This window comes from Hypanus sabinus, unplaced genomic scaffold (assembly GCF_030144855.1).
Source record: "Hypanus sabinus isolate sHypSab1 unplaced genomic scaffold, sHypSab1.hap1 scaffold_384, whole genome shotgun sequence".
In the NCBI taxonomy this organism is placed as follows: Eukaryota; Metazoa; Chordata; class Chondrichthyes; order Myliobatiformes; family Dasyatidae; genus Hypanus; species Hypanus sabinus.
Genome location: NW_026781274.1, coordinates 79,508 through 151,596, shown reverse-complemented (window position 1 = coordinate 151,596; position 72,089 = coordinate 79,508). Strand labels below are relative to the sequence as shown.

Genomic DNA, 72,089 nt, shown 5'->3' with positions numbered 1-72,089 from the left:
TTTGTGAATATGACCCTTCTCCTCCATCCAACAATTTGGTTGCAGGATCCGAATTTCGCTTGTATTGTCAGCTATAGGCTGACAATTCTCGAAGGCACATCAATTTGATACAATTGTTGACGTTTAATTGAGCAAAGAAATACAATTTATGGATATCATTTCATTTTAGAATATCCCATTGCCGACAATTAATATCTGCTTCTTACAAGATGTTATCTGTTTCTTACAACGTATCTTACAAGATGTCTGATACTTACCTGCTCTGCACTGCTGAAAGTTCTGTAGAACTGGAGCAATCAGCGGATTTACTGAACGCACCTCGGGACATGGTTGAAACCACAACTGGAATTTTTGCTGCCCCATTACCAAAGTGCTGAGTTCCCAGTGTTCATTGTGTTCATAATGTAACTCAGATCATGTGAGGTTTGGTCTGCTGTTTACTTTTCTGGTTAGTTCTGGTGATCCACTTCCTCAATCGCAAGGGTAACAGCATCAAGGGGTGTAGAAGATTTTCATCTCTCTCTGGTCATTGCCCCTCAGCTGAGAAACAGTGGACTCAGCAGCAGATCTGGATGTGAAAGTGCCTTGACCATTTACTGTATGGAATATATGATGCCTGTCTTGGAATGAAGAGATATCTAATGAAATTAGGGATTGCAATTCCGCAAATTCGCTCAGGATTTCAAAGACAGCTTGCACTCAGTGAATATTTGTGCATCAGAAGAAAAGAAAGATCTCAACTGAGTTCCAAGTGCTATGTTTACTATTTTATATTGAAGTCATTTTCCTCCGGTTACACTACCGGAAGTATGCCGGCTGATCGACCTGGGCAGGATCCCACTGCACAATAAAATAATGAACAAATGTGCTCAATGTAATTGTGGAAACAAGTTGAAATGTATCTGTGCACACTTTGTTACCCATGGCTGGGATGCCAGCCCGATCCCTGCCCAGAAAAAGAATGTCTTCAGTTTTTAGTTTCGTTCCGGGTTCATGTAGGACTCTTAGATTTGAACTGGGACTAGTTGAGACACTGTAGCATATTACCGGCAGCACAGAGTCCTGGAGTTTGGGGAGATGGTTTATAATGCTGGGATAGGGACTCCAGGAATATGGAACTTGCTGAGTTTGGCCTTCGGATAGATTGCGCTTCTACATGTGGGACTGGATGGAACTCCTGCAATGAAGCAGAGGTTTCTGGCAGATGAACAGTGTTTGTGGGGAATCTCTGATTGCCGAATTGTAACGTTTGTTCCTCTTCCCACAGCTGTTCCTTACCTGCTGAACTTCTCTAGTAATTTCAGTTTCATTTTATTACTTTGATCCTGGAAAAGTGTAAGTCACTTGGAAATAGGTCAGTGCATGGGCTGCCATTTTGTGATAGTTAGAAGAGCAGCATGAAATCTCAAGCTAGATCAGTAAATTATCCAGGTACCAATTTATTCTTGGAAATGTGTTCTGACCAGTTGTTGTTAATAGGGTTCATAATAATAATGTCAGGACATAAGCTTTTTGTACGAGGAGCATTTCATTGCTCTGCACATGTGCTCAGGTGAGTTGAGAAAGATGGTGTTGGGGAGGTTTTGTGAAATGAAAGGAATATTTACAGATTTGTTCACTGAAGTTATAATATTTGTCTTCCACATTTAAATTTCAATCAGGTTCGTCTTTAGGAACAGGACAGAAATATTTTGTTTCTCCTTTGTATTGTTAATGGGCTTCATTATCTCTCTGATTAAAGTGAGACCTTTGGTGAGAGACCTATTGGAAGAAAAGCCCAAATCTGGAAGCAAACCACAAATGTAGACGAGCGAACAGCAACAACTGAACCAGCACGAAGACTGAGAACATCAATTGGAGAAAACCCTTCTGACTCAAAGCTTCCATTGATTCAGTGAGGAGAAAACTTGTTGAGTGACATTCACTCAAACTCTGGTGCTTCAGACAATACATATCTGTACAAAGGAAGGTACGAAATAGTTGGAGTGAGACTGAATGTGCCTAGATGTACGGGTTATGCATCTGTGAGATCGAGTTGCAATCTCTCCATTACTGGTATTGTGCTGTCAGCAGCACAATTCATTAAAGTCACTCACATTCCCTCACAGCGTTTGTTCACTTTAGGATCTTGTATCTTCCGACGCAGCTTTTGGTCAATTCAGATGTTTCTTTGCTTGGCTGTGTCACGTCATAATCATCTGGAAATGAGTTAACAATTTCCTCCCTTTTCAAGATCCCCGAAGTGCTTCGTGCTGTGCTAATTGCAGAAATGTGTAATTGTGATGAACTGCACAGACATGTTTTTGATTCCTTTGGATATTGCTAGCTGCAATGATATACTTACTCTCCAGTATATCGTCGTGCAAGCCTCTGCTAAGAGCAAACCCTCTTGAAGCAAGGTGCCCCAACATCATATTTGCTTCAGTCCACACTAGCAAACGACAACAAAGTATTTATATTTACGTACATCAGGCCTCATCAAGTTTTTATTTAACTAATTAAATTGTCAGAACCTGTGGACCACTAATAAAACAGAAGTAGTAAATGGAATGAAGTTATGTTCCATTTTAACATGTATAAAATGGTCGAGATATGCCAATGTACTTGTTGTCAAATCTACAAGAGCTGCAGGTTAGGGTTTAACTCGTCTAGCTGGAGACTGTGAGTCAGATTGGTAGGTCGGGTTTTTCGAGCAATTGATATAAAGTGATATGCAAAGTTCAGAGAAAATATGAGTAGATATCGTGCAGTCAGTTGAACCATGTTTACTTTAACACAATCAGTATTAAGAACAAGAATTAACTTAGAACGTGTGGAAAGCGGCCAGTGAGTGAGTGGGCCAGTGAAGGAGTGGAGATTTGAAGCTTTGACTCTAGTGGGATCGACGAGGAGACGCAGGACGAGCTTGTTCCCAGTTAGTCTTTACAATGCCTGCTGAGACGTTGATGTCCTTCTCCTGTGAGATGTGGCAGTCTTGGGGGAGCTCCGCTCTCCCGCAGATTCACATCTGCTAGAAGTGCTGGCAGCCGGGCGATCTGGAAGACCGTGTGAGGAATATGGAGCAGCAGCTGGATGACCTTCGAATCACAAAAGGGAGAATGAGGCAGAGTTAGATGAGAACTACAGGGAGGTAGTCACACCTAGGCTGCCGGAAGCAGGTCCCAGGGGAGAAACCGAAGGAGTGTAGACAGGTAGTGCAGAGCATACCTGTAGTCATTTCCCTGAATAATAAGTATACCGTCCTAGATGCTGTTGGCGAGGACGACCGACCAGGTGTGAGCCACGGTGGCAGGGCGTCTGGAAATGTGTCTGACCCTGTGGTGCAGAAGAATGGGACGGAGAAGTGGAGAGCTGACGTCATCCAAGTCTCTATAGTCAGGGGAGCAGACAGGAGATTTTGTGGACGTGAGATAGAAACCCGCATGGTTAGTTGCCTCCCGGGTGCCAGGGAAATGTACTATGGACATGTGGTCGACGTTTCAGGATCTCTTGCAGGATGTTAGGGATTAATTTGTCCCGGTGAAGAAGATAAAGAATGGTACAGTGAAGGAACCATGGGGGACGTGGAAAATCTAGACAGGTGGAAGAAGCAAGGTTCAGATGACTCTATTGAGGAATATAGGGTAGCAAGAGGAGCTTAAGAAGGGGCTTGGAAGAGCAAGAAGGGGTCATGAGAAGGCCTTGGCGAGTAGGGTAAAGGAAAACCCCAAGGTATTCTTCAATTATGTGAACAAAAGGATGACAGGAGTGAAGGTAGCACCGATTAGAGATAAAAGTGGGAAGATATGCCTGGAGCCTGTGGAAGTGAGCGAGATCCTCAATGAATACTTCCCTTCCGTATTCACCACTGAGAGGGAACTTGATGACGGTGCGAACAATATGAGTGAGGTTGATGTTCTGGAGCATGTTGATATTAAGCGAGAGGAGATGTCGGAGTTGTTAAAATACATTAGGACGGATAAGTCCCCGGGGCCTGATGGAATATTCCCCAGGCTGCTCCACGAGGCAAGGGAAGAGAATGCTGAACTTTTATGGCTAGGATCTTTATGTCCTCGTTGTCCACGGGAATGGTACCGAAGGATTGGAGGGAGGCGGCTGTTGTTCTTCTTGTTCAAAAAAGTTAGCAGGGATAGTCCAGGTAATTATAGATCAGTGTGCCTTACGTCTGTGGTGGGAAAGCAGTTGGAAAAGATTCTTACAGATAGGATCGATAGGCATTTAGAGAATCATGGTCTGATCAGTGACAGTCAGCATGGCATTGTGAAGGACAGATCGTGCCTAACAAGCCTGATAGAGTTCTTTGAGGAGGTGCCCAGGCATATAGATCAGGGTAGTGCAGTGGATGTGATCTACATGGATTTTTGTAAGGCATTTGAAATGGTTTGAAAAGGCAGGCTTATTCAGAACGTCAGAAGGCATGGGATCCAGAGAGGTTTGGCCAGCTGGATTCAGAATTGGTTTCCCTGCAGAAAGCAAAGGGTCGTGGTAGAGGGAGTACATTCGGATTGGAGGGCTGTGACTAGTGGTGTCCCACAAGGATCTGTTCTGGGACCTCTACTTTTGTGATTTTTATTAACGACCTAGATGTGGGGGTAGAAGGGTGGGTTGGCAAATTTGCAGACGACACAAAGGTTGGTGGTGTTGTAGATAGTGTAGAGGATTATCGCAGATTGCAGAGAGACATTGATAGGATGCAGAAGTGGGCTGAGAAGTGACAGATGGAGTTCAACCTGGTGAAGTGTGAGGTGGTACACTCTGGAAGGACAAACTCCAAGTCAGAGTACAAAGTAAATGGCAGGATACTTGGTAGTGTGGAGGAGCAGAGGGATCTGGGGTAAATGTTCACAGATCCCTGAAAGTTTCCTTACAGGTAGATAAGGTAGTTAAGAAAGCTTATGGGGTGGTAGCTTTCATAAGTCGACGGATAGGGTTTAAGAGACGCGATGTAATGATGCAGCTCTATAAAACTCTAGTTAGGCCACACTTGGAGTATTGTGTCCAGTTCTGGTCTCCTCACTATTGGAAGGGTCTGGAAGCATTGTAAAGGGTACAGAGGAGATTTACCAGGATGCTGCCTGGTTTAGAGAGTATGGATTATGAACAGAGATTAAGGGAGCTAGGGCTTTACTCTTTGGAGAGAAGGAGGATGAGAGGAGACATGATAGAGGTATACGAGATATTAAGAGGAATATATAGAGTGGATAACCAGCTCCTCGAGCCCAACTACGTTGTGGCCATTGCGAATAATTGATGGTGGCAAGGGCAGGATGGGTTTTTTGATACTCCAAGGTTTCAAAAGGCATTTGTCTGGAGCTGAATGACTGACAAGTGTGATTACTAATAAGGTATGGCATCATTGCTGCAGAAAAGGAGGATATCATGGAGGGACTATTCTCAGATTCATTTTGGGTGATAGTCAGAAACAGGAAGAGAGCAATCCCTCTAGGAGTATTCTCCGGGACCTGCCAATTGCCACCGTGAAAATGAAGAATAGAAAATTTCGAAAATTTTTGAAAAATGCAAATATAACAGGATTGATAATCAATGAGACAAAATGTGTAGCGTGTCCTGGAAGAATTCCTTACATAGTATGTCAATGGGCCAACTGGAGGAGATGCCATACAGTACCGAGTACTAGGCAACGTTTCTGGTCATGTGACCAACGTCCTGGGTGTTGCACCAAGTCACCAAAACACCCCGGCTTTCAGCATGTGTCCAGGTCCCTAGTCATAACTAACCTCTCAAAGCTCTTCATCACCGTAGATATGCGTGCCATCTGATGATAGTCATTAAGGCAGCTTAACCTGCTCTTTTTCCGCATTGCTATGATTGATGCCCTTCAGAAGCAGGTGGGAACTTCCGACAGTATCAAGAAGAGTTTGCAAATGCTTTTGAACACCCGACATTTCGTTGGCAGATGTTTTCAAAGGCCCACCAAATGCATTATCATTTCCTATCGCCTTGCGAGGGATCACTCTCTTCAAAGACGTTATGACGTCGACCTCCGAAACAGAGATCACAGTGTCACCGGGCGCTTCACAGATCCTCAGAACTGTAGTTTTATTGTCCCTTTGGAAGCAAGGATAGAATAGGTTGAGGTCATCTGGAAGCGACGGACGCATCGTTTCCATTCATGATGTTGGGTTTCGCTTTGTAGGAAATAATGGCCAGAAAATCTTGCCGAAGTTGACGTGCATCCGATTCAGCCTCCAACCATGATCGGAATTTTTCATTTACTCATGAGATATCCCTCCGTAAGTCGTGCCTGGTCCTTCCGTATATTCCTGGATCACAGACCAAAATGCATAGAGCAAGCCCGCAGTAGTCTATAAATCTTCTGGTTATCCATAGGTTCTGATTCCGGTATGAATGGTATATTCTCGTAGGCACACACTCATCCATAAAGTTTTTAATGAAGTAAGTGACAACTGTGGTGAATTCATTCAGACTCGTAGATTTATCCCTGAATACTCTCTAGTCTAACAAGTCAGAGTTGTCCCTCGTCTATATTTATTTGCTCCTCTCTGCTGGTTCTGCGGGCTGCGGTCATTGCCTGTAATCAAAGAATAGTAATACAGCCAGGCGATCTGATTTTCCAAACTGCAGGCGTGGGATGGCATGGTAAGTTCTCCTGGCGGTCGTATAAAAGTGGTCCAGTGTGCTGTGTTCTCTGTTTCCACAAGTGATATGACTTTTTAAAACACCTAAAATGGTGGGGGATGCGTCAGAGTGAGCGGTTTCATGCCTGTGGAATATGTCACTTAGCTCATGTAGAGCTTGTCTCTCACGGGACTAAGGTAGGATGCATACCGCTCCTACCAAACTGATGGACGGCATTTATACCCCGGTTGTTTCACCCGAGTGAGCAGGACTGAAACAGAACAGTCACATTTGTTCACCACAGGAAATTAATCATAATACATAGTCCACCTTATCTGCCTGTGAAAGACTCATCAGTCATATCTTGCTGGTGAATTGAGAAGACAATGACTTGGGTTGCCGCGAATGGAATGGCAGGCAATATATCCGTTAATAAAAAAACACCAACCCTGATGCCCCTCTGGTGCAGCAATCGCACTCCGTGAACTTTGAATTTCATTTACCGGGGACTGTATAGTTGATAGCAGAATCGCCTAGGTGCACCCGGGCTGGTTTTTTAAATCAATGCCTAGATTGACCAACAAGAGGAGAAGCTACTGGATATGGTGTTGGATAATAAGCCCGTCCAGGTAACCGGCCTTTCAGTAGGGTACATTCAGTAATCTGTAAACACAACTACATGTTTTAAAATAGCTATAGATAAGGATAAACATGGACCTTGTGACAGAGTATTAGGGGAAAAACAACAAGAGAGTAGCAGGACAGATTACGAAAGCATTAGGCAGGAACTAGGAGGATTTAATTGGGAATGGCTGTTTTCGTGCAAGTCTATACATACATCACGAGCAACAGGACAAATAGGGACGATTGAAAGATAAGAGAGGGAGTCATTTGCTTGGATGCGGAGGGTGTGGGTGTGGCCATTGATGAGAACTTTCCATCGATATTTACAGAAGCAGAGGACGATGATGATGGGGAGATCAGTGCTGAGAGTATTAATATGCTGGGGCATTTCAAACTAAAGTGGGAGGTAGTTTCGGGTCTGTTGAATATCATTAAGGTGGATAAGTGCCAAGGCATTATGAGATGTACCCCAGATTATTGAGACAGACAGGTGAAGAGACTGCTGGGGTCTTGAACAATATACAGTATCCATGTCCTCCCTAGCTTCAAAGCGTGGAAGTGGCTAACAGGAAGGGGCATGGTTTTCAGGTCCTCGGAAGTAAGTACAAGGGAATAGAAGAGGTTTTTTTTTCACAGAGAGAGTGGTGGGTGAGTGGAATATATTTACTGTGACGTTGGTAGAGACGGATACAATAGGGTCTTTTATGGGACTAGAAGAGATTAAACGATGAGAGCCCATGGAAGTACAGGAGAGTTACAAACATTGGTGGAGCATTAGCTGATCGGCAGAAAGCAGAGATAAAGGGAACTTATTCTGGCCGGCTGCCGGTTACCAGTGGATATCCATGGGGTCGGTGTGCTGATCGCTGCTTTTTACGATGTGTGTCAATTACTTGTACTTAAATTCAATAAGCATAGCGTCGCATCTCTTATACTCAATAATTTAAGAAGCCCAATATGAAAAGAAAACAAAAGCTTTCTTTATGGCCCTGTCTACATGTGACGCCACTTTCAACGAATTATGGACCTGTAAACTTCGATCCCTTTACCCTACCATATTCCTTATTGACCTACCGTTCACTGTGTAAATCGCACCCTGGTGGATTCTATCTAAGTCAATTCTATCTGATTCAACATCTCGCAAATCTGCATTATTTTCCATCTGCCATTTTCATCCCATTTTACCGGTCGGTCCACATCCTGCTGCAACCCATGACAGCCTTGCTGATCTGTACACCCCACTACACCCCCGATCTTGGCGTTCTCGGCAAATGTGCTGATGCAGTTAACCACATTATCGTCCAGATCGTCCACATAGATGACAATGAACAACGGTATCAGCACCGATCCATTAGTCAGACCTCCAGTCAGAGAAGCAACTCTGTACCACCAGCTTCCCACAAACCCAGATCAAATCGAATTTACTACCCCAGCTGGAATACCGAGCGATTTAACCTTCTCTAACAACCTCCCATGAGGGACCGTGCCTTACTGAAGTTTTTGGCAAACGACATCCACTGAATTGTTTTCATCATGTTTCCTGATAAATTCCTCGAAACATTCTAGTAATTTGGTGAGACATGACCTACCACGCACAAACCGATGCTGACTATCCTAAAGCACTCCATGTCTATCCGATTACTCATACATCCCAACCCTCAGATTACTTCCAAAATCTTCCACTACTTATATCAGAATCACATGCCTATTTTTCCTTGTTTTATATATAGAGCCTTCCTTGAACTGCGGAACAAAATTGGTCATCCTCCAATCCTCTGCTAACTCCCCTGCCACCAAGGATGATTTAAATATCTGCATTTGCCTCTGACAGGGTCGAAGGGAACAGCTTGTCAGGATGTGGGGAATTATCTTCGCGATGGCAAGAACCTCCTTCTCTGTAATCGGTAGAGGGTCCATGAAGATGATACCACATTGCCTCACATATATTGATCCTGTGCCCGTCGCTGCGTAAATACAGATGCACAAAAATAAGATCTCTCGTTTGGCTCCACGCATCGATTAACCATCTGATCCTTCAGATAACCAATTGTGTCCCTTGCAACCATTTTGTTCTTATCATATCACTAGTGTCCTTAGGATTCTACTTCAACATGTCTACTCAGGCAAACGCATCCCATCTTTTTGCACTACGGATTAATTTCTTAAGTGTTCTCTTGTATTTCGTATACACGACAGGACCCAGTTTGTTGGGTTTTGGCAATGCCTGGTTTGCACTTCCATTTTTCTTTCTTAACTAGGATTTCATTAATTCCTTAAAAAAAACTAAGATCGTTTACACCTGTTATTCCAGAATATGCAAAACTTACACTCTCACAATTTCGTTTTTGAAGGCCTCCCACTTACCAAGTATACTTTGTCCCAGAAAATATCCTACACAATCCATACCTCACACATACTTTCTGATACCATCAAAATTGCCTTTAATTTTCAAAAGAATTTCAACCTGCAGACCAGACCTATCGCTTTGCATATTTACTTTGAACTAATAATATTGCCATCAGGTTTTTCCCTGCACAAACCTTTGTCAGCTGCCATGTCCCTAATAGTAGATTGTGTCGCGCTCAATCTCAGTGGGATTTCTGTGTACTGTTAAAAAAAAACTTTCTTGAAGATGCTTGAAAGATTATATCTCATCTTATTCTTTTAGAATATGGGAATTCCGGACTATAAGCTACTATAACAATCATATGTTTCTTTGAACAGTCTGCGCTCTCTTCACAAATTTGTCTCTCTAAATCTCGCAGACCATTAGTTGGTCAGTATTATAGCCCCATTAAGGTGATCACACTTCTTTTTCCTCCATTCTACATATAGGTTTCCATACGAGTTCTCCAGTCTATCCTGCCAAAGCATTGTCGTGGTGTTTTCCATTGATTATACGGCTAATAGGAAGGGCTTTGAGAAGGAAATTAGGAGATCCAGAAGGGGCCTTGAGAAGGCCTTGGCGGGCAGGATTAAGGGAAACCCCAAGACATTCTACAAGTATGCAAAGAGCAAGAGAATTAACCATATATAACCATATAACAATCACAGCACGGAAACAGGCCATCTTGGCCCTCCTAGTCCGTGCCGAACCCTTAATCTCACCTAGTCCCACCTACCCGCACTCAGCCCATAAACCTCCACTCCTTTCCTGTCCATATGCCTATCCAATTTTACCTTAAATGACACAACTGAACTGGCCCCTACTACTTCTACAGGAAGCTCATTCCACACAGCTATCACTCTTTGAGTAAAGAAATACCCCCTCGTGTTTCCCTTAAACTTCTGCCCCCTAACTCTCAAATCATGTCCTCTAGTTTGAATCTCCCCTACTCTGAATGGAAACAGCCTGTTCACGTCAACTCTATCTATCCCTCTCAAAATTTTAAATACCTCGATCAAATCCCCCCTCAACCTTCTACGCTCCAATGAATAGAGACCTAACTTGTTCAATCTATCTCTGTAACTTAATTGTTGAAAAAGACGTAAAAGAATAGGACCTATCAAGTGTGACAGTTGGAAAGTGTATATGGATCCAGAGGAAATAACAGAGGTCCTTAATGAATGCCTTACTTCAGTATTCACTATGGAAAAGGATCTTGGTGATTGTAGTGATGACTTGCAGCAGACTAAAAAGCTTGAGCATGTAGATATTAGGAAAGAGGATGTGCTGAAGATTTTGGAAAGCATCAAGTTGGCTAAGTCGCCGGGACCGGATGATAGGTACCGCAGTCTATTGCGGGAGGCGAAGGAGGAAATTGCTGAGCCCCTGGCGATCAGTTTTACATCATCATTGGCGACGGAAGAGCTTCCAGAAGAATAGAGGGTTGCGGATGTTGTTTCTTTACTCAAGAACAGGAGTAGAGATAGTCCAGGAAATTATAGACCTGTGAGTCTTACCTCAGTGGTTGGTAGGTTTATGGAGATGATCCTGAGAGTCAGGAATTATGATGATTTGGAGAGGAAAAATATTATTAGGGATAGTCAGCTTGGCTTTGCCAAGGGCAGGTCGTGCCTTATGCCCCTGATTGATCTTTTTGAGGATGTGACTAAACACACTGATGAAGGTAGAGCAGTCGAAGTAGTGCATATGGATTTCAACAAGGCATTTGATAAGGTATCCCATGCAAGGTTTATTGAGAAAGTAAAAAGGCATGGGATCCAAGGGGATATTGCTTTGCGATCCAGACATACCTTGCCCACAGAAGGCAAAGAGTGGTTGTCGACGGGTCATATTCTGCATAGAGGTAGGTCAACTGTGGAGTGCCGCAGGGACTTGTTCTGGGACGCTTACTCTTCGTGATTTTTAAAAATGACCTGGATGAGGAAGTGGAGGGATGGGTTAGTAAGTTTGGAGGTGTTGTGGATAGTGTAGAGAGTTGTCGGAGTTACAGCGGGACATTGATAGGATGCAAAACTGAGCTGAGAAATGACAGATGCAGTTCAACCCAGATAAGTGTGAAGTGGTTCATTTTGGAAGATTAAACATGATGTCAGTATATAGTAATAATGGTAAGACTCTTTGCAGTGTGGAGCATCCGAGGGATCTGTGTGTCCCAGTCCATAGGACGCTCAAAACAGCTGCGCAGGTTGACGCTGTGGTTCAGAAGGCATACGGTGTATTGGCATTCATTAATCGTGGAATTGAAATTAGGAGCCGAGGGGTATTGTTACAGCTAGATAGAACCCTGGTCAGACACCACATGGTCGCATCAGTACAGGAAGGATGTGGAAGCCGTAGAACGCGTTCACAGGAGATTTACAAGGGTGTTGCCTGGATTGGGGAGCATACCTTATGAGAAGAGGTAGAGTGAGCTCGGCCTTTTCTCCTTGGAGTGACGGAGGATGAGAGATGATCTGATAGAGGTGTATAAGACGAAGAGAAGCATTGATCGTGTGGAGAGTCAGAGGATATTTCCCAGGGCTGAAATGGTTGCCACAAGAGGACACAGGTTCAAGTTGCTTGGGAGTAGGTACAGAGAGATGTCAGGGCTGCCGACAACGGTGGTGGAGGCGGATACGATAGGATCTTTTAAGAGGCTTTTGGATAGACAGACAGACATACTTTATTGATCCCGAGGGAAATTGGGTTTCGTTACAGCCGCACCAACCAAGAATAGTGAAGAAATATAGCAATATAAAACCATAAATAATTAAATATTTATAAGTTAATCATACCAAGTGGAAATAAAGTCAGGGACCAATCTATTGGCTGGCACACCGAGGGAGGAGTTGTAAAGTTTGCTGTCCACAGATAAGAATGACTTCATATGACGCTCAGTGTTAAATCTCTGTGGAATGAGTCTCTTGCTGAATGTAATCCTGCGCCTAACGAGTACATTATGGAATGGATGGGAGCCATTGTAGAAGATGGCATGCAACTTGGATAGCATCCTCTTTTCAGACACCACCGTCAGAGAATCCAGTTCCACCCCCAAAACATCACTGGCCTTACGAAGAGAGTTTGTTGATTCTGTTGGTGTCTGCTCCCCTCAGCCCGCTGCCTCAGCATACAACAGCGATCATGATAGCACTGGCCACCACAGGCTCATAGATACTCCTCAGCTTCGTCCGGCAGATGTTAAAGGACTTCACTCTCCTCAGGAAATAGAGACGGCTCTGAACCTTCTTGTAGACAGTCTCAGTGTTCTTTGACCAGTCCGCTTTATTGTCCATTCGTATCCCCGGGTATTTTTTAATCCTCCACTATGTCCACACTGACTCCTTGGATGGAAACAGCGGTCACCGGTGCCTTAGCCCTCCTCGCGTCCACCACCATCCCTTTAGTCTTTTTCACATTAAGCTGCAGATGATTCTGCTCACACCATGTGACAAAGTTTCCCACCGTAGCCCTGTACTCAGCCTCATCTCCCTTGCTGATGCATCCAACTATGGCAGAGTCATCAGAAAACTTCTGAAGATGGCAAGACTCTGTGTTGTAGTTGACGTCCGAGGTGTAGAATGTGAATAGGTACATGTAGCTTAGAAAACGGAGCGCTGTGGCTAACGCTAGCAATTTCTAAGGTAGGGACATGTTTGGCACAATTTTGTGGGCCGAAGATCTTGTATTGTGCTGTAGGTTTTCTATGTTGCTATGACGAATAACGCCACCGCTCCATCTTTCTTCCCTTCCACTGTGTCGTGTCTAAAACAATGAAACCCCGGACTATTGAGCTGCCAGTCCTAGCACTCCTGCAACAATGGCAGGAATATCATAATTCCGGGTGTTAATCCATGCCCTGAGCTCATCCCCCTGTCGTACGATACTTCTTGTTGAAATATACGCAACTCTGGAAATGAGTCGCACGATGCTCAACTTCCTGTTGTTTCTGACTTTGCTTGAGTTGTTCACAACATCTTCCTCCACAACGTCTTCACGAACTGCTCTGACACTCTGGTTCCCATCTCCCGGCAAGTCAGGTTTGAACCGCACTGTTGAGGATGAAAATAGTAATTCCACTCCGGTTAATGTACCACCCATCTCTTCTGCCCAGGTTCCAACTTCCCTGTAAGAAAGCCCAGAGATCCAAAATTTTAAGCCCTCCCCTCTTCACCAAACCATAGGCCACATGCTTACTTCCGGCCTGAATACCTCGTTGCGCCGGTAGCAATCCTGAGATTACAACGCTGGAGTTCCTCCCTTTTCCTCATCACCTAACGCCATGAACTCTCCTTGCCGAACCTTGTCACATTTCCTACCGCCGTCACTGGTACCAAAATAGACCATCTCCAACGGGATCACACTAACGAATACATTTTTCCCTCCCTCTCTCTTTCCGCTTTTCGCAGGGATAGCCCACTACGCGACTCCCTTGTCCACTCGTACCCCCCATCTCTACCCACCGATCTCCCTCCTGGCACTCATCCTTGTAAACGGAACAAGTGCTACACCTGCCCTTACACTTCCTCCATCACCACCATTCAGGGCCCCAGACAGTCCTTCTAGGTTAGGCGACAGTTCACCTGTGAGTTGGCTGGTGCGGTATGCTGCGTCCGGTGCTCCCGGTGTGGCCTTTGGTGAGACCCGACACGACTGGGAGACCGTTTCGCTGAACACTTACGCTCGGTCCGCCATAAAAAGCAGGATCTCCCAGTGGTCACACATATTAATTCCACGTCCCATTCCCATTCTGATATGTCTATCAGAATTTATTTATTTAAAAAGGGCAATAGACAGAAGGCTGGGAATTATAGGCCAGTTAGCCTAAAATCTCTGGTTGGAAAAATATTGGAATCGATAATTAAGGAAACAGTAACAGGGCATTTGGATAAACATAGCTTAATAGGACAAAGTCAGCATGGCTTTACAAAAGGGAAGTCATGTTTGACAAATTTGTTGGAGTTCTTTGAGGACATAATATATAGGGTAGATAAAGGGGAACCAGTGGATGTGGTGTAATTGGACTTCCAAAAGAAATTTGACAAGGTGCCACACCAAAGAATATTACTTAAAGTAAAAAATCATGGGATTGGGGATAATATTCTTACATGGGTGGAGGATTGGCTTTCTAACAGAAAACCGAGAGTTGGGATAAATGGTTTATTCTCAGACTAGCAGTTGGTGACTAGTGGTGTTCCGCAGGGGTCGGTGTTGGGACCCAAACTCTTTACAATCTATATTAATGATTTGGAGAAAGGGACTAAGTGCAACGTATCGAAGTTTGCTGATGACACAAAGATGGGAGGGAGTGTAATGAGTGCGGAGGACATTGAAACCCTGCAGGGGGACATAGATAAGCTGAGTGATTGGGCAGACATTTGGCAGATGAAATATAATACTGACAAGTGTGAGGTCTTGCACTTTGGCAGGAAAAATAATTGAGCAAGTTACTATCTAAATGGAGAGAAACTGGAAAGTGCTTCTGTGCAAAGGGATCTGGGGGTCCTGGTGCAGGAAACACAAAAAGTTAGTATGCAAGTACAGTAGGTGGTCAAGAAGGCCAATGGAATGCTGGTTTTTATTGCTAGGGGGATGGAGTATAAGAACAGGGAGGTCTTACTGCAGTTGTACCGTGTATTGGTGAGACCACATCTGGAGTAATGTGTGCAGTTCTGGTGTCCATATTTAAGAAAGGACATACTGGCTCTCGAGGCAGTGCAGAGAAGGTTCACTAGGTTAATTCTGGGGATGGGTTGGTTGATGTATGATGAGAGGTTGAGTAGATTGGGACTCTACTCATTGGAGTTCCGAAGAATGAGAGACGATCATATTGAAACCTATAAGATTGTGAAAGGGCTTGATCGGGGGGATGTGGGGAGAATGCTCCCAATGATGGGTGAAACTAGGACTAGGGGGCATAGTCTTAAAATAAGGGGATGCCGTTCCAGGACTGAGGTGAGGAGAAATTTCTTCACTCAGAGGGTAGTGGGGCTGTGGAATTTACTGCCCCAGAGAGCTGTGGAAGCTACTACACTCAATAAATTCAAAACGGAGATAGACATTTTCCTGGATAAAAATGGTATTAGGGGACACGGTGAGCAAGCAGGTAAGTGGACATGAGGCTAGGTTTAGATCAGCCATGTAATCTCCTGGGTCAGTTTTCGATAGTCTGGATGGGTCGGAGAGGAATTTTCCAGATTTTTTCTCCTCAATTGACAAATCGTTTCCCCCCCCCCCCACCCCGGGTGGTCACATGGGTTTGGGAGGGATGAATAATAAAATAAAATGGACGGCATGGTATCCTGTTGGTTGGCACTGTTGCCTTGTGGGATTCGGTGAAAACTAGAGTTAAGATTGGATCAGCCATGATCTTGTTGAATGGCGGAGCAGGCTTGAGGGGCCGATTGGCCTACTCCTGCTCCTATCTCTTATGTTCTTATGTATCCATGGCCTCCGCTATTGTCAAAATGAATTCAAACTCAGGTTGGAGGAAAAACACCTTATAATCGGCTGGGTAGCCTCCAATCTGATGGCATGAACATTGACTTCTCTAACTTCCGTTAATGCCCCTCCTCCCTTTCTTACCCCATCCCTGACATATTTAGTAGTTTGCCTGTTCTTCCTCTCCCTCTGGTGCTCCCCCTTTCTTTCTCTTGAGGCATCCCGTCCCCTGATCCTTTCCCTTCTCCAGCTCTGTATCACTTTCGCCAATCACCTTTCCATCTGTTCGCTTCATCCCAGCTCCTCCGGTCTTTAATCATTTCGCATTTCCCCCTCCCCCACCACTTTGAAATCTCTTACTATCTTTCCTTTCGGTTAGTCCTGACGAAGGGTCTCGGCCCGAAACGTCGACAGCGCTTCTCCCTATAGCTGCTGCCTGGCCTGCTGAGCTCCACCAGCATTTTGTATGTGTTATTTTTTGAATTTACAGCATCTGTTTCCAGGAGTTTGTTTGTTGAAATGTTTAGAGATGCGCTGTATTGGATATACTGTACACCACATGTACCGCTAACAAAAATACATATCCTGGCATGCAATGACTTTGTACAGCGTTACTTAGAAGATATTGTAACTATGTTTAAGAAAACCTTGTGTTTGGATGAGACTAACGTGGGACTGATTGTCCTGAAGACAGAGCAAGACGTGTAGCATAATTCTAATTCTGCGCATCAGCCAGGTAATATCAGCCCTACTGTAAAGACGTGTGGAGGTTTCGTCATGTTATAGGGAAGCTTGTCAACAACAGGGATCTGGAAATCTGTTCAGAACTGTTGGAAAGAAGAATGCTGTTGAATATAAATAAACCTTGGCTAAAACTTGTTGGGGTCTGCCTTTCAGCTGTACAACGCCGCAAAAGATACCACCAGTCCAACCATGGAGTTGCTTCAAATGGAGAAAATTGAAGTTTTTGAGTGGAGACCTGGCCTAAACCCCATCAGAGACCCCTGGCAAGACCTCAGAAACGCTCTGCTATTCGGGGAACAATGAAGCCTGATATTAATTCCAAATGAATCAAAATCGTTGCTGCTACCCGTGAACAGCGAGAGGTGTTTCAAATAATTACGCAACAAAGATAGACGACTAGGTTTAAACTGCTGACATTACAGTTTTTTGATTTGTTTAGTTATTTTTATCATTTATAAACATAGAAAACCTCCAGCACCATACAGGCCCTGCGGCTCACATAGTTGCGCCGAGTATATCCCTACCTTAGAAATTACTAAGCTTACCCATAGCCCTCTATTTTACTAAGCTCCATGTACCTATTCAAAAGGCTCTTAAAAGACCCTATCATATCCGCCTCCACCACCGTTGTCAGCAGCCCATTCCACGTACTCACAACTCTCTGAGTAAAAACCTTACCCCTGACATCTCTACTGTAACTACTTCCTCATCTGTACCTTCTCCAAAACACCTTAAAAACGTGCCCTCTCGTGTTAGCCATTTCAGCCCTGGGAAAAAGCCTCTGACTATCCGCACAATCCATTCCTCTCATCATCTTATACACTTCTATCAGGTCACCTCTCATCCTCCGTGACTCCTGGGAGAAAAAGCCGAGTTCACTTTACCGATTCTGATAAGGTATGCTCCGCTGGATTTGAGCTCAACTGTTGAAAAGAGGGGAGCATGTGATTCATAAATAAAATCCCTGGATCAAAATCCATGGTTGTAATTTCGATTTATGTGAGCCAAGGGTTCGGGGCTGAATGCCTTTTCAAAGTCGAATCCGGTGAATTGAGCTAGCCGCTTATTTGGGACAGTCTTTGAAAGCAAAAACAGTCGATACAAAACTCGGGATTTCTATTGTTTATTTGGGACACTGTACCACTTAATTGGGACAGGAGACTGTTGCTGGCAGTTTCTAACTTCTGTCAATCCCGTGTTTCATAACTCTTTAACCTGGGTTTGCATTTTGCAGAGAGAAACGCAACTGACATGGGTGTCATAATTTCATGCTTGGAAACTCTGCTGGAATGTTTCACGGATAGAGGAGATGATCGTGACACAAAATCGAGTGACAGTGAACGAAGATATTTGATTGAACGTACTCAACGCAGAGGAGATCCAGACGCAGGAGACATAGCCATTTTTCATGAACTTTCTCCTGTCAGCAGAGATGTTTCGGAACCGTCTGAAAGCTTTGGAAATAGAGCAGGTTAGTAGATTGCAAGTAGTTTTAAATTAGCCATTAAGTGATTTGTCAAATAACACATAAGAATACTGTCTAATTCTGAAATTGATGAAAGGATAGCATACTATGACAACAGACTTATCAAGGGACAGACATGATGGATTAGTCTGCTGGACATTTTCATAAAATACAGCTGGTGAGGTAGATGAGCGTGAGTCAGTGGACACGTCATACAACGTAATTCTCCATCCCCTATTCTCCATCCGTTGCTACGTATAGCAAGTCGTAAAATCCATGCCGCTAATTGTACGCGTATGTCAAACTAACCTATTAGCCCAAACGTCTTTGGAATAAGTCAGAAAACCGGAAAAGTATAGACACTTCTGTTCTTACATCGTCGAAGTTGAAGACCTCGACACCATTTGATGATGGTGTCGAGACTAGCTCGGGATTTGGATTTAAGTGAGGGAGAGTTGCGCAACGTCAGGCTCAATCTCTCTTCCCAAATGCCATCTGGTTCCATTGGCAGCACAAGAGTCGAGATGGCTGGAGATGGGACTGGGCGCAGTGGATGACCAGGACAACTTCTGTGTCTTGTGCTCTACGCGTTCCACGACGCTTGAAGAGATCGCCTTCTTGACCATTGGATCTTCCATTGGTCTCGTCGGCTCAGTCCGCCGGAGCCAGTCTTCACATGCTGGGAAAGACAACTCCCTATCTCACCGAGGGTTTGAGACCCATAGGCTATCCTTACCTGGTTTAGCCGGCTTGTCGAAGCCTTTGCCCGGAGTGTGGCCGCTGTCGCATGCAAACAGCTACGGGGAGTCACAAGTAATAGTGTGGACCAAAGGTGGACAATGCTTCCTGAAATGGACGCGACATGTTCCCCCACCAGAGGCGCTACCCCTCCCTGACACCCCATGCACTCCCTGTCAAAGAATTAAACTGGCAGCTGAAAGGAGGAGAGAACTGTGTGGAGTTTTAAATAGCCGATATGGTGGCATTGTTGTGACTCTACAGTCCCATCAACGTTGGACAGGATACAGGTTCAAAACTCAACACGGGATTTGGAATAGTGATGTGAAGAAATATCATAAATCAGTGGTGAACGGCCAACGTCCATAATTTTCAGAAGCAAATTTGTTCATATAACCCACCCAAGGAACACGACCTGAGCCCGTTACTCCACATCAAATATAGCATTTAATCTAATGGCAAGAAATCTCAACTTTGCTTTAATAAGACTTAAAAACCTACGTCCAGTTGACTTCAGTCTCCCACATGCCTTTTGGGAAACGAGGTTAGATTTCATGTGAGTTTTTTTATCAGTGCCTTTCTCTTTGACACTCTCCCATAAAGCTCTGAACTGTGAAGCTCCCAGGAAAAGGTGTTGTCTGCGCAGACTCTGCTATCTCAGCCAGTAATGCTTGTGACTCCTCCGGAGTTGTCATAGGTCTGTTGGTGGCCTCTCTCACCAGTCCTCTTCTTGCACGGTCACTCAGCTGCTCTAGGCAGATTTACAGCTGTGCCATATTCTTTCTATTTCTTCATGATTAAGTTAACTGTACTCCAGAGGATATTTAATGACTTGGAAAGTTTCTTGTATCCATCTCCTGACTTGTGTTTTTAAGCTTGGAGTATTCTTTAGTCTATTGGGTGTAGGTTTTGCCAGGATACTGACTCACCAACAGCTGGACCTTACAGATACAGTTGTATTTTTCTACAATCAATTGCAACACCTGGACAACATGCATGCCTCCAAAATCATATATCCATAAAACTAATTATGTGAGTTCTAAAATCATTTGGCGGCTCCAGTGTTGATTTGGTGTGTCATATTAGAAGAGGACGAATACTTACACAATCAGTTATTTTGTGTTTTATATATGTAATTAATTAAGATGACTTTGCAGAGATCTGGTTTTTACTTTGACATAAAAGACATTTTATGTTGATCAGCGTCATAAACACATGAAATCTACAGCAACATTACAGTTCCACAATGTTGTGCCGACCATGTGACCTACTCTAGCAACGGCCTACAACTTCAATACCTCATAGCGCTCAATTTTTCTGAGCATCTAAGAGTCTCTGAAAACGTATTATTGTATCCCCCTCCACCACCGTCACTGGCAGTGCATCACACGCACCCTTCACTCTCTGTGTGAATAACCTATCACTGACATCCCCCTTTTATCTGCTTCCAAGCATCCTATAACTATGCCCCCTCGTGTTAACCATTTCAGCTCTGGAAAATAGCCTCTGGCTATCCACAGGATCAAATCCTCTCATACCTCATACCTTTTACACCTCTATCAGGTCTACTCTCATTTTCCTTCGATCCAAGGAGAAAAGGTTATTCACTAAACCTTTTCTCATAAGTTACGCTCTTCAATCCAGGCAGCAACCCTGTAAATATCTTCTGCACTCTCCCTACGGCATCCACATCCTTCCTGTGTTAAGGTGACCAGAACAGAACACAGTACTCTGTGGGGCCTAACCAGGATTTTATATACGTTGAACATTGTCTCACGGCTCCTGAACTCAGTCTCACAATTGATGAAGGCTATCACACCATACGCCTTCTTAACAGCACTGTCAACCTGCACAACAGCTTTGAGTATCTTATGGGCACAGATTTCAATCTCTCTCTGAACCTCCTCAGTGCCAAAAGTCTTACAATTAATATTATATTCTGTCTTCAAACTTGACATTCTGAAAAGAACCACTTCATACATCTGGATTGAACTCCATATGCCACTTCTCAGCCCAGTTCCGCATCCTATCGATATCCCGTTGTAATGTCTGACAACCCTCCAGACAATTGCCCATCATTGCGTCATCAACAAGCTTAATAGCCCACCCTTCTATTTCCTCTGAAAGAGGAGGGGTCCCAGAACAGATCCCTGCGGAAAACCACTGATCGCCGTCCTCCATGCATAATTCGAAACAGCTACAACTACCTTTTGTCTTCTGTGGGCAAGGCAATTCTGGATCCACAAAGTAAGGCCTCTTTGGATCCCATGCCTGATTACTTTCTAAAAGAACCTTGCATGGGAACCCTTATCAAATGTCTTACTGAAATTCATATACACTACATCCACTGCTCTATCTTCATCGATTTGTTTTGTTACATCCTCAAAATTTCAGTCAGGTTCAGTAGGCATGATTTGCCCTTGAAAAAGCCATGCTGACTATCATTAATCAGCTTATGCCTCTCCAAATGCTCATGAGTCCTGCCTCTCAGAATCTTCTCCAATAGCTTGCTCAACACTGAAGTAAGACCCATTGGTCTATAATTTACTGTCTTACCTCAATTCCTTTTCTTGAACAAGGGAACAATCTTTACAACCTTCAAATCCTCTGGTACGTCTCCCGTCAGAGGCTCAGCAATCTCCTTCTTCGCTTCCCAAAATAGACTGGGGTATATTTCGTATCAGCGGTTATCTAACTTAATACCTTTCAAACGTTCCAGTTCAAGCATTTTCCTAATGTCTATACACTCAAGTTTTCAGTCCACTGTAAATCATCCCCAGAATTGGCAAGGTCCTTTTCGTGGTGAATACTGAAGCAAAGTATTCATTAACTACCTCAGAATATTTAAAATTATCTGCAGGTTCAGAAACAGCTGTTGAGAATGTAGCAATGAATTCTAACTAAACTAAGTTGCCCTTGCTGGCGAACCCACGGATTTATTACACTTGCATGACGTCCCATGATCTCCAATAATGGTTGTAATAAAAGTCGATGCACAAGTGTAAGTTCAACGTATTTCAGTGGATAACAACAAAAGGTATGACATCCGTCAGTCCCCAGCCGTGTACCGCACAGAACAAATCACAAATATGTAACTGAGCAGCCACCCACGAGTCTGCGGTGTCTTTTCACTCCTTTCTATCACAGGTTCAAATTCACATTTTTGTGATTGTATATACAGTATCTATTTCCCGGTTGTTATTTAATCTAACTTGATATCCAAAGAATCAGAGTTCTGACACCTATCAGTCCTGTGATGTGTGAAAATTCAAACCCATTCTCCCTCCCACTCACCCGATGTTCCTCTCCGCTGAACTGATTCTCGGCCGTTAACGCCAGGCTCACTCCGTGCACCGCACCTTCCATCGCCTGCTCCAGCCTGTCCCGGTAGAAGTCCGTCAACTGCAGCAACTGGAAATCGTCCCAGCTTGCCAGGAGCTCGGTGATCACTGAGCTCAGACCTGTGAAGGAAAATGGGGAGCATTAAAGAAATTACTGACACCATATAGGGAAGTAACTTTCTGTCTGGAACCTGAAAATGGTGCGCGCCAGGTCACCAAACACAGTCTGAAGTATATATGGGGGGAATGGGCGCAGTCAGGTGGGGGGGGTGGTAGGCGGGGCGTGGATCGTGGGGTTATAGTTCCATCTTTTGAAGGCTGCTGTTTCTTGTCACCGAGAATAACCACTCGGTTTGAAAAAGACTCAGCTTATTCCTGAGAATATAGAGACCCATGAACATCACTATCTTGGTACTGCCCATCGCCACCGCTTTGGTCTGGTCAGTTTCTAGTGCTCTGCCTGCCTGGTCAACCGCTTCCTCGGCAAATCTCTGGGATTTCTCACAAAATGCTGGAGGTACTCAACATGTCAGGCAGCATCTCTGGAACAGAATAAACAATCAATGTTTCAAACCAAAGTCATTCATTTGTACTGGATATGAGGGGACAGAAATTTTAGATATTATATAACCATATAACAATCACAGCACAAAAACAGGCCATCTTGGCCCTCCTAGTCCGTGCCGAACCCTTAATCTCACTTAGTCCCACCTACCCGCACTCAGCCCATAACCCTCCACTCCTTTCCTTTCCATATACCTATCCAATTTTACCTTAAATGACACAACTGAACTAGCCTCTACTACTTCTACAGGAAGCTCATTCCACACAGCTATCACTCTTTGAGTAAAGAAATACCCCCTCGTGTTTCCCTTAAACTTCTGCCCCCTAACTCTCAAATCATGTCCTCTAGTTTGAATCTCCCCTACTCTCAATGGAAACAGCCTGTTCACGTCAACTCTATCTAACCCTCTCAAAATTTTAAATACCTCGATCAAATCCCCCCTCAACCTTCTACGCTCCAATGAATAGAGACCTAACTTGTTCAACCTTTCTCTGTAACTTAATTGCTGAAACCCAGGTAACATCCTAGTAAATCGTCTCTGCACTCTCTCTAATTTATTGATATCTTTCCTATAATTCGGTGACCAGAACTGCACACAATATTCCAAATTTGGCCTTACCAATGCCTTGTACAACTTTAGAATTACATCCCAACTTCTGTACTCAATGCTTTGATTTATAAAGGCCAGCGTTCCAAAAGCCCTCTTCATCACCCTATCTACATGAGACTCCACCTTCAGGGAACTATGCACAGTTATCCCTAGATCTCTCTGTTCTTCTGCATTCCTCAATGCCCTACCATTTACTCTGTATGTTCTATTTAGATTATTCCTGCCAAAATGTAAAACCTCACACTTCTCAGCATTAATCTCCATCTGCCAACGTTCAGCCCATTCTTCTAACCGGCATAAATCTCCCTGCAAGCTTTGAAAATCCACCTCATTATCCACAACACCTCCTAACTTAGTATCATCGGCATACTTACTAATCCAATTTACCACCCCATCATCCAGATCATTTATGTATATTACAAACAACATTGGGCCCAAAACAATTCCCTGAGGCACCCCGCTAGTCACCGGCCTCCATCCCGATAAACAATTATCCACCACTACTCTCTGGCATCTCCCATCTAGCCACTGTTGAATCCATTTTATTACTCCAGCATTAATACCTAACGACTGAACCTTCTTAACTAACCTTCCATGTGGAACTTTGTCAAAGGCTTTGCTGAAGTCCATATAGACTACATCCACTGCCTTATCCTCGTCAACATTCCTCGTAACTTCTTCAAAAAATTCAATAAGGTTTGTCAAACATGACCTTCCACGCACAAATCCATGCTGGCCACTTCTAATCAGATCCCGTCTATCCAGATAATTATAAATACTATCTCTAAGAATACTTTCCATTAATTTACCCACCACTGATGTCAAACTGACAGGTCTATAATTGCTAGGCTTCCTTCTAGAACCCTTTTTAAACAATAGAACCACATGAGCAATACGCCAATCCTCCGGCACAATCCCCGTTTCTAATGACATATTAAAGATCTCCGTCAGAGCTCCTGCTATTTCTACACCAACTTCCCTCAAGGTCCTGGGGAATATCTTGTCAGGACCCGGAGATTTATCCACTTTTAAATTTCTTAAAAGCGCCAGTACCTCCACCTCTTTAATTGTCATAGGTTCCATACCTTCCTTACTTGTTTCCGACACCTTAGACAATTCAATATCCTTCTCCTTAGTGAATACCGAAGAGAATAAATCATTCAAAATCTCTCCCATCTCCTTCGGTTCCACACATAGCTGACCACTCTGATTCTCTAAGGGGCCAATTATATTCCTCACTATCCTCTTGCTTTTAATATAACTGTAGAAACCTTTCGGATTTACTTTCACCTTATTTGCCAAACCAACCTCGTATCTTCTTTTAGATTTTCTAATCTCTTTCTTAAGATTCCGTTTACATTCTTTATATTCCTCGAGCAATTCCTTTACTCCATGCTGCCTATATCTAATGTAGACATCCCTCTTTTTCTGGACCAAATTTCTAATATCCCTTGAAAACCATGGTGCTTTCAAACCTTTAACCTTTCCTTTCACCCTAACAGGAACATAAAGATTCTGTATCCTCATAATTTCACCCTTAAATGACCTCCATTTCTCTATTACATACTACCCATAAAACAACTTGACCCAATCCACTCTCTCTAAATCCCTTCGCATCCCCTCAAAGTTAGCCTTTCTCCAATCAAAAATCTCAACTCTAGGTCCAGTCCTGTCCTTCTCCGTAATTATATTGAAGCTAATGCTATTGTGATCACTGGACCCGAAGTGCTCCCCAACACATACATCTGTCAGCTGACCTATCGCATTCCCTAACAGGAGATCCAACACTGCCCCATCTCTAGTCGGTACTTCTATGTATTGTTGCAAAAAACTATCCTGCACACATTTCACAAACTCTAAACCATCCAGCCCTTTTACAGAATAAGCTTCCCAGTCTACGTGTGGAAAATTAAAATCTCCCACAATCACCACCTTGTGTTTACTACAAATATCTTCTATCTCCTTACACATTTGCTCTTCCAACTCACGCGCCCCATTAGGTGGCCTATAATACACTCCTATCAGTGTTACTGCACCTTTCCCATTCTTCAATTCCACCCAAATGGTCTCCCTAGAGGAGCTCTCTAATCTATCCTTCCAAAGCACCGCCATAAGATTATCTCGGTCAAGCAATTCAACACCTCCTCGTCTGGCCCCTCCTACTCTATCACACCTGAAGCAACTAAATCCAGGAACATTTAGTTGCCAATCACACCCTTCCTGCAACCATGTTTCACTAATAGCTACAACATCATAATTCCAGGTATCAATCCACGCTTTAAGCTCATCCACCTTTCTTACAATGCTCCCAGCATTAAAATAGATACATTTAAGATACTCTACATCTCCTCCTCTCTTTCCATCCCTAACAATGCATTCAAATTTATTATCCTTTTCTTTCCTCTCCCCTACATCTTCGGGCTGAGCGCATCCCTTCTCCATCACCTGCCTTTCCTCCCTCACACACTGTCTATTTACTTGCTCTACTTGTGAAGGATATTGCCTCATAAGTTTCCGTTCCTCGTGGTCCTGATCCGAAACGTCAGATGTTTATTCCTTTCCATGGATGTTGCCTGACCTGCTGTTCTGCAAATATCCTCTGTGTCTTTGTGTTGCTCGAAACTTTCAGCACCTGCAGAATAACTTTTGTTCTGGAACACCTCACTGTTTTAACGTGCATCACTGTATGCTAATAGGAACAGGATGTAAACAGTAACGATACTCAACAAATTATTCCCTCGATTTGTTTAAATTCAAACAGACTCTGATCCCTCCCATCGATCAAATCCCACTCGAAGTTTACTCAGGATTCTCAGTGAGTTGAAAGGTAAGTGAACATGCGTTAAAAATTGAACAGTACAACAAGGGATTAGGCCATTAGATGTATAATATTCTGCCGAACCAGCTAAGAAGTAAATGAAACTCACCCAAACTCTAATCGCTCCTTCCTACACTATGTCCGTCCGCCTCCATCTTCCTTACATCCATGTGACTGACCAAACGTCTCTTAAAAGCTTCAAAGAATTTGCCTCTACCATCTTACCAAGCAGTGCGTTACAGGCATCTATGACACTCTGATTTAAAAAAAAAAGATCCCTCACATCCCCCTTAATCCAACCCCCTCTCACCTTTCCTGCAGTCCCTCCAGTAATAGACATTTCAACCACAGGAGACTGATTATCTAACTCCCCCAGTTCCTGCAGATGATCTTTTTTTAGAGTTGGGCGTCCACCGAAGTTCCAGTCACAGAATAATAATAGTAGCATCACTTTAATTAGAAAAGCAGGTAACATTCCAACTGGTCTGTTCAACCACAGAGCAGCAGATGAACCACGCTGTGTTCACATATGCACTCCCTAGTGCAAACACTGCTGCAGTGTTAGAGACGGTGAGACTGGGGGATATATTCCTCAGCTCAGTCCACAGAAGCTGAAATTCCTGTCAGCCGGTGTTGTGTGATGGACACTGTGGAAGGGTGAGAGATGGAAATTAGGACAGGGAAACCGAGGGTTGTGGGATCGCGCCAAGTAAGGTGGAAAGGACTGAAAATATCTATAAATAATATTGCAATTAGTTAAATTGTGACCATCTGGATGGGAAGCTCACTACATCCATAAGCCCATCATGTCTGTGAAAATGGAGCCCGGGGCAGTGCATGGGCTCAGAGATTGTAAGGCTTCAACATCGCAGACTGAGTTGGATCACTCAACTGCACACTTAACAGAAGAGAGAGCGTAGGAAATACAAATATCTCAAAACTTAATTTTGCATCAGCCCATGTTGTTTTTTCTGATTATTCGAAGCTTTTAACAGAAATATAAAGATTTTCGGTCAGAACCTTGGTTCAGTCTGTCTCATTTACAAGAACAAATCCCAAAGATGATAATTTAAATATGGGACCAGAGCCATGTGAATCAGGAGGATTACAAACTACTCGCGTCTCTCTCACTCCTGTTAATGTTGTTCCAGTCCACATACGGTCAATGATGTCAGTGTCCCTAAACCATAGATTTGGTAAATCGCTACAAGCTTGTTCTTCACTATTCCTCATGTTGTTTGCCGACGGAACAGACACGACGTAAAATTCCCATACCCATTTCTGAATATGAAATAGATGCACTCCCTGATTCATTGAACATCATTACTGCCACATTCTCAAAAGTAAATATGTCCACAATCAATGTATTTCTACGTTCCCTATCACAACCGAATACATTGAATGGAGTCCCCACACATACCCGGCAGGGTCCTGACACATCTAAGACCCCACACACTCCCAGCAGGGTCTTGACAGACTATGAGACCCCACGCACCCCTGGCTGGGTCCCGACACACTGTGAGACCTCACACACCCCAGACATACTGTGAGATCCCACACGTCCCTGACAGGGTCCCGATACGCTGTGAGATCAGATCTCAGCAGGGAGATTAAAATAAAATAATATTAATGTACTTCCTTTGGAGACAGCTAGGGACTGCATAAAATAAAAGGAAACGCAATATAATGTAGCAAAAGTGAGTGGAAAGTTAGTTGATTGGGAATATTTTAAAATCTAACAAAAGGCAACAAAAAGCATAAAGAAGAAATGAAGGCAAAAGAATTAAAATTATCGGCGAACACACAGAAAATGATGGAGAGACTCAGCAGTCCAGGCAGCATCTATGGAGAAAGTACATTCAACTTATCGGGCCGAGAACATCCGTTGGGGCTGGCGAAAAAACTTGGTGGTGGAGGGATGAGCTAAGAGCTGGGAAGTTGGTTGGTGAAAGCGACAGAAGGCCATGGAAGAAAGGAAAGAAGAGGGAGGTGTAGATGATCTCGGTGTGGCCTCTTGTATATCGATGAGACCCCACGTAGATTGCGAGACCGTTTCAACGAGCATCTACGCTGTGTCCGCCAGAACAAGCGGCATCTCCCAGTGGCCACCCATTTTACTTTCACTTCCCATTCGGATACGTCAGTACAAGGCTTCCTCAAATGTCGGGATAAGATTGAAGGAACAACACCTTATGTTCCGTTTGAGTAGCCGCCAACCTGACGGAATGAATATCGATTTCTCAAACTTCCAGTAAAGCTTCCACTCCCCTTGCACATTTCCCTATGCAAGGGCATTTCCCTATGCCCTTCTATCTATGCCCATGCCGTCTCATGTTATCTCTTTGCCTGTCCATCGCCTCCCTCTGGTGCACAGCCCCACCCCCACCCTTTTCTTTCTTCCAGGGCCGTCTGTCAGTCAAGAATCAACTTCCTAGCTCTTTGCTTCATCCCTTCCCTCCAAGTTTCACCGATCGCCTGGCATTTCTCTCCCTCCACCTACCCCCCACCTTTCAAATCTACTCCTCAGCTCTTTGTCTCCAGGCCTGCTGAAGGATCTTGTTCCGAAACGTCACCAGTTCTATAGATGCTGCCTGGCCTGCTGAGATTCTCCTGCATTTTGTTTGTGTTGCTTGGATTCCCAGCATCTGCAGATTTACTCCTGTTTATTAAATTGTAGGCCAGTTTGTCTCACCTAACTAATTAGGAAACTGTTGGAGTCTATAAATTATTTTAAATTACTATAATTGCACATTGCAGATTTAGATGGTGACGTAGCGTAAAGGTTTTTACTACTCATGTATGTGAAGGATGTAAGAAATAAATCAATTTAAATAAATTATTAATGTAGAGGTTTCGAGATATTTGGAGCTTAATGATAAAATAAGTCAAAGTCAGCACAGGTTATATGAAGGGAAATCTTGCTTTACGAATTTGCTACAGTTCACTGAGTAAATACTGAGCAGGCTGGACAAAGGAGAGGTCGTGGATGTCATTTACTTGGATTTTCAGGAGACGTTCGATATGTTGCCACACATGAGGCCGCTTAACAAGTTAAAATACAATGGTGCTTCAGGAAAGACACTGGCATGGATAGAGGAATGGCCGACAGGCAGGAGGCAGGGAGTGGGAATAAAGGGGACCTTTTCTGGTTGGCTGCCAGTGACTGGTGATTTTCCTCAGGGGTCAGAATTAGGACCGCTACTTTTCACATTGTTTTGTCAGTGATTTAGGTATTGGAACTGATGGCTTTGTGGCAGAGTTTACAGATGACTCAAAGATAGGCGAAGGGTAGGTATTGCTGAGGAAGCAATGCGATTGCAGCAAGACTTAGACAAATTGGGAGAGTGGGCAAAATGTGGCAGACGGAATACAGTGTTGGAAGATGTATGGTAATGCATTTTGGTAAAGGAACAACAATTTCTTCTGAGGAGAATGGGGAGAATGTTTAGACATCCGAGTTTAATGTGGCAACATGCTGACACCAACGTTGTGGACCGAAGGGCCTATTCCAGTACTGTTCTGTGTTCTATGCAGGTCCTGTGACAGCTGAAATCCTGTACCACCCCTTTACCGAAATTCCTCGGTCTCTGCTCTCGTCTGCACCACCCGACCTGTATTCAGCATGGCTTTAAAACGTATTTAAAGTCATGGAACAGTAGCATCTCCCCTTTCTCTCCTTTCCACAGACGTTGTCTGACCTGTACTCACATCTACACTCCAGTCCTTTTATAGCTGTGCTGCGGAGGGCAGGTCAACATGCTGTATAACTGTGGCGGTCTGGAACGCCCGACAGCGGGTAGTCAAAATTACCCAGCGCGTCACCGGCGTGCCCAGCCGACCATCCATCAGGGACGTATATGCAGAAAGGCTCCGCAAAAGGGCCAGCAACATCAGGAAGGATCCCCCCTATCCAGCCTATGGGCTGTTTGCCCCTCTCCCATGAGGTAGGAAGGATTCCACCTATCCTGCCTGTGGATTGTTCCCCCCTCTCATGAGGGAGGAAGAAGTCCACCTATCCTGCCTGTGGGCTGTTTGCCCCTCTCCCATGAGGGAGAAAGCTACGTAGCATCCACAGCAGGTCTACCAGACTCAAAATCAGTTACTTTCCTCAAGCAGTAAAACTGATCAACACCTCCAATGATTAAGACATCCCTCCACAACTAACAACCCCTATCCCCCCACCAGCACGATTTAAAAATTTTCTGTCAGAAGCACCTGTCGTCAGAGTGACTCCTGTATCGTGTGTATTTATTTATTTTTATTGTGTTTTCCATTGCGCTCATTAACTTTTTGTGTTGTACCATATCCGGGATAACAATTATTTCCTGTTCCTTTACACTTGTCTATCTTGAATCTGTTGTGCGTTTGGAACACATATTGTTTTTGAGACACGGGCAGCATCTGTGCTGATGAAAGGGGGGAGGACTGTCTGCATTGTGTGTGAAAATGCTGACTGTCTCAATCTCCCTAAATAAGACGTTGACATTTTCTCCCCCAATTACCCATGCACAGCGCACATGCTGATCAACAAAGGTAATTCCTGTTATTTTGAATCTGTGACGGTGTGATTCCCTGACCTGCTCCTTTGCCAAATATCCACTACCCTCTTCTCTATCTCCATCCACCACATCGGCACTTGGCTTTCAATGTGTTGATGCGGCGTAAGGAGAACTACCAGGGAAATACTCAACTTCACAGCACAGTTATTGTGGAAATGTGATGATCTGGTGCTTATCTAGACCAGAACTCTCTGTCCAGTCAGGGGTCTGTTAATCAAATCTACTTTGCTGCACGAACATCCATTCATGAGTCCTTTAATGCAATAGCTTTGAGCTAACTCCTGTGTGCTTAAATACTGAGTTCTGAGTTGAGGCATCTAACAGTTTGTCCACTGTCTGTTTCCATGGAAGATGTACAACAGAAACACAAGGAGACTCTGCGGGCACAAACTGAAACACTGAGAGTGAACACGATCCTGATGAGGGAGAAGGTGAAGGTTTTCCAGCTGGTTGATCGATACGCTGAGCTCACGGTCATTTCTACTGTTCGAGATCGGAGACTGGTGGAACATGAGCTGCTGGCAAGAGGCAGAGACCACGAGGAGTGGAGACAGAAACATCTCCGCGGAGAGCTGGAAAACATCCGGACTGATCAGTTGTTCCAGAGCAGCTTTTCCCGGAGTAAATCCAAATCGGGGAGTTCGGCAGCAGTGGCCGGAGTCTCAGGGATCGGGAAAACAACAATGGTACAAAAGACTGTTTATGACTGGGCCGCGGGGAAATATACCAACAATTCCAGTTTGTCTTCAGTTTCAAATTCCGGAATTTAAACTCCATTAACTGCAGAGTAAACCTGAGGGAACTGATTCTGGATCAGTATCCTTACTTTGGGAACATCCTGAGAGAGGTCTGGAAGAACCCAGAGGGATTGCTGTTTATATTCGATGGTTTGGATGAATTCAATGACAGAATTGACTTTGCTGACAGTCGGAGAGACACAGAACATCCGTCCACATGCACAGATCCTGAATTCAAGTGCAAGGTGTCTGACATTGTGTACAGTTTAATCCAGGGCAAGCTGATCCCAGGGTGTTCAGTGCTGGTGACCACCCGCCCGACATCATTACATTTATTGGAAAAGGCAGAGATCAATGCCTGGGCTGAAATCCTGGGATTTGTTGGTGAAGAAAGGAAATAATATTTTTTCAGGCATTTTGAAGATCAGACGGTGGCAGCAGCTGTTTTCAAACACGTGAAGGAGAACGAGATCCTGTACACCATGAGCTACAACCCCTCCTACTGCTGGATCCTCGCTCTGGGACTGGGTCCCTTCTTCACACAAAGAGTCAGGGACCCACAGCGAGTTCCCAAGACCATCACCCAACTGTACTCCTACTATATTTACAACATCCTGAAAAACCACGGCCATGACTTTGAGAGACCCCGTGATGTGTTACTCAGGGTTGGTCAGATGGCCTGCAGAGGAGTGTCCGAGAAGAAGATTGTGTTTACAGATGGAGATTTGATCAAGTTCGATCTGCAGCCTTCCCAATTCCTGTCCGGTTTCCTGATGGAGCTTTTGGAGAGAGAGGATTCTGCCCGGAGCGTGGTGTACACATTCCCACACCTCACCATCCAAGAGTTTGTAGCTGCACTCGCACAATTCCTGAATCCACATCCCGGGGATATCCTGAAATTCCTCACTGAAGCCCACAACACGACAGATGGGCGATTTGAGGCATTTCTCCGTTTTGTTGCTGGTCTCTCCTCACCAATGACAGCTCGGGGCCTGGAGGAATTTCTGGGTCCATTTCCTCATGAAACAACCTGCCGGGTGATTGACTGGGTGAAGGAGGAGGTTAAACGCCAGATTGGAAACACATGGAGTGAAGCTGGTAAAAGGAGCCTCCTGAAAACATTGCACTACCTGCTTGAGTCTCAGAATCGTGTACTGGCTCAGGCCGCACTGGGATCTGTGGAAATACTTTCATTCAGTGGAATGACACTGACCCCGATTGACTGCGCTTTCCTGTCTCATGCCATCAGACTCTGTGATACAATAAAACACCTCGACCTGGGGAACTGCCACATTCAGTGTGAAGGAATCCAGCGGCTGGGACGCGGGCTGCACAAGTGCCAGGAGTTGAGGTAACTTAATTCGTTCTACATCTCACTCTGAACTGTGAAACTGTTCCATTGTGTTGTTTCAATGTTAAGGAATTGGTGTAAAACTGTAGTAAATGAGATTGTGAAGAATTCTGACAAATGCCCAGGGGATTAGTCAGTAATTCCCAGAGGACGGGAGGGTTCTGGTTCCTTGTGAAGGGATGTTGGAGACTTCATTAGATCAGTGAATGACGGTCATTGGTTTAATGGTAGTAAATCACAGGAATCGCCGTGTTTCTCGCTGCCTGTGACACGTCCATTGACAATGTTCCTTCTCACTGTTACTGATACCCAGACCGACACTGACTGCAGCAGGTAGGTCAGAGATTCACACCCTCTTCCCGTTGAGGGACAAGAGACCGTCGGCAGACTGTCCCAGCTTTACACCTGCGTGAATGTGCTCACCAAGAGATACCCAAAATCTATGGTGGTTCTCCTCTCCCGATTGTGTGCTTCAGTTCCTCTGACGCTCGCTCTGTAAATCTGTCTTCCTTTTAAACTCTTCTCGCTGTTCTCACTGGCCGACCTGCCCAGTCGTGCTGAAGAAATATCAGTAATTGTGTTACTGATAAACACTGGGGATTTGTACCGTCTCCTGTCTCTCTGTGTCCTTCACCCTCACTCTCTCTCATCTCCAGGCTGAGGGGTGTCGGTCTCACAGATTCCGGTGCCGCGGATCTCGCCTCCGCTCTCAGTACAAACCCACCACTGACGGGGCTGAGCCTGAGTGATAATAAACTGGGAGATTCAGGAGTGAAACTGGTGTCTGTGGCTCTGAGGAAGTCAGAGTGTAAAATACAGAAACTGCGGTAAGTACCAGACAGTGGGAGATTGTGTTTACAGTAACTGGGTGTCTGACACTGAACATTAATGTGATCAGTAATTGTGTTATTAATAAACACTGGGGATTTGTACCGTCTGCTGTCTCTCTTTGTCCTTCACACTCACTAGATCTCTTCTCCAGGCTGAGCAATGTCGGTCTCACTGATTCTGGTGCAGAGGATCTCGTCTCCGCTCTTAGTTCTAAACCATCACTGACGGAGCTGAACCTGGGATTGAACTATCTTACAGACCGATGTGTCCCCGCTCTCCGCCGCCTCGTACTGACACTCCCGAGTCTAACATGGATTGAGTGAGTGTGTTAATGTTCAAAGTGATAAAATATCAGCGGATACTATGGTGATATTTTACTGCCACTGTTGTGCAATCTGTTTATTTCTTCTTTAATCTTCCATCTGTTTCAGGCTAGTGAGGAACCGGTTCAGTGAGACCGGGGAGAAGAAACTGAGATCTCTGCAAGTACCCAGACCTGGACTGACAGCGTTCGTGTGAACATCTGAATGTGTGAACATCCCCGCCTGCGGGATGATTTCAAATTGCAAAATACCTTGGCAGTGACTGAATCTACAGCGATCTCGGACTCAGCTCTGAAGTGTGATTTTATAATCATCGGTTCCCCGATGCAGGATGACGGTGAGAAACGGGACTGATCATTCAACCGATCAATCGTTGTCGCCAGTCAGTGACTGTGAGTGAGTCGGGAGCAGCTTATTTATTCCCGCACATCAGCAGCTCACACATTGTTTAATTTACATTTGTCATAATGGAATCAATAAACCGCTGTAACTTCCTGTCTTGCAGTCGGACTTGAGTCTCATTGGAGGAGAAACAGTGACCTGGGGTTGCTGGTCGCACCCCTCGCCCCCGCACCCAGTGAACTGCAGTAATAACAGGTCTGAGCTCCTCACACTGGTACAGCAGCGTCTCAGCTCCAGGCTGAGGGACATCAGTCTGATGGTGTCTGCTCCCCAGGATATCCGCACTCCCCATCACCATCCAGGCTGACCACCGCCTCCTCGCACTCCAGATACGTGCACTATCTTGGCCCCCACTTTCCTGCGCGCTCTCCTTGCTCTCACGGACAAAAATGATAAAAGAGCTTGGAAGCTCATATACTGTATAATATCTGACCTGTGTCCACAAAGGTCACAAAATAGAGAATGGAACAGAAGCAATCAACATGGGGTGTCAGACTCAGACTGCAGCTCTGTCTGCCTCGTCCCATCAATCTCACTCCGGGATGTTGAATTGCAATATTCCTGAATCAAACACAGAGTGAAGATCCCTCCTCATCATCACATCACACACTCACTGGCTGAGAAGAGTGAATCTCCCATCGCAACACCTTACCTCACACTCCCCGGATCTGAGCGAGAGTGAAGCTCCCTCCACACCGTCCCATCACACGCACCCCAGCTCAGACGTAGAGTGAATCTCCGTCAAGTCCGTCCCATTTCAGAATCCCTGGATTAGACACAAAATGAATCTCCTTCCACATGCTGTCATCACACTTAGAGGCACAGACACAGAGAATTCCCTCCACACCTTTCCATGTTACACTCCCAGGATCAGACACTGGGAAAATCCCTCTCCAGGCTGTATCGTGACAAAAGTCCTGCGTCAGACACAGAGTGACGCTCCCTCCAAAACGTTACATCACACAGTGACAGTGTCAGACTTTGAGAGAATCTCCCACCACACCGCCCATCCCTAGATCAGACACAGGGTGCAGCTCCCTCCATATCTTCCATCAATCATTCCTGATACAGACCAAAACACTCTCCACAAAGAGCAATCAAACGTTCCCGAGGTCAGAAACAGAGTGCAGCTTCCTCCGCCATGTACCGTCACACGCTCCGAGGGTTAAAACACAGAAGCTCCCTCTGCACCATCACATCACACACTCCCTGGTCAGAAACCGAGTGAAGCTCTCTCGACGCAGTCCCTTCACACATTTCCCGGATGAGACACAGAGTGAATATCCCTCTGTCCTGTCGGATCACACAGTCACAGGGTCAGACACAGAGCGAGCCTCCTTCCACAACGTCACATCACACTGTCACAGGGTCAGACACAGAGGGAGCCTCCTTCCACAACGTCACATCACACTGTCACAGGGTCAGACATTGACCGGATCTCACTCCAGCCGGACCCATTACAATCTTCCTGTGTCAGACATAGACTGTAGCTCACTCCACACCATTACATCACAGAGTCCCCCGATTATACATGGAGAGAATATCCTTCCACAGCACCCTATCTCCAGTCCCCGGATGAGACACAATGTTTAGCTCCCTCCGCACCGTCCCATCAAACTCTCTCTGGATCAGACACAGAGTGAAGCTCCTACCACACTCTTCCATCTCTAAGTATCAGCGTCAGACACAGAGTGAAATTCCCTCAACACCGTCTCATCACACAGTCACGGGGTCAAGTATTGAGAGAATCACTCCACACCACCCTACCTCACACTCCCTGGATCAGACACAGGATAAAGATCCCTCCACACAGTCCGATTACACACACTCGGGATCAGACACAGAGTGAATCTGCCTCCACACCGTCCCATCACACGCTCCCAATGTCAAACACACAGTGAAGTTCCGTCTGCACATTTCCATCACTAACTCTCATGGGTCAGACACAGAATGAAGCTCCCTCCACGCCGTCCCAACACACGCACCCACGCCTGTACCCAGAGTGAGGTTCCCCTTAAACCCGTCCCATCACCCACTTCAGACTCAACGTGCAGCTCCCACCACACTGTCGGATCACACACTCACAGGGTCAGACACAGAGAATTCCCTCCACACCGTCACATGATACTCTCCCAGAGTCAGACTGAGAAATTATAACTCCGATTCAGCCCCTTACAAAATTCCTGTCAGATACTGAGTGAAGCTCCCTCCGCACCATCCCATCACACAGTCCCGGAATCAGTAACAGACTGAAGCTTCCTCAACACAGTCCCATTACACACTCCCCGGATGAGACGCAGAGTGAAGCTCCATCCACACCATCCCATCACAGAGTCTACGGATCAGACACAGCATGAAGCTCCCTTTAACTCCCTTTAACAGTCACGGGGTCAGACAGAGACTGTAGCTCCCTTCAGATCATCCCACCACACAGTCCCCCGATTATACACGGAGGGAATCTCCTTCCACATCGCAACAACCTCCACTCCCCGGATCAGACACAGAGTGAAGCACGCTCCACACCGTTTCATCACACGCACAAAGAGTCAGACCTTCTTATAGAGCTCCCTCCACAGAGTCTCATCAGACTGTCACAGGGTCAGATATTAAGAGAATCTCCCTCCACTCCAACCCACAGGATAAAGCTCATTCCACACTGTCCTGGAGCCCTGCACCCAGAACTTAGCAGTTAGTAGTAAGCAAAGGTATTGAATAATGTAAACAGAGAGACCAGGCTCTCTCACTCTCAGCAGGCTGCCAGTGGATCCCTAGGACCTCCGTTGCTGGAGTCCACCTCGTACCTGCCTCCTGGAGAGGGTGATATACCCTGCAGGCCGGCGCCATGAAATTATGGCTCGCAGTGAGTTATTGGGGATTATCCCTCCATTGTTGTAACTGTGGATAAGACTCACGCGACGGGGGAGCGGGAAGGTTAGAGTGAGGTACCCGCTGCGCAGTCTGGGTTACAAGTGCAGCTACCTTCCAGAACACACGAGGAGGAAGATGGGGAATCTGTCTGCAGTGAGGGGTTGGAGGCAGACTCCTTTGATAGTGAGACAATGGACATCCTCACCCCTGCTGAGAAATCCCTGTTGATACCTGTAGAGCTAATCAGAGAGTTCATTCTCACCTCTGTGGGTGCAAAGCACCGGCCTAAACTAGCCTCGCTTCGTTGGTCTAGCATGCCGAGGCTGGTGAAATCTCTGCGTGTCATCCTCGGACGGAAGGGGAAGGGGAAGAGGAATGCTGTGTCGGGGAAATGACAGACGGCAGCTGAAATCCTTTCTGGATGACCTGGTGAGGGACATCACAGTGGGAAGCAGCCTCGCTCCTTCGGGAGACGGTGGGTCACAGGGTGACGTTGGCACCACTCGGGCCCGGAAAGCAAAGATCATTCTTGCTTCTTCTCAGGATAGTGTGGTTGAGGGCGACTCCGCTCTCACCGGGAAGGGTATTGTTGCTGAGGCCTAGTAAACTCCCAACATGAAGCTCACTGTAGCTGGTCTAAATGTCAATGGTAGCAATGGTTCTCTCCGCAGAGAAAACAATTTCGCAGTCTTCAGGGATGGGAGATACGCGGTGAATTTCCTGTAGGGAACCCATACCATCCCGGGGGTCGAGTCCGCTTGGCTACTGGAGTAGCAAGGAGGGGTCTACATGAGCTTCCTCAGCTCCATCTCTAGCGGGGTGACGATCCTGTTGTCCTCGACCTTCCAGCCGGAAATGGTTAAAGCTCGAGATGTCGAGCCCGGCCGCCTGCTCCATCTGGCCGTGCGCCTGGCTGCTGTACCTCTGCATTTCAACAACGTGTCTGCCTTGAGGGGCGGGGTGATGCTGACGCACCTATTCCCTATTCCGTCAGCAGTCCACTCTACTGAGCTCCATCGATCCTGGGGTTGGGGACTTCAAATGTACCTTCGAGGTGGGGAACCTCTGCAGTCTCCAGCGCGACACAGCATCGGCAAAGAAGCTGAAGGAGTTAATCGGCTCCTTTGACTTGGTGGACGCCTGGCGGTATCTACTTCCTGAATCTGGAGCCTTCTCCAGAAGGTCTAGAGGGAGAGATTCCCGAATAGATCGCCTCTATGTCTCTGTAGCATACAGCTCCCTGCGATGGCAACCTGAATGTGGCAAATGCCGTCCTCGAACCATCACCTTGTGTGGATGGAATTTGCCCCTCGGCACTGTGAGGCGTCGTGGCATCAGCGCCGGACTCCGGAGCGAAGGGTCCCGAGTTCAAGGCCAGCCGGCTCCCTTGCACGCTTTCCATCCGTGCTGGGTTGAGCGTCGAGCTGGCAACTCGACCCCGTAAAAATAAAACTGGAGAATGCCACAGAAACGCCATGAGCAATCACCAGAAAGATCGGTGCAAAAGCTTGTCATGACGGCGCCCGAAGACTCCACCAGGAGTTAAGGACATTCTTCTTCTTCTACTCTGAGCTGGGATCCAGGCACTGGCGCTGTGAGAGGAAAGCCGTCTCCGAGCGTTCTTGGAAGCCTGGAGGGAAAGACAGGGTTAATTGTTTTTATGTCGGGAGTACACAGAGACTGAACGGTTTGAGAGAACATTGCCTAACCCAGTGTATCGGAGGGGTCGTGACTGTCACGTGACATCACTGCCCACTACCCGGTCGGAAGGCACGTCACCTGCCAATCAAGGTTTGACCCCTCCTCGCCCATCAATGCACTGTTACGGACCCGCAGGTTTCGTTCACTGTGGACTGTCACTTTAACAGAGCGCTTCAGTGAGGCAGGACTATGATGTTGTTCACTGACCGACTCGCAGCTTGTTTACCTTTAAAACAAGGACACAGACAGTCACGGTCAGGAGTCGGAAGAAGAGAGAGAGAGAGGAGCGAACCTGGAAAAGGCAGCAGTTCCAGCTTGTCGAGGCTGGGGATTTGGAACTCTGCTACACCCACAAGGGTGGGGTGATCATCGATCCGGTGCACATCGGATGTGTGGCTGTCACTCCGTATAGTCCAAAGGAGTGGATCTGGGAATGTCCTGTGGGGCCACTCGAAGTTACCCCCTGCCTGGGTGTGTGATCTGGTAACCCCTTGAAGGCGGCATCCCTGTGACAGATCACTCTGGTGGTAATTCGTGTGTGGCTTTGGAACGGCTCGACGGAGGATTTTCCACCACTGATGTTTATTAATTACCACTGTGGAATTCGGCGTGATTGCCTTCTCTCTACGTTTTACCTCTCGTTATCATCGCTGTGTGTATGTTATTCCGAGCACGTCTGTCTTTCTCTAGTTCTGTACAGTCACATACAGCGTTAACCTTAGAAATAGTTAAGTGTAAGACTTCCATTAAGATATAGCACTTTCCTTCTCACTCTGTTACATGTAATGCTTGGCGAGTGGCGTGGATCCGAGGGGTAGACTGTATTGGAGGGGTCGTGACTGTCACGTGACAAACCTACCCACCACCTGGTCAAGGCACACCACCTGCCAAATACACACCTCACCATTGGCCCCTTTAATTAGCCTTGTACTTGGCCTCGAGCAATCGGCCTTTGTAATCGACTTAACTCTGCTGGCACGGAGCCTTTGGCCCCTCTGTAAATCATCCGGGCTGGACCCTCTATCCCTGAGCACTATAAAGGGAGCCGCGTGTGCTTTCCCTTTGCCATCTCCGAGAGACACCCTGCTTCACTCCAGGCTGAGAACCGTGGAACGGCGCTGGAGAAATTGTTAGTGAGCTGTGCATTGAATAGGGTTGGGAGCGTTGATTACTCTCTTTAATAACACAGAGCTGTGCCTGCACAGGGTCAAGGGCTGGCGGATATCGTATAGAATTTTCCTTTGTGTGTTTGCGTGTGTGTGCGGGTGTTATGCGCGTGCACTTTGTGCCCAGGCGATATTCCCACGTTCGTTAGTAATTGTCCGTGTGTGTTTTATTGCCGAACCGACTTTCCCCACGACTGCTGTAAATTGTGCGTGTTGCTTCTGTTGCCGTTTTCCCACGATTGCCTTCTGTAAATAAAATCATTTTCTGTCCAAAGTCCTTGCTTCTGAGACATATCGAATCTGTTTCCCCACTTACAACACTTGCTCAGCCAATTTACATTTTTCTACGTTCATGTAATATGGGTGTTGTTTAATCGGTTTGGCTTGAACAATATCTACATCATGTACTGCAACCGCGGTTTGCTTGGGAACATTGGGAAATAAATCCTTAAAATTCAGAATTAATTCTTTCAGCTGTTGTTGTTGCTTTGGCTGCAGATGAGCCAACCTGTTATCAATGTTTTCCAGAACAACCGAGTTCATTAGCCTAACTGGGACCACGTTTGACTTGTGAAAAGTCTCAGATGAGTCAATTGTTTCATTCTCAGGGTTACCAGATTCATATGTTTTGACAACAACACTCACAGACGGTGCCTGCTTGTCAAAATTAGGCTTTTTCATATTTATATGTACCACCTGTGTTAGTTTACGTCAGTCGGGCGTTTTAATAACATAATTCACATCATTAATTGGAGAGACTATTTCATACGGTCTGTTGAATTTCGCCTGAAGTGGATTTGTCAACATTGGAGATAAGGCAAGCACCTTATCCCCCACCTGGTATTTTCGTTTGCAAGCCCGCTTATCAAACCAACACTTCATCCTGTTTTGAGAAATCTTTAGGTTTTGTCTCAATAGACTACAGGCTTGATGTAGTTTATTTCTGAACTTCAAAACATAGTCTAACAAGTTAACATGTACATCCCCATCAATCCACTGTTCCTTTAACAAGGTCAAAGGTCCCCTCACTCTCTGACCAAATACAAGTTCAAATGGACTAAAGCCCAGTGATCTCTGTACCGACTCTCTTACTGCAAACAAAAATAAATGTATACCTTCATCCCAGTCTTTTCCATTTTCAACATTTTAATATCATAATCATTGTTTTGAGGGTGGAATGAAATTTTTCTAAAGCCCCTTGTGATTCTGGATGGTATGCAGATGATGTAATTTGTTCAGCTCCCAGTTCATAAACTACCTGCTGGAATAATCCAGATGTAAAATCATGTCCTTGATCAGACTGGATTTCTTTACGCAAACCAGAAAATGTAGAAAACTTGGTAAGAGCCTTCGCCACAGTTTTAGCTTTAACATTTCTGAGAGGTATTGCCTCTGGGAATCCGGATGCAGTACACATAATAGTTAGCAGATATTGATGGCCAGCTTTAGTCTTTGGCAATGGGTCAACACAATCCAAAATAAATTTTGAAAAGGGTTCACCGAATGCAGGTATAGATCACAGTGGGGCACTGGGGTGACCTAATTAGGTTTACCCACAACTTGACAAGTGTGACAGGTTCTGCAAAAGCTCGTAACATCTTTCCACAGATTAGGCCAGTAGAATTATTTCGTAATCCTGTTTACCGTTTTACTCACTCCAAAATGGCCATCTAAGGGTATACTGTGGGCCAAAGTTAAAATTTCAGCCCTATAAACTTAAGGAACTATAACTTGGTGAACAATTTCCCATTCCTCACTCGCTGGTATAGCAGGTGGCCTCCACTTCCTCATTAACACACCATCCTTGAAGTAACACCCTGCTGGCACTTTCTAAGTCTCATCATCTGAGAGGGCTGTTTCTTTTAAAGCTTCAATCTCAGGGTCTAGGTTCTGTTCTGCTGTAAGCTCTCCCGCATCGGCAGACATTTTAGCCATACTTCGAGTTCCTGTGCAGGAAGGATAAATGTTAAAATCCATCTGTGGCTCGTCAGTGGTTGGGTTAGTTGTCAACTGCACTGCAGGAACAACTTTACAATCTGACAGGTCATTCCCTAACAGCAAACTAACATCTTCCACCAGTAAACTGGAGCATAATCTGATCTTAACAGGTCCTGAAACGAACCCTGACAGTAAAGTTACCTTGTGCAATGGCACGGAAACCATGTCGCCCCGAATGACTTTAATAAGATTTACCTCACCAATGTTAGAATCATCACCAAACTTTAGAACGCTGTCTGATATAAGTGACTGAGAAGCCCCAGTAACTCAAAAAATGTTCACTGTTACCGGGGTTGACCCTTCCTTTACTAATACAAACCCATCTGACATAAAATGATCTAATCCCTTCTTAACTCGGTCAGACCTCTCAGACCTTAACTGAGCCTCAATAGAATGTTCAGGACCCTACGGATTTATAGGTGCTTCAACATACTGACCACGGGCATTTGGGACTGCCTCCTTTTCCTTTTTCATCTTCAGGACTGAACAATCAGCCATCACATGTCCAGCTTTCTTACAATAGTAACAAGTAAGACCAGAATATTTCTCCTTCAACTGTTTCCCAGACTCCTGCAAAGTGGCAGCATCCTTTTCTTCTAAATATCTCTTTATGTCATCAGGGACGCACCTTTTGAATTCTTCAATTAAAGCCAACTCTTTCAAGCTGTTAAAATCATCATTCACATTTTTATATGTGCACCAGCGGTCAAAACACACTATCTTCTCATAAGCAAATTCCATAAAAGTCTGGTTCACGGATTTCCTCAAATTTCTAAACTTTTGCCTGTATGATTCTGGGACAAACTCGTAGCTTTGAGCACAGCCTGTTTCACTATGTCATAATCAGCTGCTTCATCAACTGTCAAAGCAGAATAGGCTTGCTGAGCCTTCCCCTTAAATACACTTTGTAAGAGAATAAGCCAAACCCCTTCTGGCCACTTTAAACTCTGAGCAACCTTCTCAAAATGCTGAAAGTATTTATCAATCTCTGCCTCGTCAAATGGAGGGACCAATTTAACTTCCCAACTGGCCTCAAATTTATCACCAGAGAAAAACGCTGGACTCCTTTGCTGCAACCTCTTTATCTTTTCCAGCTCAAACAGCCTCTGTCTTTCTGTTTCCTCCCTCTATTTTTCTGCCTCTTCTCTGTTTTTTTCTGCTTCTCTAGCCTCAAACTGCCTCTGCCTTTCCGCAGCCTCCAGTTTAATTTTTCTCACTTGTACTGGAGCTCAAGCTCACTAGGTTTACTTTCAGGAAACACCTCCAACTCCTCTACTATAAACACACCCTCAGATACATAATGTTCAGCTATTATCCTCTGCATCTGTGCCCTCCTCATTGTCAATTTCACCTTAGCAAGTTTTAACCTTCTAGCAAGTCTCAACAACTCAATCCTTCTGGCATCCTCTAATGCCTCAGAGGTTGGTCAGCATCCATTGCTGCTGATTTTCCACACACCAATAAATGAAAAGGGATGAAATTGATAATTAATGAATACGCCCCCAAATCTGTTCATATACTGGATGCAGGCCCCAATTTTGTTACGAATCATAACGTTTTAGAAATGAACCAGCAGCAATAGACTATACCTGGAGTCTGTTTTTAATGTTAAAACTATCTTTATTAGAATCTACTTGTAATATAGTAACTTATGCAAGATAAACAAAAGTTAACAATGTTATGTGTATATATGTGTTTAAATAAAACTCCCAAACTATTGAGCTCTGGAGAAACAAGGCTTGGATTCTTGAGATAGCAAAGTATGAAAGTTCAGGTGATGAGAGAGATATTTGTAATCCAGGGTAAATGTTGAGAGAAGGCAATTATGTTGAATTCCACAGGTTCCATGGTGGTAAAACCACACAACAGTCGCTATCGATTTTATTTGTCGTCATTCCAAACCCTCATAAGATTTATCACCGAAAGTGACTTGTCACAAGCGGTATCATCTTCAAGTGAATTACCACACCACACCCAGGGAAGGGTTAACACATCTGTGGTCTTCATAGGACACCACAAATCAGATCCACTCCTATGGATCAAACGCGGTGACAACTACACATACGATGTATGGTGAATCGATAATTAACCCACCCTTGTGGGCATAGGAAAGTTCCAAACAGTGACCCTTGGCCTCTAGTTCCCTGGTTTCGATCCTTCCATTTTTCCTCCTTCGTCTCCGTCTGACTCTGATTGTCTGTGTCCTTGGTTAAAAGGAAACAAGCTGCGAGCAATGTAAACAAGCTGCAAGTCGGACTGATTCACCTTCTTAATCTCTCTCGCTCTCTCTTAAAATGACAGCCCACAGCAAACGAAACCCGGGGATTCATAACTATGGCCACTCCCCATTGTGAATTGACTGGTGAGCCAGTAGTTGGGACGACTGAGTGAATCCTTTCCCACAGACTGAGCAAGTGAACGGCTTCTCCCCAGTGTGAACTTGCTGATGTCTCTGTAGGTTGGATGATCCAGCGAATCTCTTCCCACATTTTGAGCAGGCGAACGGCCGTTCCCCTGTGTGAACTCGCTGGTGTTTCAGTAGTTGGAATGACAGAGTGAATTGTTTCCCACAGACTGAGCAAGTGAATGGCTTCTCCCCAGTGTGAATTCGCTGGTGTGCCTGTAGGGTGGAAGATTGAGTGAATCTCTTCCCACATTCTGAGCATTTGAATGGCTTCTCCCCAGTGTGAACTCGCTGATGTCTCTGCAGGTGGGATGACTGAGTGAATCCCTTCCCACATTCTGAGCAGGTGAACGGCTTCTCCCTAGTGTGAACTCGCTGATGTACCAGTAGGCAGGATGAATCCGTGAATCCCTTCCCACATTCTGAGCAGGTGAACGACTTCTCCCCAGTGTGAACTCGCTGATGTTTCTGCCGGGTGGATGAATCAGTGAATCCCTTTCCACAGACTGAGCAGATGAATGGCTTCTCCCCAGTGTGAACTCGCTGATGAACCTTCAGATGGGATGACTGAGTGAATCCCTTCCCACATTCTGAGCAGGTGAAGGGCCTCTCCCCTGTGTGAACTCGCTGATGACTCAGTAGGCTGGATGACTGAGTAAATCCCTTCCCACATTCTGAGCAGGTGAATGGCCTCTCCCCAGTATGAACTGGCTGATGATTCTGTAGGTTGCATAAGTGAGTGAAGCTCTTCCCACAGTCTGAGCAGGTGAACGGCTTCTCCCCAGTGTGAACTCGCTGGTGTCTCTGCAGGTGGGATGACTGAGTGAATCCCTTCCCACATTCTGAGCAGGTGAATGGCTTCTCCCCAGTGTGAACTCGCTGATGATTCTGTAGGTTGGATAACTCAGAGAATCTCTTCCCACATTCTGAGCAGGTGAACGGCTTCTCCCCAGTGTGAACTCGCTGATGACTCAGCAGGTGGGATGATTTAATGAATCTCTTCCCACAGACTGAGCAAGTGAATGGCCGCTCCCTGATGTGAACTCCCTGGTGAGCCATTAAGACTGAGTGAATCCTTTCCCAGAAATTCAGCAGATGACCAGCTTCTGCCTGGTGTGAACTGACTGGTGTGTCCACAGGTGGGAAAACTGAGTGAATCCTTTCTCACCCACAGAACAGGTGAATGCCCTTGCCCAGTGTGAACTTGCTAATGTACCTTCAGTTGAAATGACCGAGTGAATCCATTCCCACTGTCTGAGAAGGTGAATGGCCTTTCTCCTGTGTAAAATGACGGACATGCCAGTTGGTCAGTTAACCGAGTGAATCTGTCCCCACTTTCTGAGCATGAAGAATGGTCAATTGAATCCCTTGCTCCACTTCTTAAATATCTAGACAGAGACAGCAAAACTGGCATGTCATGTTTGAGCTTCCTGGAGACAAATTCCTTCTTGTATTTAACCTGTAAAAAGATTTGCAAAATCCATCAATGGGTGTAGGACAACATTTCAGATGAGATTACTTGAGTTGCCAAGGTTTGATCTGGTATCACACTGTTACAGTGAGGTTCAAAACAAGCTGGACAGAGATATCATCTCCTGACTGGGCAGAGTGCTGGTATCTGGAATGACCATCAATTCTCTGATGCTCTTCCTGTCTCTATAAGAATGGGGCTTTTGGCCATCTCCAATTTGAACCCTCGCTCAGTTTGACTCTCTCCATTGGTATTATTACCTCCTCCTGCTGAGCTGCATGGGTGCCTGGCCCCACAGTAACTGAAACAGTCTCTCACATATAGTCTTTCTTGACGTGCAACTGTGATTTTCTTTTATGTATTATTAACTTAACATGCCACAGTTTTAACACCATATAAAAAATTCCTGCTGAGATGAATGGTTGGTCCGCACATCTGTTAAAAAGGATTTAGAGTGAATTTTTGTATTATTTCAGGTTTTTGTCACAGTCATTGAAAATTACAACACAGAAACAGGCACTTTGGGCCATCTAGTTTATGCCGAACTATTTAAATTGCCCACTCCCATACCCTTACCATCCAGGTACCTAGACAAACCTCTTAAATGTTGAAATGGATCTCGCATGCACCAGTCGTGCTGGCTGCTCATTCCACACCCAGATGACTGTCTATGTGAAGAAGTTTCCCCTCATGTTCCACATAACATTTCACCTTTCACCCTTAACCCTTGGCCTCTGGTTGTAGTCCCACCCAATCTCAGTGGAGAAAGCCAGCTTGCATTTACACTATCTATGCTCTCTATCACAATCAAATCTCACCTCAATCTTCTACATTCCAAGGAATAAAGTCTGGACCTGTTCAATCTTTCCTTATAACCCAAGTCCTCCAGACCTGGCAACTTTATTGTGAATTTTCTCTGAACTCTCTGAACCTCTTTTACAGCTTTCCTGTAGGCAGGTGACCAAAACTACACACAATACTCTAAATTAGGCCTCAACAATGTCTTCTACAAGTGAACATAAAATCCATCTATTGTTGTCAGTACTTTGGTTCATGAAGGCCATTGGGCTGAAATCTTTTTTTCTGTCTCTATCTGACTGTGATACAAATTTCAGTTAATTAAGGACCTGTACTCCCAGGTCCCTTTCTTCTACAACACTCCTCCGTGCCCAACCAGTAACTGTGAAAGACCTCCCTTGGTAGGTCATACTAAAGTGCAATAACTCACACTGGTCTGCATTAAATTCCATTTTCCCTTTTTCAAACCATTTTCCCAGCTGGTCCAGATCACACTGCAAGCCATGATAGTCTTCCTCACTGTCCACTACACCACCAATCTTGGGTGTCATCCACAAATCTGATGATCCAGTTAACCACACTATCATCCAGATTACTGATATAGATGACAAACAACATCAGATCCAGCACTGATCCCTGTGGCAACCAATAGTCGCAGGTTCCAGTCAGAGAGGCAACCATCTGCTACCACACTCTGGCTTCTCCCAAAGATGGTGTCTCATCCAATTTACTGTCTCATCTTGAACGCTGAGTGACCGAACCTTCTTGACAAACCTCCCATATGAGACTTTGTCAAGTGCCTTGCTAAAGTCCATGTGGACAACATCTGCTGCTTTGCCTTCATCCATTTCCCTGATAACTTCCTCGAGAGACTCTATAAGATTGGTTAGACATGACCTACCATGCACGCTGTTTATCCTTAATCAGTCCACATCGATCCAAATACTTATATATCGGGTTCCTGCACATAACATTCCAAGACCTTTCCCACTACTGATGTCAAGCTCACCAATGTGCAATTTCTCAGTTTATTTTTAGAGCCTTCCTTGAATAGCAGAACAATATTGGCTGTCCTCCGATCCTCCAGTACCTCACCTGCCACTTAAGATTATTTAAATATCTGTCCTTGTGCCCGTACAGTTTTGGCACTTGTCCTCCGCAAGATCCTAGGGAACAACTTGTCAGGCCCTGGGGATTGATCCACACTAATTTACCTGAAGACAGCAAACCCCTCCACCTCTGTAATCTGTACAGGGTCCATGAAGTTGATGCTGCTTTGCCTCACTTCTACAGACTCTGTGTCCATCTCCTGAGTCAATACGGATGCAAAATAAATCTCCCACATCTATTTTGTCTCCTCATATGGATTATCATTCTGATCCTGCAGACGATTAATTTTTTTTCCCTTGCAATCTTTTTGCTACTAACATATCTGCAGAATCCCTAAGGATTCTCCTTCACCTTGTCTGCTGGGGCAACCTGATGCCTTCTTTTATTTCTTTCATAAGTGTTCACTTGAATTTCCTGTATTTCATAAGTACTCCATTTGTTCCTATCTGCCTGTACCTCCTTTTTATCGATCTGGGAGCAGAAAGCCAAAGGGCTGATAGAGCTGCATGCTGGGAGGTGAGGATAAGGATGGTTAAACCAAAGTTGGAATGGGAGCCTGAATAACAGAACAGGTAGTGGAGAGGTTGTGGAGACAGATGTTGCTCAGTCCTCAAAGACAGGAATGAAAAAGTTGAGCATGGTGCGGTGAATATGCTGAGCCCTGTATATTTCAATACAAGGAGCAGCATAGGAAAGGTGGATGTGTTCAGGACATGGATCCACACCTGGAATCAACACTAGGATCTGGCAACTGTGGATTGGGACAGGCTGCTTTATGGCAAAGGTGTGCTTGGTAAATGGGAGGCCTTCAAAGCGAAATTTTGAAAGTACAAAGCGGGTATCTCCTTGCCAGAATAAAAGGTAAAGATAGAAAATGTAGGGAACTTTGGTTTGCAAGAGATATTGAGACCCTGGTGAAGCACAAAATGGAATTGCATAACAGGGATCAACAGGCAGTTTCTTATGGAGTATAAGAAATGCAAGAGAACACATAAGAGATAAATCAGGATGGCTAAAAGAAGGCATGAGGTTGCTGTCACAGAAAAGATGAAGGATAATCCTCAGCGATTCTAGAGATAGATTAAGAGCAAAAGCATTGCAAGGCACAAAGTTGGTCCTCTGGAAGACCGGAATGGCAATCCACGTGTGGAACCAAAGCAGATGGGGGAGATCTTAAATAATTTTTCATCTCTATTTATTAGGAGATGGACAAAGATTCTATGGGAATGTGGAAAAGCCGCATTAAAATCATGGATCCTGCACAGGTTAAAGAAGAGAAGTTAATTGGTTGTTCAACATAGAAATCTACAGCATATTCCAGGCCATTCAGCCTAAGATGTTGTGACAGCCATGTAACTTTCTCTAGAATCTGCCTAGAATTCCCCTCTAGTGTTCTGTGCTATAAGAAATAAATCAGGATGGCTAAAAGAAGATGCCGAGCGCATCATTGGAGCCTCCCTGCCCTCTATTGTGGACCTGTACTCTTCCAGGTTGAAGAAGAGGGCGGGGAACATCATAAAGGACTCCTTCCATCCTGCGCACGGACTGTTTGAACTGCTTCCGTCTGGAAGGCACCTCAGATCCCTCCGGACTAAGACTAATAAGCACTGGAGAAGTTTTTTCCTTACTGCGGTCACTTTGCTGAACAGTTGACTGCCAGTTAACTGTCGGCTAACTATTACTTGGATTGCACTACCTGTATGTATAATCTATATTTTCATTTATATTTATCATTATTATTGTTATGAGCAGAGAGGCAACATCTGCTGGAAGTAAATTCCTTGTGTGTGTACAGGTACTTGGCGATTAAAGTCTGATTCTGATTCTGAGGTTGCCCTCACAGAAAAGATGAAGGATAATCCTAAGGGATTCTACTGATAGATTAAGAGCAAAAGTATTGCAAGGGAGAAAGTTGGTCCTCTGGAAGACCAGCGTGGCAATCTTATGTGTGGAAACAAAGCAGAGAGGGAGATCCTCATTTACTTTCATCTCTGTTTCCTCAGCAAATGGGATACAAAGTCAATGGAAGTGTGGAAAAGCAGCATTAACATCGTGGACCCCGTACACACTAAAGCAGAGGAGGTGGTTCCCATCCTGAGGCAGATTAGGGAGGATAAATCTCCAGGGTATGGCCAGGTGCTCCCTCAGACCCTGTGGGAGGCAAGAGCAGAAATTGTAGGGGCCCCAGCAGAGATAATTAAGTCATCTTTAGTGATGGGGGTGGTAATAGAGGATCGGCGAATAACCAAAGTTGCTTTGCTCCTTCACATAGAACAGAGATATCTACAGCACATTACAGGCTCTTTGGCCCACAGTCCTGTGCCGACCATTTAACCTACACTAGAAACTGCCTAGAATTTTCCTAGCGCACAGCCCTCTATTTTTCTATGCTCCATGTACCTATCCAAGAGGTTGTTAAAAGACCCCATTGTATCTGCTTTGTCAACCACTGCTGGCTTACATTCCACGCACCGACCACTATCTGTGTAAAAAAAAACCTTACCCCTGACATTGCCTCGGTATCCATTTCCAAGCACCTTAAAACTATGCCCCCCTCGTGTTAACCATTTCAGCCCTGGGAAAAAAACCTCTGATTATCCACACGATCAATGCCCCTCATCATCATATGCACCTAAAAAAGGCTCCAAACATACACTAAGAAATTATACATTGGATGGACGACTTGTTAGAAGTATATAGTACCATGAGAGTATAGATAGGGCAAATGCAAGCAAGAGCTGAGTGATCAATATATCCCAAAGAACTGTAAAAATTGAGGACACAACAGTGGCTGGAATGAGAAGCCAGAGCCAACATAAAAGTCAAACAGAGGGCAAACAAAAGAGCAAAAACTATTCGGAAGGTTTTAGAACCAAACAGAAGATGACAACAAAAAAGTCAGATGAGCTCAGTGTGTGGAATTGTGATTTGTAGTCATTAATGGATCTCAGTAGCACCCAACATTCTGAGGCTTTTAGAGGAACAAAATATCCGGGGCTTCAATTTCTCTTGAAAATCAAGGTTCCCTGGACCAGTTACCTTTCAACTTTTACTTTGGCTGGCACATGCAAGCTCTATATCCTCAAAATTTCACTTCTGAAGGCCTCCCACTTGCAAATACTCCGTTGCCAGGAAACAGCCTGTCCCAAACCACACTTGTCTGATCCTTTCTGATACCACCAACATTGACCATTCTCCAATTTAGAATCTCAACCCGTGGTCCAGACCTCAATTTTTCCATCTTTACTTTGAATCTCATGGTATGATGTTTACTAAATTCTGTCAGCAGCCCTGGATCATTTCCTAACAGCTTATTGCACACTTCTACGTTGGGAATTCTACGTACTAAGGGCACATTTGACAAACTTTACTCCATCTAGCCCTTTTACAGTATGGGAGTCCCAGTCAATATATGGAAAGTTAAAATCACTTACTGAATTATCCTTTGTTCCTTGGCATGGTCTGTGATTTCTCCACAAATTTGTTCCTCTAAATTCCTCAGACTGTTGGGTGTAAACAAGTCCCAATAATGGCTACAATATCACAATCCCCTGTCCTGAGCTCATCTGGCTTTCTTACGAGGCTTCTTGCATTGTGACATACACAGCTCAGCACATTCATCGCACCATGCTCAACCATTTGATTGCTGACTCTGCCAGCAATTATTCTGACTGGTGTCAAGAAAACAAACTCTCCCGCACTGTCACCAAAACAAAGGAGCTGATTGTGGATGACAGGAGGAATGGAGACAGGCTGATATCATTGGATCTGCGGTTGATACTGACATCAATGGATCTGGGGTTGAGAAGGTGAACAGCTTTAAGTTCCTCAGCATAAACGTCACCAGGCATCTCAGATTGTCTGTACATACCGGCTGTGTTGTGAAAAGAGCACAGCAGCACCTCTTCCACCTCAGATGGCTGAAGAAGTTCCGGATGGGGCGAAATCCTAGGAATTTTCTACAGGGAAACAATTGAGAGCACCCTGACTGGCTGCATCACTGCCTGGTATGGGAACTGTACTTCCCTTAATCACAGGAACCTGCAGAGAGTGGTGTGGACAGCCCAGCGCATCCGTAGTTCTGAACTTTCTGCCATTCAATACATTTACACAGACACGTGTGTAAAAAGGGCCCAAAGGATATTGGGAGCCAAATTCACCACAACCACAAACTGTTCGTGCTGCTACCATCCAGGAAACGGGATCACAGCAAAAGGACCAACAGGCCCTGGGACGTCATCTTCCACCAGGTCATCAAACTGATTAATTTATGCAGATACAATTGCATTTCGATGTTATATTGACTGTCCTATGTACAAACTATTATAAATTACTGTAAATTACACATTGCAGATTTAGAAGGAGATGTAATGTAGTTTTCTCCCTCTCATGTTTATGAAGTATTTATGTAATAAAGTCAATTCAATTCGATTCACCCTCTGCACTATCTGTTCTGTCATTCTGGCTCTCATTCCCCCTACAACTTATTTTAATCATATCGCCCCTCCCCCACACGACGCTACATCTAGCAAGCCTAAGATATTAGTCACCTTTTGTTCTGTCCCCCTAACTAACGAATCCCCTATCACCCCTTTGATTTTCCTCTGCCAGTTAATTCTCCCCACAACACCTTCTAAAGTGGTCTACCTGTTGTTGTGGGGGATGGCCACAAGATTATTCAATGATGACTATTTAACCGCATTCCCCTTCCTGACTCTCACACAGTTTCCTGTGCCCTGCACCTTAGGTGCAACTCACCTCACTTCATGTCACATCCATCACCACATCCAACTGCCGGATGGTGTGGAATTCATCTACCTCAAGGTCCAACACCTTAAAGTGCAGGGTTACAAGCTGCAGCTGGATGCACATCTTGTCTGTGAAGGCATCAGGGACACTGGATGTCTCCCCTCCTTCCCTCTAATATCTCCTCTAATTTGGAATAACCAGTGTGCACATAAATCTTGTACTGTGCATTTTGTTGCCAGTGACAATATGTGCACAGTGAGTTTTATACAGAGAGGTGTTCATCTTATGAGCTAGCAAATCACTGTCAATAAGAACTTTGATCTCCTCTGGGTTCAGTCCAGTTCATCTGCACTCTCACACAACCTATGTAGCAGACTTGTAACCGGAAATGAAGGACTTTCTCAACAAAGCTTTTGCATACTGTCCATATGGGGTTTGATTGCTAAATTATGTTTAAAAAGTCAGATTTCCAAATATAACTCCACTTCTTCCACCTTGCAAATTCTCCAGCAATTTTTCATCACCAACAATGCACACAGGTATCACCAGTTTCTGTATTCTACATAAATATTTTCCCTGAAGTCTCCCCCAAGTGACTTACAGTGATGGTAAAGCCAATGAATATGAAGGGAAGGGCAGTAGTCTGTCTCATTTGTGATGTGAAAGTTACTTGTTGCCCAGGACAAAGGTGTTTGATATCATTATGTACCCAAAGAGAATGGGACAAAACATATTCTCACCGGTAGAAAAGTCCAGAACAAGAACACACACAAAATGCTGGAGGAATTCAGCAGGCCGGGCAGCATCTATGGAAAAGTGTACTAAAGCTGAGTTCATCCAGCAATTTGTGTTGCCAGCAATCCAGATGCAATCCAGCATCTGCAGATGTTCTCTTGTTTGTGATTGAGGAAAGAACAAAGGTGATTTTCTCAACTGGTGATGTAAAAGATTTTGTTCCCTTTCTCCGAGTTCCTGATCCTTGCATTTATATAGCTGGAGATCAGCTCTGTCTGAGAGATCCATCGGTTCCCATTCCCTCATCAGCCGGAAGCTCCCCGGGGCCCGTGTACGGATCGTGGGGCTGAGAGAGAGGAGATTGAGCAGGACTGTCCCGGGATTGCGGGTGAGGGTGTCCGGATTTCACAGGAATCGTCCCTCAGTCGCTGTTTATTTAAAAACGTAGAGGATCGCTCTTACCTGCACCCGGTATTTGCAAGGCCTTCTGTGCACTGTGCGCATGCGTGATACTTGGGGACGTCATCAACCCTGACGCTTGCGCATTTGTTCGGTGCTTCAGAGTAAGCGAAATTTTAAATGCACTGCCTTATGGTTAATCATCCTGCCATTAAAGATTTCTGCAGGTACTGTTTCAATATACATACCTCATTTTTTTCGTGTGTGTATAGAAAATTCTGCAGCTGTTTTAACGCAGAAAGCGGCTCCCATAAACAATATACTCAATTTCAACGTGTATCATATGCCAAAGTAAAATGCAGTTATAAAACACAGGAGATTCTGCAGTTGCTGGGAATACAGCGACGCACACACACACAATGCTGGAGGAACTCTGTAGTTCAAGCAGCAACTAAGCAGCGTAGCACACAGCCTAAGCGTGCAGAAGCGGCGCGGCCTAAACGTTGTCCATTTATTCCTCTCCACATTTGCTTCCGGATCTGTTGATTTCCACCAGAGTTTTGCAGAAATTAACCACATTTCTTTAGGTCAACCAGTTTCCAAATGTTTCTGATCTTTCTTTTGTAGCCACATCCTGCTGGTTTGATTCCTCCTCCTCTTAAACTCTAGACCCCATCTCTCTCTGGAGCCCCAAAGCCCCGACTCAGGCTGGCAACACTTTGGTTTCTGACTCGAAGTTTCACTCGCTAGTCTGCTGTCAGAATTTAGTGGAGCATTGTGTTGCGAGACCGCAGATTCGTTCACTGTGAATGTCGCTTTAAGTGCCTGAGTGAGGCGGGACTGTGACGTCAGTCACACACTGCGGCAGCCTGAGAGAGAGAGAGAGAGAGAGAGAGAGAGAGAGAGAGAGAGAGAGAGAGAGAGAGAGAGAGAGAGAGAGAGAGAGAGAGAGAGAGAGGAGAGAGAGAGAGAGAGAGAGAGAGAGAGAGAGAGAGAGAGGAGAGGAGAGACAGACACACACACACAGGCACAAGCTGTTGGACCTTCAGCTTGCCACTTCTAAGGTTGGAGCTCTTCCACGCCCAGAAGATCGTGTTGATCATCGGCACGCAGTGCACAACGGATGTGTGACTGTCACTTCGTATCATCCATATGTGTGGATTTGCTGGAGTATCCTGTGGTATCACTTTTGTGGGCCCCTACCTGGAATCCGAGTGTTCTGTGGTAACCACCTGGAAACGATATTCCTGTCACTGTCAGCTGGTGATATTTCTAAGTGGATTTCGGAACTAATCGACGGATAAGATAATTGGCGACTGTTATTTTGTTTACCCAGCGTGGAATGTGTGTGGAATTCTTCGTAATTGCTTTCTCTCTACATGATCGTGTGGATTTACAAATCTCTGCCCTCACTCACTTATTCTGTGGATTACTAAACTTTTCCACGTTACCATCTGGAGACATTAAGCATTGTTTCCCAAGCTTGATAGTTTGGGAGCTATATATACGCATTACACTGTTAACTTCTGTTCGTTTCGTTTAATCTTTTATATTTGGAGTAGATACTAATAAAGATAGTGGTTTTCACATCGAAACCAGACTCCATTAGTGATCTATTGCTGCTGGTACGTAACAATTGCAACAACCAAGCTGTCTGAGGCATAGTCCTTTAAAATTTGTGAAAATGACCCAAAACGTTGAAAAGAGCGGGGAAGAAGGAGTTTAACCAACTTCTTCCGGAGCCCTAAACAACGTCACCACCACAGTGAGCTCATCGTCTTGTTCAGCCCGGAGACAATCATGTAGGGTATTCATGCTGGTGTATAAGATGATGAGAGGCATTGGTCGTGTGGATAGTCAGAGGCTTTTTCCCAGTCTGAAACAGCTAACACGAGGGGGCATAGATTTAAGCTGCTTGGAAGTAGGTACAGAGGAGATGTCAGAGCTAATTTTTTTTAAGCAGAGTGGTGTGTGTGTGGAATGCACTGCCAGCGACGGTGGTAGAGGCGGATACAATAGGATCTTTTAAGAGACTCTTAGATAGGTACATGGAGCTTAGGAAAATAGGTGGCTATGCGGTAGGGTAATTCTAGGCTGTTTCTGGAGTAAATTACATGGTCGGCACAACATTCTGGGCCAAAGCATCGGTAATATGTTATAGATTTCTGTGATTTTATGAAATTCAAGGGAAATCTCCTATCCCACAGAGTGGTGACTAGTTGCAACCTGTAATCTCAGGGAGAGTGAAAGCGAAACGGCATATACTGATATGGAAATGAAACTTGGGCAGGGACCAGATGGGCCGAGTGGCCTTCCTAGTATACAGTGTGAGTGTGGGGGAGACAGTAAGTACCTGAGACGCGGGATTTGATACAGAACTGATTTACCTTTCACAGATCCACAATATTAAAAGCCAGTCTAGTTTAAGGCTAACATCAGCAGAACAGACTCCTCCAATACTCAGGGACCAGGGTTCAGTCCTGGGTACATGAGCAGCCGCAAGAACTGCAGAATCTGACAGTAACAGTCCCTCATGAACCTGCAGCTGTCTTCAGTCACCGTGATGGTTAAACATTTAACACGGAGCTGATTTGAACTTCCTCCCTGATGTAAAGTTGTTGGTGTTGCAGCAGCTGGGATGATTGAGTAAAACTCTTTGCTCACTCCGGACAGAAATGTGGCCTCTATTTATTGTGAACTCACCGGAGCATCACAAGGTGGGTTAACTGAATGAGTCTCTTCGCACACACGGAGCAGGTGAACGGCCGCTTCCCAGTGCGAAGCTATTGGTGTATCTGTGATGGCCAACTGAATCCCTTCCAAAATGAGAGCCGGTGAATGACGGCACAGTGCTCGGAACGTCATGGCGATGTATCCAATCAGATCACGGACATGGTCACGTGTTCGGGCTCTCCTTGTAGCGAGTGGGGCGCTGTCTTCTCCAGCATCTCCGTCTCCACATTCAAGGATCGGCGGCATTCAAGCGCTGGTGAACTGACAGATACAGCGGAACTAACGTGTTGTTGTGTTTGAAATTCCTATACACAAATCCTTTGCCTTTTCTACACTGTTAAAAGTTTACAAAGCACGTCAGTGGGTGAAGGACAACATTTCAACTCAAATAACTTTAGCGTCCATGGTGCCTTCGTATAAATAAAAACATTCTCACGGTTCAAAACAAGTTGGAGGAACAAGACTTCTAACTGGCGACAGTTCCGGCATCAGACACAACATCAAACTCTCTGCTTCCCTCTCTGTATCAAAATGGATCATTCCTCCCCTTCATCAGTCTGTGACTTGGCTCAGTCTGTCTGTCTCCTTCGCATTCTGAGCATGCGCCACACACCTACTGAGATCACATTTTACTTACACGGCTGTGACTAGAGACTTTCTGATTATTATGTCCCTCCTGGTATTTGACAGAACAGGTGAGTGGCCTTGCCCAGTGTGAACTTGCTGATGTACCTTTAGTTGAGAAGACCGACTGAATCCATTCCCACTGTCTGAGCAGGGGAATGGGCTCCCCCTTTGTAAAATGACAGGCGTGCCAGTCGGTCGGACAATTGAGTGAATCCCTCCCCACAGTCTGAGCAGGAAGGATGATCGAGTGAATCCCTCCCCACAGTCTGAGCAGGAAGGATGATCGAGTGAATCCCTCCCCACAGTCTGAGCAGGAAGGATGATCGAGTGATTCCCTTGCTCCGCTTCTTAAATATCTGGACAAAGACAGCAAATCTGGCGTGTTGTGTTCGAGATTCCCGTAGAGAAATTCCTTGTCATTTTTAACCTGAAAAAAAGATTTACAAATTCCATCAGTGGGAATACGTCATTATTTCAAATCAGATCACTTGCGTTGCCAAGGTGTGATCTGACATCACACTGTTACAGTGAAGTTCAACCCAAGTTGGAGAGAGAAATCATCTTCTAACTGGGCACAAAGCTGGTATCTGTAATAACTATCAAATTCTCTGATGTTCTTTCTGTCTCTATAAGAATGGGTACAGAGGAGGTATCGGGGTAAGATTTTTTTTAATGCAGAGCGTGGTGAGTGCGTGGATTGGGCTGCTGGTGACAGTGGTGGAAGCGAATACAATAGGGTCTTTTAAGAGACCCCTGGACAGATATATGGAGCTCAGAAAATTAGAGGCCTATGGGTAACCCTTGGTAATTTCTCAGGGAAGGGCATCTTTGGCACAGTTTTGTGACCAAAGATCCTGCATTGTGCTGTAGGTTTTTGTTTCCATGTTTCTGCCATCTCCAATCTGTGACTTGGCTCAGTTTGACTCTCTCCATTGGTATTATTCCCTGTTCCCCCTGAGCTGCATGGGTTCTTGGCTCCACAGTAACTGAAACACTCTCACACAAATAGCCTTTGTTGATGTGCAGCTAGGATTTTCTTTTATGCACTGTTAATTTAAAGTGCCACAGCTCTAGAGCCATGTAAAAATTTCCTGCCCAGATGAATCGTTGGTCCATACAGCTGTTAAAAAGAATTAAAGTGAACAGTAACATTATTTCAGGTTTTTGTAACAGTCATAGAAAATTACAACACAGAACAGGCCCTTTGGGCCAACTGGTCTGTGCTGAACTATTAAAACAGCCCACTCGCACACCTCTACCATCCAGGTACCAACAGAAACCTCTTAAAAGTTGAAATCGAGCTCGCATGCACCACTTGTGCTGGCTGCTCATTCCACAGCCGGATAACCGTCTGTGTGAAGAAGTTCCCCTCATGTTCCCCTTAACATTTCACCTTTCACCCTTAATCCATGGCATCTGGTTGTAGTCCCACCCAATCTCAGCGGAAAAAGCCAGCTTGCATTTACCCTATCTATAACCCTCATAGTTGGGGTATACCTCCATCAAATCTCCCCTCAATCTTCTATATTCCAAGGAATAAAGTCCTGACCTGTTCAATCTCTCCTTACAACCCAAGTTCTCCAGACCTGGCAACATCCTTGTGAATTTTCTCTGAACTCTCTGAACCTCTTTTATATCATTACTGTAGGTAGTTGACCAAAACTGCACACAATACTCCAAATTAGGCCTCACCAATGTCTTCTAGAAATCAAGATAACATCCATCTATTGTTATCAGTACTTTGGTTCATGAAGGCCATTGGGCTGAAATCTTTTTTTCCATCTCTATCTAACTGTGACACAACTTTCAGTGAATTAAGGTATTCCCAGGTCCGTTTCTTCTACAACACTCCTCCGTGTCCGACCAATCACCGTGAAAGACCTCCCTTGGTAGGTCAGACCAAAGTGCAACAACTCACACTGGTCTGCATTAAATTCCATTTTCCATTTCTCAAACCATTTTGCCACCTGGTCCAGATCGCACTGCAAGCCATGATAGTCTTCCTCGCTGTCCACTACACCACCAGTCTTGGTGTCACCCACAAATTTGCTGATCCAGTTAACCACACTATCATCCAGATTACTGATATAGATGACAAACAACAACAGATCCAGCACTGATCCCTGTGGCTCACCAACAGTCACAGGTTCCAGTCAGAGAGGCAACCATCTGCTACCACACTCTGGCTTCTGCCAAAGACAGTGTCTCATCCAATTTACTGTCTCATCTTGAATGCTGAGTGACTGAATCTTCTTGATCAACCTCCCATATAAGACTTTGTCAAGTGCCTTGCTAATGTTCATGTCGACAACATATACTGCCTTGCCTTCATCCACTTTCCTGAGAACATCTGCAAGAGACTATAAGATTGGCGAGAGCCATGCTGTCTATCCTTTATCAGTCCACACCTATCCAAATACTTACAGTATATACCTGGTTCCTGCACCCACATTCCAATAACTTTCCCAGTTCTGATGTCAAGCTCACCAACGTATAATTTCCTAGTTTATTTTTGCAGCCTTTCTTGAACATCAGAACAACATTGTCTGTCCTCCAATCCTCCAGTACCTCACCTGTCACTGAGGGTGAATTAAATATCTGTGCTAAGGCCCCGATAATTTCTGCACTTGTCTTCCGCAGGGTCCTAGTAAACAACTTGTCAGGCCCTGGGGATTGATCCACACTAATTTGCCTCAAACGCCTCCACCTCTGTAATCTGTACAGGGTCCATGAAGTTGATGCGGCTTTGCCTCACTTCTATAGACTCTGTGTTCATCTCTTGAGTAAATACGGATGCAAAAAAAATCTCCCCAAGTCTATGTTATCCCTTCATATGGATTACCATTCTGATCTTCCAGAGAATTAATTTTTTCCCTTGCAATATTTTTGCTCTTAACATATCTGCAGAATCCCTGAGGATTCTCCTTCAACTTGTCTGCTGGGGAAACCTCATGCCTTCTTTTATTTCTTTCATAAGTGTTCACTTGAATTTCCTGTATTTCATAAGTACCCCATTTGTTCCTATCTGCCTGTACCTGGTATGCACCTCCTTTTTATTGATCTGGGTGAGGAAAGCCAAAGGGGTGATAGATCTGCATGGTGGGAGGTGGGGTTAAAGAGGGTTAACCTAAAGTTGCAGGGGGAATGGGAGCCTGAATAACAGAACAGATGGTGGTGGGGTTGTGGAGAAAGATGTTGTTCAGGCCTCAGACAAAGTCAGGAATGAAAAAGCTGAGCATGGTACAGTGAATATGCTGAGCCCTGTATATTTCAATACAAGGAGCAGCGTAGGAAAGGTGGATGTGTTCAGGGCATGGATCAACACCTGGAATCAACACTAGGATCTGGCAACTGTGGATTGGGACAGGCTGCTTTATGGCAAAGATGTGCTTGGTAAATGGGAGGCCTTCAAAGCAAAATTTTGAAAGTAGTAAGCGGGTATGTCAGAATAAAAGGTAAAGATAGAAACTGTAGGGAAACTTGAATTGCACGAGATATTGAGACCCTGGTAAAGCACAAAATGGAATTGCATAACAGGGATAGGCAGTCACTTTCTTATGGAGTATAAGAAATGCAAGAGAACACATAAGAAATCAATCAGGATGGCTAAAAGATGGCATGAGGATATTACCACTAGGATATTCATCCCCTCTTGTTCTGTTCCTCTAACTAACAAATCCCCTATCAGCCTTTTGACTTTCCTCTGCCAGGTAATTCCCCCCAACAGTTTCTAAAGTGGTCCACTTGTTGTTGTGTGAAATGGCCACAAGAGTACTCTGCGATGCCTATTTAACCTCATTCCCCTTCCTGACTCTCACCCAGTTTCCTGTGTCCTGCACCTTGGGAGTAGCTCACCTCTCTTCATGTCATATCTATCACCCCCCTCCAACTGCTGGATGATATGGAATTCACCCATTTCAAGCAGCTCATTGAAGTGCAGGGTTACAAGCTGCAGCTGGATGCACATCTTGCAGGTGAGGGCATCAGGGACACTGGAGGTCTCCCCTCCTTTCCTCCAATACCCCTCTAATTTGTAATAATCTCCCCTCTAATTTGTAATAACCAGTGTGCAGATAAATCTTGTGCTGTGCATTTTTAACCCAGTGACAAGATGGGCACAGTGAATTTTATATAGAGAGGTATTCATTATCACAGCTAGCAAATCACTGTCAATAGGAGCTTTGATCTCGTCTGGGTTTGATCGAGTTCATCTGCACTCTCACACAACCTATGTAGCAGGCCTGTAACAGGAAATGGAGGATTTTCTCACCAAAACTTTTTCACATTGTCCATATGTGGTTTGCTTGCTAAATTATGCTTTAAAAAGTCAGATTTCCGAATATCACTCCACTTCTTCCCACTTGCAAGTTCTCCAGCAAGTTTTACATCACCAAAATGGAAACAGGCATCCCCAGTTTCTGTATTCCACATAAATATTCCCCCTGAACCCTCCCCCAATGACTAACGGTGGTGAACTCAGTGAATGAAATCCCAATGAATATGACGGGAAGGGCAGTAGTCTGTCTCACTGGAGTCTGGCACATTTGTGATGTGAAAGCTACTTGTTGCCCAGGGCAAAGGTGTTTGATGTCATTACGTACCCAGAGAATATGGGATGAAACATGTTCTCACCGGTAGAAAAGTCCAGAACAAGAGGAGGTAGAGTAAGCAACACACAGAAAATACTGGAGGAACTCAGCAGGCCAGACAGCATTTACGGAAGAGTACTCATGCCGATTTTCTCAACTGCTGATGCAAAAGATTTTGTTCCCTTTCTCCGAGTTCCTAATCCTTGCATTTAGATAGCTGGAGCTCAGCTCTGTCTGAGAGATCCATCGGTTCCCATTTCCTCATCAACCGGAAGCTCCCCGGGGCCCGTGTACGGATCGTGGGACTGAGAGAGAGGGAAGAGGGCAGGACCGTCACGGGATTGCTGCCCACGGTGTCCGAAATTCGGAGGAATTATCCTGAAGTCGGTGTTTAAGATAAAAACACGGTTAATCGCTCTTACCTGCAACCGACGTTTTCAAAGGCTTCTGTGTACTGCGCGCATGCGTGAAACTCAGGGGCGGCCTCAGCCTGACGCCTGCGCATTTCATCGGCGCTTCAGCAAGGCCCTATGGGTAATCACGGTGCCATTAAACATTTCTGCAAGCACCGGTTCAATGTCCATATCTCATTTTTTTTTTTATCTTGGGTATAGAAAAAATCTGCAGCTGTTTTAACGCAGAAAGCGGCTCCCATAACCAATATACTCAATATCAACGTGTATCTAATGCCAAAGTAAAATGCAGATATAAAACACAGGAGATTCTGCAGTTGCTGGAAATACAGAGACGCACACACACAAAACAATTCAGAGATCAACTAAGCAGCGGAGTACACAGGCTGGGCATGCGGAAGGGGCTCTGCCTAAACGTTTTCTATTTATTCCTCTCCAAAATTTCTGCCTGATCTGTTGATTTCCACCTGTGTTTTGCAGAAATTAACCCCCTTTTTTTTCGATCAACCAGTTTCCAAATGCTTCTAATCTTTCACTTTTAACCACATCCTGCTGGTCTTATTCGTCCTCCTCCTCTGGGCCCCATTTCTCTCTGGAGCCCCTGATTCAAGCTGGCAACTCTTTTGTTTCTGACTCTGCATCACCGAAGATTCACTCGCTAGTCTGCTGTCAAACTTTAGAGGTGCATTGTGTTACGAGACCGCAGGTTCGTTTACTGTGAGTGTCGCTTTAAGTGCCTGAGTGAGGAGGGCTGTGACGTCAGACACAAGCTGCGGCAGCCTGAGGGAGCGGGAGAGGGAGACAAGCTGTTGGAACTTCAGCGTGTGACTGCTATAGGCTGCAACTCTTCCATGCCCAAAAGGTTGGGTTGATCTGATCATCGGCACGCAGTGCACAACGGATGTGTGACTGTCACTTCGTATCATCCATATGTGTGGATTTGCTGGAGTATCCTGTGGTATCACTTTTGTTGGCCCTTACCTGGAATCGGGGTGTTCTGTGGTAATCACTTGAAGACGATTTTCCTGTCACTGTCACCTGGTGATATTTCTAATCTTCGGCGACTGTTATTTCGTTTACCCAGCATGGAATGTGTGTGGAGTTCTTCATAATGGCCTTCTCTCTACATTTTCGTGTGGATTTACAAATCTCTCCTCTCACTCACTTACTCCGTGGATTACTGAACTTTTCCAATTTACCATCTGAAGACTTTAAGCATTGTTTCCCAAGCTTGATAGTTTGGGAGCTATATATACGCATAACACTGTTAACTTCTGTTTATTTCATTTAATCTTTTATATTTGGAGTAGCTACTGTTACGTACCCCGTGACGGGTCAAAGAACCAGCAGAAATATAAAACACCGTGTCATCTGGTATTGCAGTAAACTAATGCTATTTATTAGTAACTACAGCAATATAAATGCAGATATATCAAACAGGTTATCAATCATTTTATATATATATATATATATATATATATGTGTGTGTGTGTGTGTGTGTGTGTGTGTGTGTGTGTGTGTGTGTGTGTGTGTGTGTGGAAATAGGAAAGCCAAGCTCCTTCACGCCTCGGGGTAAATGGATACCGTCTTACGGTGATGAGTGAAGTTCGGTTCAGTTCGTGGGATTGAGTCGAGCAGTGATGGAGAGAGAGAGAAGGAGAGGTTTGTGTCTTCAGGTAAGCTGACGCCGTCGATAGTCCCTTCGTCCTCCGAAATCCTTTGGAAGTCACCGACTGTGACACTACAAACGATACCGTTCTTCTGTGGTGGAGTTATTAACCCAGGCGAGGGATGGACACACGAATAACTCCCCACCAGTCACAGCCTTTTCACACTGCGAGAGCCACTGATCGATCTTCCAAAGCCCAACTTTTTCTGTGGACACAACAAAGCTCATTCAGTGTCCAACACCATGTGTCTGGAGGTCTATCAGCGGACCTCCTACTTATCTCACCGTGCTGAGCCCCAGCTGTCCATCAAACAGTTCCTCCCTTCTCTCTCTGTAAGAACACAGAAGCTGACAGTGTCCTTGTAAAAGTGGAAACAAGCTTGCAGAGAAACCGTAACACTCTATCTCTCTCTCTCCACCTTCCCTCCCTCCCTCTCTCTGTGTCCGGTGTTGAACATCTCCCTCTCTCTTTTCAAAAACACAGTTCATAGGGGTAATTCAGGACCCCGTCACAATACTAATGAAGATAGTAGTTTTAACATCGAAACCAGACTCCGTTAGTGATCTATTGCTGCTGATATGTAACAATTGCAACAACCCAGCTGTCTGAGGCACAGTCCTTTAAAATTGGTGAAAATGACCCAAAACGTTGAAAAGAGCAGGGAAGAAGGAGTTCAACCAACTTCGTCTGGAGCCCTGAACAACGTCACAACCACAGTGAGCTCATCGTCTTGTTCAGCCCGGAGAAAATCATGCAGGAAATTCATGCAGATGTATAAGATGATGAGAGGCATTGGTCGTGCGGATAGCCAGAGGCTTTTTCCCAGGGCTGAAACGGCTAACACGAGGGGGAATAGGGTTAAGCTGCTTGGAAGTAGGTACAGAGGAGATATCAGAGCTAAGTCTTTTAAGCAAACTGATGTCTGTGTGGAATGCACTGGCAGCAACAGTGATAGAGGCGGATACAATAGGGTCTTTTAAGAGACTCTTGGATAGGTACATGGAGCTTAGGAAAATAGAGGGCGATGCGGCAGGGTAATTCTAAACAGTTTCTAGAGTAAGTTCAACATTGTGGGCCAAAGGGTCTGTAATGTGTTGTAGATCTCTATGATTCTATGAAATTCAAGGGAAATCTGTTATGAGTGATGATCTGATGGACGATGGGGTGAAGAGTTAACCATCCCCCCAACCCCCGAGAAACACGAACTATTACGTTGCTATGCTGACCATGAGAAAGAGACGAAAAACAGGCAAGAACATCGGCGACAGATCAGAGAGAGGGAGAGAGACTGTTGATTTACTGTATTATGACTTCTGCAAGGGTTATTTATCTTCTACTGTTTTGCTCATAAACATTCCTCAGTGGACTGAAAGAGTGGCCTGATTTAGTGGACACAGTCATTCAGGATTGATGGATAGCTGAGTCCCCGTGAGTAGGGATAAAAGACAGGTCTGGAGAGACACCCTTCAGACACGCCAGTGGCCACTGATTGAGGGTTGGAACCCACAAGAAAGGTGGGGGCTTCGAAGGCCAAACCAGGAGGTCGGTCAGTAAGGCTATCAGTGTAAAAGCAGGGCCGGTGGGGACTTGTGTGTGTGTCCCCTCATGCCAGAGTGATGAGTCCACCACAGAAGAACGGTCTGGCTGAAGACCAGAGGGGTCATAACTGAATGACCACAACGGTGCAACGGATTAAGAAAGCAAAGGAAGGTTTGGCTGCTTGGCTGCTGTAGCTTTTACATATCTCTCTCTCTCTCCCTCTCCCTCTCCCTCTCCCTCTCTCTCTCTCTCTCTCTCTCTCTCTCTCTCTCTCTCAATCTCTCTCTCTCTCTCTCTCTCTCTCTCTCTCTCTCTCATGATTACAATACAACAACCATAACGACATCAGCACTCATGAACTGAACTGAACTTTATACTTTTCTATGACAATTCATTTACCCCTAGACATCGATAGAGCTTGTTTATTATTGCTTGTTATTATTCCTACACTTTTAGGTTTATTACTTCTGACTGGTTTTATATGTATATTCGCATTATTGATATGGTTTTGCTTATTTTTATTAATAAACACCTTTAGTTTGGTACCACCAGACTCCAACAGATTCTTCTTTCTCTGCTGTTTAAATACCCAGTTACGGGGTACGTAACAAATCTCCTATCCCATACAGTGGTGACTAGTTGCAACCTGTCATCTCAGGGTGAGCAAGAGGGGAACGGCAGGGATATATTTTCATATACTGATATGGAACAGAAACATGGGCAGGGACAAGATGGGCCGAGTGGCCTCTCCAGTGAGACACGGAATTTGATACAGAGGTGATTTATATATCACAGCTCCACAATAGTAAACACCAGTCTAGTTTAAGTCTAACATCAGCAGAACCGACTCCTCCAATGCTCAGTGACCAGGGTTCAGTCCTGGGTGCGATGAGCAGCCGCAAGAACGGCAGAATCTGACAGCAACAGTCCCTCATGGACCTGCAGCTGCCTTCAGTCACCGTGATGGTGAAACATTTAACACGGAGCTGATTTGAACTTCCTACCTGATGTGAAGCTGCTGGTGTTGCAGCAGCTGGGATGATTGAGTAAAACTCTTTGCTCACTCCGGACAGAAATGTGGCCTCTATTTATTGTGAACTCACCGGAGCATCACAAGGTGGGTTAACTGAATGAGTCTCTTCGCACACACGGAGCAGGTGAACGGCCGCTTCCCAGTGTGAAGATGTGGATCTCGGTCTTGACCCGAAACGTTGACTGCTCATTTACACGGATGCTGCCCGACCTGCTGAGTTCCTCCAGCGTCTTGTACGTGTTGCTTTGACCACAGCATCTGCAGTGTACTTTGTGTTCAAGCGCTGGTGAACTGACAGATAGAGCGGAACTAACGTGCTGTTCTGTTCGAGATTCCCATACACAAATCCTTTTAATTTTCTACACTGTTAAAAGTTTACAAAGCACGTCAGTGGGTGAAGGACAACATTTCAACTGAAATAATTTTAGTCTCCATGGTGCCTTCTGATTAAAACACTGTCACATCTCAAAACAATTTAGAGGAACAAGATTTCATCTTCCAACTGGCCACAGTTCCGGAATCAGACACAACATCAAACTCTCCGCTTCCCGCTCTGTATCAAAATGGATCATTCCTCCCCTTCATCAGTCTGTGACTTGCCTCAGTTTGTCTGTCTCATTCGCATTCTGAGCATGCGCCACACACCCACTGAGATCACATTGTATTTACACGGCTGCGACTGGAGACTTTCTGATTATTATGTCTGTAACGTTCTCCTTCGCGTGTCACTGATAACGCCGAATTTAACGTCGAGATAAACCAGTTAATAAGAACCAGATCGCAGTAAGATTAACCATTTACTGTTCACTCTTCACATTAACATATGGTGAAAACTGTTGATAAAACAATACAAGATTGATACAGTATTTGTTCCTTCCTTAATATCTCATTTCAAGTGTAAATACTTGCAAAGGTGACTATAACTACATTACACTAAGGTGCAGTATACAGGGAGAGTTTACCTGCTCCATTGACTACTTTAAATACACTTCCATGCAAACTATCTGCGACTCTTTAACTAACGAAAGCATAAACATTATCTACCGTCGTTACTTCTAACAGGATCGGCATTAACATCTTAGTTCAATATATCGATTATCTATTAACTTACAGCATTGCTCTCACTGTGATTTCTCATGCCTGCAAACAACTTCTGCTCAGGTGAGCCTCGTGGTGAGCCCCCACCCTCGCGCTAATTTCAAACCGGTATTTTCCCACAAGACGCGGCGAAACCGGATGTGACGTCATCGCATGCCGATGTATTTTACATGCAATGAATACACTTTAAACACTTCTAATTCTAACTAGAAAATTCTATTGAATGAATTACTAAGCGAAAATATTATAAACTAAAAAACTGTCGTAAAGACAGCACAATGTCCCTCCCGGCATTTGACGGTGGTAAACTCAGAGTCAGCAATGGTATTGACCCTCAGGAGTAGGTGATTAGGCTTTTTCGTTGGAGATCGATAAACTGCCGGTGGTGTGTGTCTGGATGAGTGGGTCATTTTCAGACTGGAAGGAGATAGCGTTTGGAGTACCCCAGAGAGCAGTCCCTGACCACAGTTGTTCACAGTTTAATATCCTGGCGGAGGCAGCGAGATGTGAGATGCCCCAGTCTGCTGGTGAGGCAGAAAGAGTGTTGGGGGAGGGGAGGCTATTCACATGCAATTTCGTAGCTTTGCAATCAGTACATAGTGCACTGTGGGGCTGCAGTGGCGGGTCCCAATCTGCTAAGTAGATTTGCTGACGGCACTACATTGATCGACCGAATCCGAAATAATAACGAGGCAGCCGACAGAGAAGAAATCATCACCCCGACACAGTGGTGTCAAGAAAACAACCTCTCCCTCATTGTGACAAAAACACAGGAGCTGGTTGTGGATTACAGGAGGAATGGAGACAGGAACCAAATTCAACATTTCCAAGTCTGTTATTGACACAAAATGCACATTTTAATATTGATCATGACACAATGTATTTTATACATTGCTAATGACATAAATCATATTTACAGATTGTTACTGACAGAGAATTGTATAATTTGTGTTCCGTGTGTTAACTGAATGTACTTGTCTGTGATGCTGCCACAAGTCAGTGTTTCTCTGTCCCTGTACCTTCCCGTACTTGTGCAATTGGCAATAAATTCAACAGGACCTGAGAAATCTCAGTGAGATTTGATTCGTGATGATCATCTTGGCAACTCGCTAATGTATGCGACAGTACACTGTTAAACACAAAACACTGAACATTGTCGATGATCGTATAATCGTATAATTGAATCGTATAAGAGAATCGTATAATTTGTGTTCCGTGTGTTATCTGAATGTACTTGCCTGTGATGCTACCACAAGTCAGTGTTTCTCTGTCCCTGTACCTTCCCGTACTTGAGCACTTGGCAATAAATTCAACAGGACCTGAGAAATCTCAGTGAGATTTGATTCGTGATGATCATCTTGGCAGCTCGGTAGGTCGAATGTATGAGACAGTACACTGTTAAATGCAAAACCCTGAACAGTGTCGATGATCAGAGGGATCTTAGACTCCAAGTGCATCGCTCCCTGAAAGAGACTGCACAGATTGATCGGGTGGTTAAGAAGGCAAATGGCATGGTTGTCTTTATTAGTTGAAGCACTGAGTTCAAAAGTCGGGAAGTTGTGTTGCGCCTGTTACGAGCCTGCGGTCGTACTGTGACTGTTTCTTTAAGAGCGCCGGCGTGAGGAGGCGGGGCTATGACGTCAGTCAGGCTGACAGCGCTGACCGTGGACTGAACCATAAGAGAGAGAGAGAGAGAGAGAGAGAGAGAGAGAGAGAGAGAGAGGAGAGAGAGAGAGAGAGAGAGAGAGAGAGAGAGAGAGAGAGAGAGAGGGAGAGGGAGAGGGGGAGAGAGGGAGAGAGAGAGAGAGAGAGAGAGAGAGAGAGAGAGAGAGAGAGAGAGAGAGAGAGAGAGAGAGAGAGAGAAGAAAAGCTGATCGCTTCAGTTAGTCGCAGCAGATGCTTGGAACTCTCTTATGCCCACAAGAGTGGGTTGATCATCGGTACACGGAAACACAACGAATGTGTGTGGCTGTCACTTCGTATAATCCATAGGAGTGGATTGTGGAATATCTTGTGTTAACCCTTGCCTGGGAATGATGTGTGGTAACCCCTGGAAGACGGTATTCCTGTGACAGGTCACTTTCGCTGATAACTCGTCTGTGGACGGATTCAGCGGATAAGAACTTCGACGGTGGTTGTTTTGAAGTAACGGCCTTTTCTCTACGTTTCACCTTGGATTACAAATATCTCTTTCCCATCATTTATTCCGTGGATTACTGAACTTTCCTACTTTACCATCTCAAGACTCTGAGCATTGTTCCCTCACGCTCGATAGTCTGGGAGTTATATTTACACATATATGCACATAACACTGTTAACTTTCCTTTATTTCGTTAAGTTACTATATTATCAGTCGATACTACTAAAGATAATGGTTTTAACATCAAAACCAGACTCCACTGTGAACTCTATTGCTGCTGGTTCGTTTCTAAAAAGTTACAGTTCGTAACACAATTTTATAAAACTAGTTAGCCCACATCTGGAGTGTTTCATACAGTTCTGGTCGCCCCCATTCTCGGGAGGATGTCGGGGCTTTGGAGAAGGCGCAGAAGAGGTTTACCAGGACACTGCCTGGATTAGAGGGCATGAGCTATAACGAGAGGCTGGACAAACTTGTGTTGTTTTCTCCAGAGCGGCGCAGGCTGGGGTGAGACTGGATGGACGTTTATAAGATTACGAGAGGAATAGATCGAGTGGACAGACGATATATTTTTCCTGGGGGTTGAAATGTCTAATACAGTTAAGGTGAGTGGAGATGTGAGCGGCGTTTGCGTCTTTCCACAGAGTAGTGGGTAAACGGACATCTGTCTGGGGGTGAGAGACCAAAGCAGCCATGTGATCCCGTTTCCTGTTCACGTTTCTCTGCAGATCTGCAGCATCTGCGGGTCACTGCTATACCTATACGTGTAGCTTCATCTTTCCCCGTTCAGACAAGGCAGTGAGATCCGGATCTGTCACGTCCTCTCGTTGTGGTGGACAATATGGTTTTTTTCCGGCAATATTTTCAGCATGTTTCATTCCACTGTTTTTACCTGCTGAAGTGCTGCCGATGTTTCTGGGTGTCTGACCCATTTATGTGAGAATTTAGCTTTTTATAATTATCTGAGCTTCTCATAAATGTGTGCAGTTCAGTTAAGCTTCACTCCACTACTTCCAAAGCAACAACCCAGTCAGTCAAATAGTTCCACACAATTAAAATAGTTTATTACATCTTTTTTTCATTTTGTACTATTTATATAATTTAACAATGTGATAGTTATATTCTTATATTAAATCACAATTGTTAAAATCTATGGTCAAAAATTAGGTTCTACTTCTGAACGAATTTCATGACATATGCCGGTGCTATTAAACTTGATTCTGATATTGATATGGGAGACCCACCACCAGTCACCTGATCCCAGTTACAGCAGATCGTAATGAGAGATTAAAGCCTTTTCTATTTATTTGCGTTCCTCAGAAAGACAACAGTTCAGTTTCCTTCTGTGGTTCCAGAGCAAAAGCTCAGTCTGTCTAATATTTGCACACAATTAAAATGGGGAATTTGTTTATTATCATCATGTACTGAACGACAGTGAAAATCTTCCCTGACGTACCATCCACACAGATCGATACATTACAACGGTACAACGAGCTGATATACGATAAAACAATAACTGTAACAAACATTATGGCTGCAGAGAAAGTGCAGTGCAGATAGACATATGGTGCAGGGTCACGTCGAGTTACATTGTGAGGTTGAGTCCATTTTATCATTCATTTGGCTTATAACTGCAGACGGGAAACCGTCCTTGAGCCGGGTGGTTCGCTTTAAGGCTTTTGTATCTCTTCCCCGATGGGGGAGCAGGTTTGCAGGAAGAATGTACAGGTTATGAGGTTCTTTGTGTACATGCCCTGCTTTTCTGAGGGAGAGGAAGTGTACGGAGAGTCCATGGAGGGGAAGCTTGTTTCTCTGATGTTCTCAGCTCTCCAAAGTTCTCTGCCGTTCCTTGCAGTCATGGGCAGAGCAGTAGCCATACAAAGGCGTGAAGTATCGACAAGAAGCTCAGAGACATCGGCCTTCACCCTGCCGTGTATCGCTGGATCCTGGACTTCCTGTCAGATCGCCGGCAGGTGGTAAGAGTGGGCTCCATCTCCTGTCTCTCTGACCCTCAGGACACATACCCCACAGTGTTGTCTCTTTGGCCCTCTCCTTTACTCTCTGTGCACCCATGACTTGTGTTGCAACCCACAGCTCCAACCTGCTAATGAAATTGGCTGACAACACTACATTGATTGGCCTAACCTCAAATAATAACTTTCAATCGATCAAATGCCTCCCGACAAGGTTCGGTCCAAACATACTTTTCACGCTTCTTCAGGAGATTGGTCAGAGAAAGTGCGATAGCAGCAAAGTTCTTACGAAAATACCCATCCATTCCCAGAAACCTTCTAAGAGCCTTCTTATCAGTCAGAA

The 72,089-nt window shown here is 44.9% G+C and overlaps 1 protein-coding gene across 5 annotated transcripts; it reads right to left on the bottom strand.

Moving 5' to 3' along the window:
• Positions 1-38,588: 38,588 nt before the first annotated feature.
• LOC132388704 (zinc finger protein 235-like) lies at positions 38,589-54,033 on the bottom strand. 5 transcript variants are annotated; one of them, XR_009510317.1, is made up of 2 exons: positions 53,538-53,573; positions 38,589-39,030 (listed from the first exon to the last, which is right to left on the bottom strand). XR_009510317.1 is itself a non-coding variant. In XM_059961076.1 (2 exons), the coding sequence occupies exon 2, from the start codon at positions 45,726-45,728 to the stop codon at positions 44,598-44,600; it is 1,131 nt and encodes a 376-aa protein (XP_059817059.1). In that variant the 5' UTR covers positions 45,729-46,128; positions 53,995-54,033; the 3' UTR covers positions 43,779-44,597. The 5 variants fall into 5 exon arrangements, 4 of the variants coding, with proteins under 4 accessions (XP_059817059.1, XP_059817056.1, XP_059817060.1 ...); XM_059961076.1 differs by lacking the exons at positions 38,589-39,030; positions 53,538-53,573 and adding exons at positions 43,779-46,128; positions 53,995-54,033; XM_059961073.1 differs by lacking the exon at positions 38,589-39,030 and adding an exon at positions 43,779-46,575 and having other exon boundaries at positions 53,538-53,555.
• Between the last annotated feature and the right edge of the window lie 18,056 nt (positions 54,034-72,089).

Coding starts and splice junctions, on each gene's coding strand:
- LOC132388704 (XM_059961076.1), bottom strand. CDS start 45,728: ATGGCTCACCAGGGAGTTCACATCAGGGAGCGGCCATTCACTTGCTCA.